Genomic DNA, 72,089 nt, shown 5'->3' with positions numbered 1-72,089 from the left:
AGTGGGTAGCCATTGCCTTCTCCAGGGTGGGTCACAATGGCTGGAGCTTAAACATGCAGGCTGGGGTCTCCATGTGGGAGGACGTGAGGGTCCTCATGTAATGATGCTGCTCAGGGAGGAATGGGAAAGGAAGAAGTGTAGTCTGGGGACAAGGGCTTGGTCCTCCCCTCACTGCCACATCCTGAGTCAGCACTCTGGGAATTTGAGAATTCTATATTTGAAGCTGCTTTTCTGCAAAGTTGCAGGTGTTGCTGTTTTATATTATAAGACTTCTCAGGGCACATCTTTATCTCTAGGTCATCAGGAGTCTTAAGTGTTTCTCTCAGAAGATCATATTTCACACACTCCTCCTGATCCAGAGGAAGAGTTGTTGTTGTTCAGTCACTAGGTTGTGTCTGACTCTTTGTGACCCCATGGACTGTAGCCTGCCAGGCTTCCCTGTCCTTCACTATCTCTTGGAGTTTGCTCAAACTCATGTCCATTGAGTTGATGATGCCATCCAACCATCTCATTCTCTTTTTCCCCCTTCTCCTCCTGCCTGCAATCTTTCCCAGCATCAGGGTCTTTTCCAATGAGTCAATTCTCTGTATCAGGTAGCCAAAGTATTGGAGCTTCAGCTTCAGCATCAGTCCTCCCAATGAATACTCAGGATTGATTTCCTTTAGGATGGACTGTTTTGAACTCCTTGCTGTCAAAGGGACTCTCAGCAGTCTTCTCTAGCACCACAGTTCAAAAGCATCAATTCTTCGGCCCTAAGCCTTCTTTATGGTCCAACTCTCACAACCATCCATGACTACTGGAAAACCCATAGTTTTAAAATACGGACATTTGTTGGCAAATTGATGTCTGCTTTCTAATATACTGTCTAGGTTTGTCATAGCTTTATAGTTACATGACCATAATTTCATGGCAGTACCAAGGAATGATAGTGTGATGCCTAGGAAATTTAAGAATTTGGCTTTGAGAGTATTTAACAGTATAAGCCATCAGAGCAGTAAACAGTTCCACTCATAGACCCACATGGGTGTGCCATAATTGTGGGTGTATTCCTAAACACAGAGAAATAGTGATTGCGAGGCCATTGCCATCCACATACTTTGAGGGTTTTAAATTTTTTTTTAATTATTTTAAGTGGACTGTCTAAAATATAGTGTTTCTCAGTGTGCTTTGTCACAGACAAGCTGAGAAACAGAATTCTAGTCGAACCTGCTTCTGCTTGCTGATTTTTGTTGAAGCCTCGTGTCAGGAGTCAGTTTAGAGAAGAGGGAGACCCTTTCTGTCAGGGATAATAAAGGAAAGATTTGTAGACAGGGTAGTATTTGAGCTAGATTTTGAAGCTAATTGTGCAAGTACAAGATGGAAGAAATGACTCTAGCAACCCAAAGGAAAAGGGGCTAGAGTTTTAGTCCATAGTAAGCCTATGAATTAACGTCTTCCTTAAAACTTTCCCAAACCTATATTGGGGGAACTGTGCTCGGTGATGGAGATGGGGAGCCAAATCAGGCTTGGCCATGCCCTGGAGAGGCTCACAGTTTGTTCGAGGGAGATATGCTAATAGATAATTATTATATATGTGAAACTACCTGCCCATTTGTCACCTGAAAGCAATTGGAAGACTTGGCGCATACGACTCAAGATGGTATGTGGTAAGAATTGAGACTGAGGCCGTGGGCGGAGGCCCAATCATTGAGACTCTTGTCCAACATTTTAAAGAGGTCATGCTTCATCATCTATGAGTCATGAGTGCAAGATGTGGTTGCCATATTTCCACCATTTAAAGATTCTGTCCATAGCTTACAACTTGACCCTAAATGATCTCTGTTGCACCTGATAAAATGCTTCACACTGAATGCATTCTGTTCTCTCTCACTTTCAGATATATTAAAATGGAGAAATCATGAAATTCAGAATTGAGGAAATGTAGTGAGTTGATGTTAGCCTATATTAATTGAAGTTTAGGGTCTGTAATGATGGAGACATTCCTTGCCATGCTGATTATAATACACCTCTGTGCTTTTTCTGATTCACTTTAAAAGGAACATCCAGACAAACCAAGTGCATTGGGAGAAAAGTGACTAGGCTAGGGAAGGACTCCACCATTCTCTATGGGAAAAAGATACAGAAGTCACCTGAGCTTCTGTAGGACTCCACACTTTATTCCTGGAACTCACTTGCCACTCACAAGGCTAAAGTTTATCTGTTTTCTTTACTAGACTCAAGTTTCATGAGGTAGAGAGTGCTCTTCTCCGCTGTGTCCCTAGTGTTTCTGCTTAAATTGGACATTTAATACATCTTGAATGAATGAGTTAGTGACTGAGACACTAAGGCTTGGACGCAGAGATGAGGAGAGAGAGCTATTAAACCTTGGGAAAGCTGGCATGTGGAAGTGGTAACATGCTTGTTTCCTATGGTTGTCTTCATACAATGAGGTCCAGTAGATGTATAAAAGAAACCATAGGGACACAGAATGGTCTCCAATAAAGGAACTATTTTCTTCTCTAGTCACTTTAAGATAAAATGAGTATACTGTATATAATATACACTGTAGCAGTTTTTCACCTTATTTGGGGCAATCTGATGAAAACCAAGGTCAGTCTTCCCACACAAAAATGCATATACAAACATACAAACCATCCACAGCCTTTCTGTGACTCCCATGTTAAGGATCTCATTTCCACTGCTTTTGCAGTTAACAAAAGCACCTTTACATACATTATCTTAGGAATAGTGACACAGGGGGAATGCAAGGCTGAACTATGAAACCCTTAGTGAAGGTGAAGAAAATAAAGCTCAGAGAGGTTAAGTCATTTGCCCATGGTCACACAGCTAATAAATTTTGGAGCAGGGATGTGAGCCCTGTGTGTCAGGCCCAGATTCAGGGGGCTCTGCCATGCGTCATGGTTGCTTCTGTGTCCCTAGAAATGTTCAGACAGGCTTTGCTACCTCTGGGCAGGCCAAGAGAGGTGTTTTGAGCATTGACAGGGTGGATGTGCAATACTCGATAAATGTATAAAATACAAGTGAGAAAAGGCTGTGTGTGTGTGTGTGTGTGTTATCAGAGAGGCTATAGAGGGTAAGAGATAGACTCTGGAGACAGACCACCCAACTTTGAACCCAGTTTTGGCCACTTGGCAGATACATGATCCTGGGCAAGTTATTTAACTTTAAGTCTCAGTTTCTTCATCTGTAAAATAGGGATAATAATAGTATCTTCCTTACGTGTTATTGAGAGGCTCAAATGAGATAATATGTATACAGTGCTTCACACAGAACCTGGCACTTGGTAAGCACCTAGTGAACATCAACCATTCTCAATAAATGATATAGTGTTGATGTAATTACTGTTGTCATTTGAAGTAATTTTCATTTCAATAACACCATTAATCTCTAAGGAGGGAGTTGTTTCTCCCTGTCCAGTGCTGTAAAGGAGTTTTTCTGTACCTTCATTCAAGCGGTGTGCTTACAGGGATATGCAGGTTTAGTCCCTGCCTCAGGTTTTTTTCTTTTAAGAGTAGGTATAGGGATTTAGAAAAATAGTGGAAATAATGACCATAATTTTTATGGTTTTAGTTGATAAAGAAACTTATAATGAATATTTATATTTTGACAAAAAAGATATACTGATGTTTTTCCCAGTGTAAACCAGTCAAGAGAGAGACAATGTCATTACCCCTTAAAAATTAAGCATTTCATCAAATTGGCTAAATGTTTAAAATGTCTGCAGAAGGCACAAAGGTATTCATACACTATGTCAACAATTGTCACTTTTGAAATGCTGGCCATCAGGGGAGATAAAGAGTAGGGTAACAGCTAGTGATCTAGGAACTGGGCAAAATCCACAGCTGACATCCTACACTAAAATAAAAGAAGCATTAAGTTTCCCTTGGTGATTTTGTCAGTGTCAGTAATATCTGTAAATGTAAATTTTGTTTTTTTGGCAGATAGGTGTTAGTTAGATTAGGAAAGACACTTAAAAATATGACCCTTCAGATTTAAATGGCAGATAACATTTAAATTGAAAGTGGTAAGAAGAATGGTTTGATAAAGTGACTTTTGGAGGGCTTAATCCTGTCACTTTTTCCAGCAATAGATTTTTCTAAGCTCTTTTCTTTCCTCCTAATAAAAGCGGCTGCATGGAGTCTGATTATGTGTGATATTTTAAATTATAACCCTGTGCTGTGCTGCTGTACTTAGTCAATCAGTTATGTCCGACTTTTTGCGACCACATGGACTATATAGCCTTCCAGGCTCCTGTGTCCAAGGGATTCTCCAGGCAAGAATACTGGAGTGGGTTCTATATGGGATCTTCCCAGCTCAGGGATCAAACCCAGATCTCCTGCATTGCAGGCTGATTCTTTACCTTCTGAGCCACCAGGGAAGCCCAAATTATAACCCAGTCTATGTTTTTGTACACTATTGAATTTTATTAGGCAAGCTTAATGGCCAAATCCATTTAACTTGGATTTTAATTATCTTTAATTTTATAGAATTTGAGAACAAACTACCAACCAAGATGTCAGATTTACTATGTGATGGTTTATTTTTTTCTTCCCAGGTTTCCAGTTTTCTCAGATTTCCAAACTTTCTATAGCTCTGGCAAGGAAGATAATTGAAGAGAGAAAATGAATCCATATTTTATATAGGCAAAGAAATGGAGTGGTGATTTAGAATTTCACATGCTGGTTATTAAAATGATCACATAATTTTTATCTTTCTAAGTAAAGTGAGGTGGAGAGTTGAAGCAACTACCTAAGGGGGGAAAGTCCCATATTTATGTCAATTATTTTGTTTAAAGGTTTGCTTACTTCCCTCCTTGAGTGTCATGATCTGGGCTCCCTTGATCAAGTCAAGTTTATTTCTTCACTATAAAGTGAAGTATCAGCTATGTTCTCTGAATTCAGTGTCTTTCCTAGCTGTATTTCAGTATTTCATCTGTATAGTGGGAATACCATCAAAGCTCATAATAACTGCCTGCATTCCTAGGAAAAATGCAATTAGTAGATACTTAGGATTTTAAAGCAACCTATACAATGATGCCTTGAAGTGCAAGGTGCTTGTGTTTCTACACTACACACAAAGGAAGATATTTAGAATTCAATGTACCTGACTTTGGCCTAGGTTTGACAAATTCTTGAGGCATTATTATAATTAAGGGAACTGACTTTTGTGTTCCTCCATTCCTCCCAGTTACCAAATAGGATTTTTTTTTCCATCACAAAAGAAAGTAAAAGGGTTGGAAATTAGTAAGGATTAACATATACACTTCTTCCTGCCATTTCTTGCACCTGACTGCCAAGTTCTGCACTGAATAAAATGAAAGTATTGCCAAAAAGGTAACAACCATTGAATTTAATATTAATACATTATACAGTCTATGTTGCATGCAGGTAGGCAGTAGCTTTTGGATCTGAGCTGTGAGCCCACATTGACTGTGGAGATATTTCCTAACATTATTTTAATATGAAACAGTATGAGGAACAATCTAATATATACTTTATTTTGAGTGACAATCTAGAATAGAGAAGGGATTGCCACTCAGGAGATCTCAGTAATAGAAGCAGAGATGCCTTCTGCTATAGCCGCTTATAGTGATTTCTTTTTCAAGAAGAGAGTTGTATTTTTTTAATATGGAGATGATGATGGTCCAGAAAGACATTGATTGAGAGTATTAAAAATAAGGTCTTCTATTTTCATATGAAGTAACAGGTGAAATGATGAGCACTAAAAGATGAATGGACAGAGGAGCCTGGCGGGCTACGGTCCATTGGATTGCAAAGAGTCAGACATGACTGAAACGACTTAGCATGCGTGCAAGAGATGAATGGCTGTGCATGCCCAGTCTCACAGTGTTTTGTTACCTGGACTTATTTTTCTGTCTCTGTTGCAATAATTAAGTCATGCAACCCTTGTCATATTTTTTTCCTTTCTCCCCCACCCAAATTCAATCCAAAACACTGTTGAGTGACATGGGTGAGATGGCTTGTCCAGAAATTTCATATCCCATTAGGAGATTCTTGATGGAGACTTTAGTCACAATTTCCTTTTTTTTCAGTTTGCAGAGGAGATGTGGAGTAGGTTACTCTGATGGTCGAGCAGAGGATGTTGTGGTCTGTCTTGCCATCCACAGTGGGGAATTGGTTAAATTGACTTCAGCTTCCAGAGTGCTGGCCTATGCCCTAGACAGCTCTAGCACCTGAGAGGAGAGGGAGTCAGAGCTAGTTACCTGCCCACCTACTCCTGAAACAGTCCTGTGATCTGTGATGTATCTTCCCATTCCAGGTGCAAGACACTTGCCACTTGCTGAGAGAGGGCATTTGCCACTTTTCAGGAAGAGGGCCAGGGGGTAGAGGTGGGAGGTCATTCTTTTGGTCTAGACCACCCAAGTATTTTCTGCAGTTTCAGGACTCAGCCAAGGATTCTGAAAAGGAGGGAGGAAGGTGTGAGGAAAATGTGAGGAATTTCAGAATGTCAGTCTGCTATCACCTGGGCTGTGTTCCTGGGCAGTTGTTGTAAAATGTGGCATAGCTCTCAGGTACTTTAAGGGTGGGGAAAACAGCATGGGGGTGCGGAGACAGCTTGGCATTTGGAGTCGCTGGCCCAGTACCTGAGTGCCCAGGGTGCAAATTGAAGCAAGTCATGGAGAAGGAAATGGCAACCCACTCCACTGTTCTTGCCTGGAGAATCCCAGGGACGGGGGAGCCTTGTGGGCTGCCGTCTATGGGGTCGCACAGAATCGGACGCGATTGAAGCGACTTTGCAGCAGCAGCAGCAACATGGTACCTCTCTGAGCCCTGCCAGCTTCACAGAGCTATGGTGAACATCCAGCCCAACAATGACTGCAACCTGCTACGCTCCTCTGTCCATTGATATGCAAGCATAGGCATAAAAGTCTGCAGGAATTATGAGATTCTTGGAGGGCAGTTTAACTCCTAAAATTAACAGATTTTGTAAATCCAAATTTTCTCATATCAGTTGTGCTTCTCCTGTTGTTGACCTTCTTTAACATTTTCTTCCCTTGAGGGTGAATTTGGACCCTTTCTTTGTGAAGCCAAAATCCTGGCAGGTAAGCTGTACATTGATCTGTTCAAAAAGTGTCTGCTGTTCATTCCCACCACTCCACCCTCTTATTGTGGAGCATCTCTTCCTGACTTTCCAAAGGGAAGTTGAGGAACCAGCCAGAGCTGCTGACCCCTCTGCCCTGACACCTGAAAGGACTTGCCCAGCGCCATGGACACCAGGGAAAGATCTGCCCCAGAGAAGGGATGGAGATCTAAGAAACTCCAGTCATACTTGGATAACAATGGCAGAGACCTCACCTCCACTGAAAGCCTCTCAGGAACGAGGGCTGTAGCTGAGAAGGGGATAGCTGAGGGGGAGGGACAGACCACTTGGGATACACTTGGAAGAAAGAAGATGAGACAGACAATTAAAATTCACTTCCACAGATTTAAACTTTCCATGTTGGCTCTTCCTTGTTTGGGATGTCTATCTTATTTTCAGTATGTCAAATAAATGATTGGGGATGGTGGTAGGTGAAAAAAAATATGAACTACAACTGGAATAAATTGTCTACAACATATAACTTTGAAACAGTCATTTCACTTCAAAATCCGGCTTTTGTCACATACCACACAGTGATTCATTATGTGATTTTTAACTTCAGCTTTTGAAAGCATCATAAATCCATAATATTGACTATTTAAAATTGCCAGGACTTCCCTGGCAGTCCGGTGGTTAAGGCACCACACTTCCACTGTAGGGGGCACAGGTTCAATCCCTGGTTGGGGAACTAGGATCCACATACTGCGTGGTATGGTCAAAAAAAGACAAAATTGCCAAGGAGGGTCTTCTGTGAGAAAAACAAAACAAAACCTGGGATATACTAGGGGACAGCAAAAAAAGACTATAGCTGTAAGTATAGCTACTTAGACTTAAGTTAGAGGACTAGCTATTACATTTCCTGTCATTTTACATACTATGAAGATTCAGAGTGGTATTATTTGGCAGGCAGTATTATTTGGAGGCAGGTGTGAAACATGCAATTATCATAAAGACTCTGTGAAGAGGATGTCCACATGATACAAATTTATCTTTATTCTAATATAGTTTACAGAGTTTTTTTTTCTGACAAATTACACTACACTTTATGGAAATGTAACATTTTGTATGAATGGAAAGGGTAAGCCTAGTTGCATGCTAATGAGGGAGACAAAGTAGCCTCACTCTTATTTGCAACTGGCCCAGACCTTTCCATTAGCAAATTAAAATCTGTTCAAATTTATTTACTAATATATTAGGAGAAGCTTCAGGCTAACCCCTTGACCTATATTATATAGCAAACAACTGTAGCAGTGAAAATAATTAATAGCATGTAATACACCTCCTGTTTATTTCTTCTTCATGCCCAGGGGTCAGCTGTATAGTGGGTTTGCCATCTGCATTAGGTTACAAGGGTATATTTACTTAAAAATTATCAATTATAGTTTTAAATGGCTTTCCTTAATTGCAGTCTTCTTATTCAAGTGTGATACATATATATCCTTTGTGTTTATTTGTATATTATATCACCTGCTCCTAACTAAGTCTGAGAGGAGTCTATTCATTTGAAAATAATGACTCCCGAAGCCAGCTATGTTGTTTGTGTTTACTGCATATTCGCGAGAGCTGTGGCTTTGTTCGTCCTCATTACACCAATACTGAATCGATTAGCGTTCACTGTATATCTAGGAGAAACCTCTCAATTATCTTGTGGATCCTTGTAAGAGAGGTCTGGTTGCTAATGGACTTGAAATTTGCAAAGTGAATGTCAGAGTCTGCGAGGCTTGCCAGGAGTAAATGAGTGTACTGGGCTTTGCTGACCTCTGCTGTCTGTTTTAAAAGGCAGTGGTGCTTTTTCTCTCTGCAGAGAGGTTGTTTCCAGGCATGGTTGAGAGTCTCATTCTACTGTAGAGCTGATCACAGTTTTGAGCGACGGAAATGAAAGTGCTCTTGGGATAGCAAGTGCACACAGTAGCAGAAGGGCATGCTCTGTACCTGTCTTATCTGAGAGCCAAAGCCCACGCACCTTTCACAAATGTCATTCAAAATTGGGGGCCAGGAATTCGCACATAAGCAATGCTATCCTTTTGTTACAACGGTTTCAAAATCTTTGGCAGGAAAATTTCCAATATCTCATTGGTTCAGAATAATATCTTTGCTGGGATGGTTTTATGATGAGAGTGTCCTCCAGGTAAAAATAAGGTTCAGAGAAAAGAGGTGGAAATGGGATTACAGAGTGTGGGAATGGTTTGGGATACAGGGCTGCAGAGTAGCTGCGAGGGTAGGAGGGAGACTTCTAGTTTCTCTGACAAAAGTAAAAGGTCCTTGTGTTTATGACCCTAGGGAATTGCATCCTCCTTTCTCTCTAAAATTCACCAGGTGAAATTTTTTCCTGGCTATAGTCTACCTGCTTGTGAACCTCATAAGCAGTCATAAATTGGAGTGAAGAAAGGTGAGAGCAGGTTCTGAAGAACTCTGTAGCACCCGTAATGTCAGTATCCTCACATTTCTACACACTAAAAAGTAGAACCAAAGTGAGTTGTTATTTTTCTTGTCTTCAAGAGCATGATCCTGTGGTAGGGTGAGACGAGGTATTACTCTATTTCCTGTTTCTGCATAATCCAGGCTGGCAGGATGACTTGAAGCACAGCAGTGTCTTCTATTTGTGTAATACCAAGGTATGCTGACATCTCCCAAATAGCCTGGGAAGTGGTGGCAGCCGTGGGTATTTGCTTATTTCACAGATGAGCAAACAGGTACAGAAATTTAGTGACATGCATAAAAGTCACTGGATTGAAACATGAAAGACACAGAATAGAACCAGAACCTGTGATTTCAAAGGCTTCATAAAAGCATTTAGCTCTGGAAGGATTCTGAAATAAGAAATCCCCCTGAAGTGCACATCCTGCTCTAGCACCATCTTTTCCCCTGGAATCCCCATCCCTTTCTTACTTTCTCTTCTTACCACCCTCCGACTCTGTTCGCAAATTCTTGGCCAATGCCTTTCATCCTTTCCCCTGCTTCTCCTGTGGCAGCCGCTACCAGCTTTTCCCTCAGCTCAGAACCCAAAGAGTTATAACATGTCCTGTCCAGGTTTGGACCCATACTCCTCCTCTTTGTGTAGCAAAATGAAAAGACTTGCTTATCCTATGAGAAATGCAGCATTTGATAACTAGAGTAGATTGCTGTGCTGATGCCATAAGTGGAATTAAATTTACTTGTTAGCCTTGATCCCTTTTTCCCAAATGGCTAACAGCTTTCTCTCTACCCGTAGGATTAAGGTCCCTATTGAGAGGCATCACAGGACTGTAGGCTCTTCTGTTGTTCCTCTGGGTTGCAACCGGTCTTTTGGTTGTTCTGATTCAGTGCTTTCCCTTCAGTGATAAACTACAGCATTGTCCATAGTTCAGTGGTTCCTACCCTATGGGCTATACCAGGCATTTACTGTGGATTGAATAAATAGTATCTCAGAAAATTATTAAAAACTGTAATTTTGAAAAAGCATGTGAATACTGTTATACCTAGCTAAATACAAATCGATTTAAAAATAATACTGACTTTATAGTCACAGTTTATCAGTTAAAGGTTTCTAAATGTACAGGTATACTTCTACCATGTGGAAATCAGTGAAGCATTTCAGCGTTAGAATGATATCTTAATATGTAAAAAAGAGAATCTATAGCAAAAAGAAATGAACTGGAACTCGACCCAGCTTCTAATCATGGCTCAGTTATAAATTCTGGATCCATTATACAGTGAGTGATTTGGAGCAAGGGATCTTTTCTCCAGCCCTGTATTTTTCCACTTTAATAAAATATTTATTTATTACTAAATACTTACTGTGATTCTGTTATACTGCTAACACATATTCAATACTTATCAATATGCCATTTGTCAGCCTTTTAAACATTCACAGTGGCCTTGTCTGGTGGGTATTATTACCTCTTTTTTCAGAAAAGGTTAATGAAGCACATAAAAGGAAGATATTTGTTCTTTTCTGTTATTACATAATTTTTTTAAAAAGGCCATTACTTCATTTGAATTCACCATGGCATCCAGTGAGAACTTCAGTTAATCTTATTTTCTAAATAAAGTTACTGTTTACCCAGTATTCTTATCACTTATTTTATTTTGGGGCCATACCACATGACTCATGGGATCTCAGTTTCCCCACCAGAGATTGAACATGGGCCATTGCAATGAAAGCCTGGAATCCTAACCACTAGGCCACCAGGGAACTCCCTCTTTTTACTTATTTTATTTTTATTTAAAAAAATGATTTATTTATTTGGCTGTGCTGAGTCTTAGTTGTGGCATGCAGGATATTTAGCTGCAGCATGTGAACTCTTTAGTTGTGGCATGTAGGATCTAGTTCACGGACCAGGAATTGAACCCAGGCCCCCTGCATTGGGAGCTCAGAGTCTTAGCCACTGGACCACCAGGGAAGTCCCCTCTTATTGCTTATTTTAAATACAACCTTTATCATATACTGAATTCTTATATATCTAAGAACTGCTTTGGACTCTATTTTCTGATGCATTACCCTGTCTTCCTAGTCCTGTGCTATTTCAATGTGTCAATGACTGTAGTTTAAAATCTTTTGATATTTTGCAAAGCATACATAACTTCTTTAGTTTTCCTTAATATTTTCTAGATGTTAAAAAATCCAGACCATTCTTGCCAGTTTTCTCCTCTGGATGAATAATTTGACTAAGAGTTTCAAATGCAATTGGAAAAAATGTATAGAATTAAAATTAATTTGTGGAAAATTGACTTTTCTGGACCATGGTAAATATCTTTATTTATCCTCATCATCTTTCATATGCTTTAGTAAAGTATGATGGTTGCATTAATGTTGGACTTACCCATTTTGTGTTGGGTTTATTTCTAGAGATTATTATCATTCCTCTTGTGGATGTGTAGAGCTAGTTTTTGAAGGATAGGTGAAATTTGGATTTGGGGAACAGAAATAGCACATTTGAGGGCTTAGTGAAGAAAAGAAGCATGTAATGTCTGGGAGAAGGTATAAGGGTTAATTATTGGGTGGTAAAAGCTTTATGGGTGGCTCTCTATTATGTGTAGGATAAGTTTTACTAACAATACTTGCCTTATCTCCTTCAATGGCAGGCAACCGACTCCAGTATTCTTGACTGGAAAATTTCATGGACAGAGGAGCCTGGCGGGCTACAGTCCATGGGGTCGCAGAGTCACGATTAAGCCACTTAAACTTTCACTTTACCTCTTTGAAAGGATTGTTATGAAGGTTCTTAAAATGTGTGAGATATATAAAAATTAGTCTAGTCCAACGCAAACAGAATTGTTGAGGACTATTTAAATGTTAGATGAACACATTCTGACACCTTGTGGTCATTTAAGGGTATGTATGATGTTGGAATTCCATTGGTTGAACTGAAAGTATATGGATTGTCCACAAAATCATATTTAGAGTTAAAAGGAGGGATCTTAGAGATAATCTAATCTAATTTAATTCTAATTTACACACAAGGAAAGTGAGTCCCAGAGAGTGGGTCGTCTCTATTCCATCTCACACGGCTTCTTAGGAACAGAGCTGGGATCATTTTTTTTCTGATCTCTTGCCTATTGCTCTTTTTACTATAATTTGTCCCATTTGCTGACTTTTTACAGTTAGAAAAGAACTCAAAATTATCATAGTTTTAAATTCCTGGAAAATTTCACTATATAATTGTGATATCATCTCTGAAGAATTTAAATCACTTATGTGTGTATGTGTCAGGGTGATGGTGGTGTTTTCTAACGGGTGGAAGGGAGGAGTAGGGCTGATTTCTGGGTGTTTCTCAAGCTGGCCAAACTTTGAGCCCTAAAAAACTTATCATTCTGGCTCAGTCGGTGGATGTACACAACAGTTCAAACTTCAGGGACCTAGAATATTTTCTAAGCTATTCATGGGATTTTCTTAATAGCCCAAAGAGATCTGTATCTTCCAGGAATGAGTCTGTCTTTCTATGCCTGCTGCCCTACGTCATTGGAAGTGGAGCCTCAGCCTGAACATAGTGATGGATTCAGAGCATAGTAGCTTGGGCCATTGGTCCCTTTTACTGTCTGGGGATGAGAATCTGAATGGTGTATTTTCATGATCACCAGAGGGCTTCCATTGCTTTGCACAGATGTACTTCTCTACACAATTCAAGGAGCAACTGCTCCCATGGTTCCTATGGACCTCTTTTCTGAGAAGAACTCAGAAGGGGGAGATTAGTGGGATGACCTATAGCCCTACCCATTGTCGTTGATCTTGGGACCACAACTGGCATTCATCCTCTCACTCCTCCACTCTGCATTCTAAATTCACCTCATGCTCAGCTGTTGATCCTCAGCAGGTCTGGTGGCTTGCCTGGTGTTGTGACCCAAACCTTTATTCTTGAATGCTTTGAACCCTTGGAGATCACTCTCTTCTCAGTCTGGCCTTGCTGCATTTGTCCATTCACAGTTAGAACGGGCAGAGTTCCCAAGTGGATCTCCACGCCTAATTCCTCCTGGACCCCTGGTGTAAAAGCAGTCCTCCCTCCTTCTGCTGATAAGGGTCAATTATTCTTACCATCATCATGACTCGTCTTCTTGCCTGCTAGTCCTTTGGCACACGGAATTCAGTTCTGAATTCCTGGCTCAGTATGACACTTGCCATCTATTTGGTTGAAAGAAGAGTAGCCATACTTTGCTGACTTATAGTTCCATCAGCTCTGACTTAAAGCTTAATGGGACCCTTATTGTATCCCTGGAAAGATTGTGCCCCCTTTGGGAAACAAGACCTACAATGCTGTGGACCTCAGAGATGAGGGAACAGAAAGCGTAAAATCCCTGGATGGTCAATAGGGGTACTGTTACGTGGGACCATGACTGCTTCCACTCCTTAGTTCTCAGACCTATGTGCTCTTCCTGGTGAGGACACAGCACCATATTGAGGCCTTTAATACATACACTACATCTCTCAGGAGAGTACCACATCCTTTCAGAGTGTTGTCCCCAAACTAGTGCTTCATCTGTGCCTTTAGAAAGCCAACCCAGGACTCTATGAAGTTGGCTTCTTTTGACTGGGGTCCTATGTTACATACTGACTTTCTTAGTTCTGTTTATGTACCAAAACTAATTTTTGACTTATTTTATTTGTTCCAAGGGCCAGGAGAGGGAGGAGAGAGGCCATGCTGGTTCATGGGAAGAATTTGGACTGTATTAAACACTGTTAAAGATCCTTAAGAAATTGGGTAAATCACATATAGAAACTGTGAGAGAACACTTCAGCTCTCTGAATGGTCAAGGGAATGTTCTTTCCATTTCAATTGTAAAGAATTGCTTTTTAAAAAACTTGGACTCTATGGGAGAAGGCAAGGGTGGGATGATCTGAGAGAACAGCATCGAAACATGTATATTATCAAGTGTGAAACAGATCGCCAGTCCAGGTTGGATGCATGAGACAAGTGCTCGGGGCTGGTGCACTGGGATGACCCAGAGGGATGGGATGGGGAGGGAGGTGGGAGGGGAGTTCAGGATGGGGAACACATGTAAATCCATGGCTGATTCATGTCAATGCATGGCAAAAACCACTACAATATTGTAAAGTAATTGGCCTTCAACTAATAAAAATAAATGAAAAATAAAATAAAATGCTCATGGTTAAAAAATAAATAAATTTTAAAAATTAAAAACTTATTGTTGTTTTGTTATTTGTGTACACTTTTGAATAAATTGAATCAGCTCAGATTGAGATAACTCAGATATCTAAGTGACTGGACTCAATTACCCAGAAAGAAGCATTTCAGTTACTTATCAACAGCAAATTAAAAAAAAAATTTTGTTTTCTGCTTCATTTTGCCTATATTTGATTATTTCAAATTGGTCCTAAAATGGCTATATGAAAAAATAGCTATACTTACATAGAAATATAGTCCTTTTATTTCTATTTAATTTTAACAGAACAAATAAGTTTGTTCTTCTTCAAATTCTATATGATGTGATGTATTTGAATAGTGGAGTAGGAATCAGAACATGTAAGTTCTGTTCTGAGTTCTACCTCTTCCTGCCAGTAATATGATGCATCACAATTCAGTTTGTCTAATACCAATTTCAGTTTGATAATACCACTTGAAAGAGCTTGAGGCTGACCATAAGCTTGATATGTGCAAAGAGTGTGATCTATATTAAAAAAAAAAAAAAAAAACCTCTAATATTATCACAGGCTAGGCTGATGAGAATAAGTGTCTAGAAGAAAAAAGAGGGTAATCATCCTTTTCTGATCTGCACAGTTAAAACTTCAACTGGAATAGTATATTCGTTTCATGGCACCACATTTTGGATAGGTTATTGAGATGACCAGCATCTGGAACAGTGGCTTTCAAAACTTTTTTGATGACTTTTGATATGAAATACATTTTACATGACAACCCACTATGTGTGTCTATGTGTTGTGTGTCTGTGTAGCATAAAAGTGTCATAAAACATTTATTACATGTGACACACTCTGATATTTCTGTTCTACTAAGTTGCATTATGTTCTGAATCATTTTTAAATAATTGGTACCATGAAGCAACTCAGGAGCATGTCCCCATATTTTGGAAAACATTGATCTGAAACATTTATTTCATTATAATAGTTAATGATCCTTATCACCATCATCATTATTTAACACTCTATAACACCTTAGTTTAATATGCAATAGCTTTTCTAATGGTAGTGCATGCTGTTTCATATAAACATATATTTATGCAAATATTTATACAAAAAAATAGTCATTCTACCTATCAGAGAAATGCAGGAGACTGGCTACATATACAATTAAAATTACTTTAGCAAGAGCTGGTCCATGTGGAATCACTGCTTAAAATGAAAAGGAAAGAAAGAAATTGTTATGATAACTGTGTTTTAACTTTATGTATCAATGACATATTTGTCAATCATATTGTTTTCCTATAGAGGAATAGAAAAGAAAATCAGATATGTCTAAAGAAATCAGAAATGTCATTTTAAGCAAATTAAAAAAAAACTGAGAATAGATTGCACAGTCTGTGAAAACAAGTACAAAGTAAATACCTACTGAGTGCCTGGCTCCCTTATTTCATCTGCCTCCTGTACTTAGTCCAAGAACCTCTCTCCTGCATTGTGAAGAATCTGAATTCCTGGCTCAGTATGACACTAGTCATCTATTTGGTTGAAAGAAGAGTAGCCATACTTTGCTGATTAAATGATGCATTTATTGTTTTGATTTGTGTGGTACTATTTGAAAGGGATTTGATTAGCGGACTCTGTGAATTTTATAAGGCTATATTCCCTATATCCCATTTGATGTACCGTTTAGGTATAGCATATGCTATATCAGCATCTTTCCGGGTTTTTCTCTCTGGAACAACAGTCTCATTTATCATCATGGCTGGAATTAAAAAGAAAAAGAAATTATTGTTGGTATAAATTGAGTAAAAGAACAAGTGATATCACCATATTACTCATTCATTTCTTCAATCTGGCAACCTGAATCTACTGTCCCGTTATCCCTTCTCACTATCTGTCCCTTCACTGGTGCAGGATTGGGTGGCTTAGCCAACTAGAGTTGAAAAATGCCACAAGGTTCATGTCACCAATAGAAAGGGAAAGTGGCCTGGTAAAAATGGCACAGACTGTGAAAAGCAAGTATAGTAAAACGTTTAATTTTCATATCTAGATGATGGATGTGTTCAATATGCAATTCTTCCAATGTTTCTGTACATGTGAAAATTTTCATGATAAATTGTTAGTAACAAAAGAAATGTGGCTTAGGCAAGATTAGGCCTGAGGATTGACCACAAAATGACAATGGAGAGGTAATCAGAGACGTCAGCAAGAGAAGTTTTGGTGGAGTGGTGAGGATGCAAACCTGGTTGGAATGGATTTGAGAGAAAGGGGAGGAAAAGAACTAGAGACAGCGAGTTTGAGCCACTATTTTGAGGAGCTTTACTGTAAAAGGACAGCAAATTTGCTGTAAATGAAGTAGCAGCGGGAGGGGACTGAGGGTAAGAGATGATGAGAGAAATAACATGTGCTTGTATGCAAATGGAATGTCCTCCTCAAGGACAGGAGGGTGTCCTTGAGTTGGTGATGGGTAGAATTTTGTGCATAGGTGGAGGGGTTGGCCTTAACACGGTAGCAATGGGCAGGAGTGCAGAGAGGACTACAGATGCAGGTAGAAGGGGGACGTAGCGCTGGGAGCTGGTGGGATTTCTCTTTTGACCTTTTGTATTTTCTTAGTGAAAGAAGAAATGAGATCATCACCTGGGTGTGAGGCTGTGGAAAAATGTTAGAGATTTGAAGGGACAGGAAAATATATTAGACTGTATTCTAGGATAATGGGAGAGTAAATGGACTAGGGAAATGGAATAGTGTATTTTTTAGGAAACAAGTCCTGGAAATTGAGTTTCTGGGTCAAAAATTACATGTGCATTCTTTTCTCTTGATAGATATTTACAACTTACTGCTATAAAAGTTAAACGCATTTGTACACCTACAACTGATATATGAGCTAATCTGTTCAACCTGTTTCTTTGGCAACACAGTATGTTATCAAACATTTTGGTTTCTTTCAGTATGATAGTTGAAAATCCATATTTTGGTGTACTTTTATTTATATATCTCTTCTTATGCCTGAAGTAAGCATCTTTTCATATGATTAAAAGGTGAGAGGATTTTTCCAGGAAACTGCCTCTCAATCTTAAGAGGTAAACAATTCTCTTTCATCTCTATGACTAAACCTATACTGAGCCCCAGAGCCCCAGACCACAGAAGCTTAGGGGCAGGAAAGATCTTAAAATGGGTTTGGAGTTTTGTCCAAGCTCACAAGAAACAAGTGAGGGTTAGAATAAGGACCATAAGCCAGAATTTCCAGTGTCCTGGCCAGGACTCAAGTTCTGTGGTCTTGGAGAAGGCAAGTGATGAAGCATTCACACATGAGCTTTTGGAGGATGAATCAGTCCATGTGTTTGTGATGGATGAGGATGGCCGAGGAGCAGTGGTCTGCTCATGGCTGGCATTTAGCAAACATGCAGAAGGGAGAGCTTTGCAGAACACAGCAGTGGCCTTCTGGCTCATAGAAGCCTGAATTGAGTGGTCTAATAGGTTCCAGGAGAGAAAGCCAAGACCGAAGGAACAAATCGCAGAAGTGCACAGTGTCTGACTATGTAATCTATATGCTGCAAAGAGGACCCTGGTGGGTGAGAGCAGGCAGGAAGGCCAGAAGATCAGCCTCGGATTCCATTTGCTGTGTCATGAGTCCACAGGCTATGCAAACCCAGAGAGGATTTGCATTTCTCCTATTTCCAGCCAGAGAGAGCTTTATCCATTTGTTACCCCAGAGGGACTTCATTTCCACATCGTCTGTCCTGAGGGGGTGCCTTTCTCTAATTTGAATAAAAAGGCTAGGCAGCAAAATGTCCCTGAAATGGCTGTGGGCACTCACACACCTTCCCAGGCCCTCAAGTTCCAAGAATTGTGTGGAAAGACGAGTCAGGGCTAGCAGTTACACAGCTGCGGAAGGAGTTAAGAGGGAGGGGACTGAGTAGAGATAGGTTTAGGGAGATAAGGACATAACTTGAAATTCTACAAGGAGCTGAAAATGTGTTTTTTTCCATAGCCAAAATGCTGAATGTTAATAAAATTAATGTAATGTACTCCATATCCAGCAGAATAATTTACTGTATTTACAAAATTATGAGGAACTATTCACATTGAATGTGTGCTGTCATTAACATGGAACATTAATAATAGACTCCATTTTGATACAGAGATTACCATGGATCCTGCCTAAGGAGGATACGCAAATTGCGAACTATTCCATATTTTTAATCTCATAATAGCCTATAATGGAAAATAATCTGCAAAAAAACTGAATCACTATACTGTATACTTGAAACTAACACGATATTTTAAATCAGCTATACTTTAAAGAAAAAAAAAGCAGATTCCCTTTGGTTTCTCATCTGCCTTGCTGTAGTACAGGTTAGGAAGCCTCTTCATCAGAAGATAAGAAAGTCAGTGCCAGGGAGGAACTAAGACTAACACAAATGATATTATATATTTATATATAATATATTATAAATTATTCTGCTATATAGCTATTATTCACTTTGTAAGAAATTGAATCATTTTTGCATACATGTTGCATTGTATGCAACATATGTCTCCAACAAATATTCATTTTCTGACTATAGCTTTTCAGGTGTTAGCTCCTCATTTGAGATAAACAGAATTCCCACTAACATTTGAACAATAAAAACCAAAGTAAAACAAGAGACTAGCTTTAAAGAAAGCTGTACCCTTGTAAGTTATGTGTCTGGACTAATACACTTTATCACCAAAACAAGTGCCTCAAATTACAATTAAAGTCATACAGCCATGTTCATATGATCTACTTAAGGAGGAAGATTTTGTGTGTGCCAAGCAAAAATAGTCAAAGAAAATAAAGCAACAATCCTTAAAGAGAATATTCATCTTAAAGACATGGAAGATTATAGTACTTAATTTATGAGCAAATGGTTATCTAATTTATTGTATTTTATAGACAGTGCTGATAGCCAATGCACAGGCAAAGACAGAATCATATAGTATGTGGAAGAAGCCCTAGTCCATATTTTCTTTTGAAATAACTGTAAGCTCACAGAATGTGAATATTGCATTGATTTACCTGAGTACTTTGATGGAAATCTGCTATGTTGATGACCGCTATTGTTTTCATTTGGTTTGGCTGGTGAGTAACTCAATTTTATGGGTGCTGCAAAATATTTGAGACAGTTAACTGTCTTGAAAACCTCTAAGAGTGAAAAATAATTACCCTTATATGTAATTTTACTTCCCCTGTGGCTAATGTAACTTTTTAAGCCTATCCGTTGTTCAGTTAACTTTTACTCACCTGAATAAACCGTGTTCAAATGAAGTGGACATCCCACTGAAAATATAAAAATGAAAAGAATAAAGAACATTGAAACTTTGTTCATTATCTAAATATTTTAACTCTTTCGTTATATGAAGAAAAGGAAGAGTTGTCTTTTCTCTAGCCTTTGAACTGAGATCCTCTGCTGGCTTGACAACTCTGAAGAGGGGCCAGCAGTGTGAAGTCACACACATCATCATAATGGTATTACTGCACAGAATCAAGCCAGCCAATGGGGTGACTAAGAGAATGAAGGGGCGGGCCTAGAGGGCTGCTTAGAATGGAGTGTAGTCCTGAGAGTGCAGGCATAGGGGTGAATTAAGACTAGATCTCTCCCCTCAGGGGGATTGTAGTCTAGTAACAGAAGGCAGACAAGATATTTATGACAATTCAGAATGACACTAACCACACAAATAAAATAGAGGAGACAGTAGAATATAAATAGGAGGGATTTGGTTATCAAAATGCCTCGACCCCAATCCTGTTCTTTCACGAGTTGTTGATGTAGAGCAAACTACTTGACCTCTGAAGCTGTTTCCTTATCTGAAAAATGGGGGTGAAAATAACACCTCTTTCACAGAGTTATTGTGATGGTTAAATAAGATCATCAGTGTAAAGTTCACAGGAGTGTCTGACACCACAGATTTACATCCATAGTAAACCAACAGCACAGTATACCTCTAACCTTTGGGATACTATTCAGAGACCCAAACCCAGAGTTTCCTTTATGGAGACAAATTGGATAATTGCAAAGCCCATCTAGTTAGTTACCTAATATCCCTAAGCAGTTGATTATGGCAGGTTTTTGCTTTATTCCTGTAAGACCCCATTCTCGTCTTTCTCCCATCATTCTGTGATTGCAAATGATCTTGTGGGGCCTTGGCCCCACTCTGTCTCTCCTCTGAGTTCTCTGAATTTCATCTCTGACTCAGTCCCTCCATATTGGTTTGTCTTTGGACCCTGATGTTTGCTCTCTTTTGCTTTAGTTCTGGACAATCTGTCCATGGCACTGAAGCTTTAATCAGTGTGTAAGTCAGGATTCTACTAGAGAAGCAGAACCAGTAGGAGATATATATAGCACATATATCATATGCACACAAGTATCTTATATATGTATATATGTATGAGATATCACATATATATGTATCTCCTATGATATCTCTATCTATCTCTTATCTATCTGTCTATCCATCCTTCTATTTATCAAGGAATTAGCTTATACAGTTTTGGAGACTGGTTAGCCAAGTTTGGGCATGCTGACAGGCTAGAAAATCTCGGGCAGGAGCTGATACTGCAATCCATAGGCAGATTTTCTTCTTCAGAAAAATCTCAGTTGTGCTCTTAAGGTCTCTCAGCTGATTGGATGAGGCCCACCTACATGATTGAAGATAATCTCCTTAATTTAAGATGAACTGATGGTAAAGGTTAACATCATCTACAAAATATCTGCACAGTAGCACCTCAAGAAGTGTTTGATCAGATAACTACTATAGACTAGCCATGTGGCCACACATGAAGCAAACTAAACATCACACTCAGTTTCTCTGAATTCCTTTAAGCTTTAGTGAACATCTAGTGCCCCTGAGACTTGGTCCTTCCATTGTTAACCCACTCCAGTATTCTTGCCTGGAGAATCCCATGGACAGGGGAACCTGGCAGGCTAAAGTCCATGAGGTCACAAAGGGTCAGACACAAATGAGCATCAGTTATTCTCTATTCTTGGCTTTAATATGCCATGTACCCAGTTCAGCTGGCTACTGCTACCCACCCACAAGGATGTGGCTCTTCCTGAATGATGTTTACAGAGGTATAGAGAGAAGTATAGGTTAAAGGGCCATTTAATTCTATCCCTTCATCTTCTAATCCCTCTGGAAATCCTTAGTAAATAATTAGGCTTGAGATAAAGTAATTCATGCTATTTTGGTGATTTATTGAACAGCTCATTTCAGGTGATAGTATGTTGAGAATCTTCCAGTCCAGTGATTTCTAAACATCTTAATCCCTTAAGGAACTTTAAAAATCCCAGTTCTTAGGTATCAAGCCCCAAGATCTGCTAATTCTGTACCAGGGAGATACTGCATATATCCATTTGAAAATATTTTTCCTGGTGATTTTGATGCACAGGCAGTTTGGAAACTGTTGAAATGGTCTAGTCCTCTTGTGTGACTGATGAGGAAATTCTTTTCATAATCTTTCAGCAGATCTATAAACTTACCCATCTTGTCTTTCAAAGTGCTTCTTTTATTTCTAAGAAAGGGTGCCCTTTGGGGTTGATTCTCTTTCATAACATTATGCATTTTTCCTTGCCATCACTCTTTCCAATTGGGCTACCACCTCCCATAATCAGGCTTAGCCTCACTCCAGAATCTCTTCCTCCTTCTATCTCTCCATCAATTGCCTGGCACCATCATACATCCATCCAGTTACTTAGGTCAATAACTAATCTAATAACTAATAACTCATCCTAAATGACTTTTTCCCTTACCTGGATTTTCTTTCTCTGTTTTGGCAGCAATAATATACCCTCTTGACTTCACCTCCAAAATACATCCTGAATTTTATCCCTTTTCACCATCTTCTCTGCTTCTACCTGAATCAAGCCATCATCATATTTTGCCTGGACTCCTCTTCTACAAGACACTCTTCACAAATCTCTCTGCTTTTACAACTTGCCAACATACAGTCTGTTCTCAAAATAGTAGCCAAAATTAAAATTTAAAAATATAAGTTAAATCATGTAATTTCCCTGCTTAAGTCCCTGCAATAGCTTTCCATTGCAGTTAGCTATCCACATTTATTACCATTTCCAATAGGAGCCTGTGTGATCTGACGTTTGTCAATCTTTATGGCCTTACCTCCTACCCATTTCCATGTTTTTGTCTCTGTACATGTCAGGCTTATTCAGTCTTAGGACCTTTACATTAGTTGTTCTGTCAGCTCAGGAAGCACTTCTACCTTTAGTTTCTTGGTTTCCTCCTGATCAGTCAGATCATGCTTCAAATGTCAGTCTCTCAGAGTGGTCTTTCCTGAGGACCTAAGATGCTCTATCATGTAACTCTCTTTTAATTTCTTGTAGCACTCATCATTATCTTACAGTCTTATGTTTTTGATTCCTCATATAGGTCTGTTTTCTGTCTGAAACTTGTAAGTTCTTTTAAAGCATAGACCTCGTCTGTCTTATTCACTGTCATACCACAGCATCTAGTACGATGCTTGGCTTTTTCCTCTTTCCACTTTGATTGGCTATATAGTGTCCAGAAGTATTTCTGATCATCAGAAGTAACACTGGACTGTGATATCAGCTCCTGCCCAAGAATTTCCAGCCAGTCAGCATGCTCTACAGATTGTAGACTTGCCTAGCTAGTCACAACACTATTACATCAAAGCCAAGATTAGAGTTTTTTATTTGATATTTTTATTAAACAGCAAACCCTACTATCACAAATGTTTTTAAAAATAATTTTAACTCAGAGCCTTAAAGTTAACAAAACACTGTGGCTTCCATTAGTTCTTTTACTTGTTCTTTACAAATATTCTGTGTAGTAGATGGTATTATCTCCAATTTATAGATGAAGAAATAATTGTTAATGTAATTTCTGTGTTCATTCAGACATTTATAATGTGTTAGCTGGCACAAAGGATAGAAATGCAGTAATCTAAAAAGTTCTAGATTGAACACTGGTCTTTAGCCTCCAAATCCTCTTCTCTGATCTCTACAGTAGAACCCTCTGTTGAATATATGAATCATTAAAATAGGACAGGTCATGTGTTTCAAAAAACTAAAATAAAAAATATTATATATATTTTCAGTAAGTCTATGAAGTCATTGTTGATCTCTTCTAGGTAGACTTTATAATGTTGATTTTTTTAAAAAAAATCTCATTTCTTGATGTTGGAGTACAGATAAATTTTAATTTTGGTGTAATATAGAAAACAATTCCTCTTTCTATCAGAATGTGAGATTCTTTTGGTATTTAGACAGTTGGAAACTATAAAATTAATGATTTTATAATGTATATTAAACAATTAAATGTTATTTTCACAAAAAAATGTATTCTGAGTATGCTGATATAAAAAACTTTTCTGAGGGGGAAATAAAAGAAGTAACACTAGTCTTCTCTGTGTTCTTCAGCTAAAATCAGGACTATTTTAACGAGTTTGTAGCACTACTCTTGGAAAGGCAATCTGCAAAGGAGGATACTTAGAAAGGTGAAGAGTTTTGAAATTTCAATTGTATGAGGAGTAGGTCATGAAACTTCCATGTTTCATCTGGAGAAGGGCACAGTGAAGAGAGCCATCTCAGGTTCATCACCAAGGCTCATCCTCGTTTGCTCATTTGTACTCTCTGGCTTTCTACCTAGTTTTGAGTCATTAATGCTTCCTGTTGGGTTAAAGATAAGCTCAAATTCTGGCCTTTTTTTTCTCCTTATAACCCAAGCTTCTGAATTCAGATGGAGATCACACTTCAGTTCACATTCTTGGCAGAAAAGTCAAGTTTCTTAGGTGACCTTCTGTGATTGTATTTATGCTGTACTGACACCAATACAATCTCTGCTAAAGGCTGTATGCTGATAGATGCAAAAAAGCCTGGAAAAATCCATGGGCTTTCTTTTTATGCAAAGAAAATTTAGTTAAATGCATTATACTCTCAGGTTCCTTGGGCCTTACATTGCAAACACTATCATCTTCTCTTTTATCTCCTGATTTAAAAGAAATTGGTGACTTTTCATAGCAGTTTCAGGCATGGAAACATCAACAGCTCAGGATACCAGTCTTAGTGCAATGTGGTTCCAATTCTGCCAGCCCTTCTGCCAGAGACTGTTTCTTATTTTCCCACTGAAATGGGTCCTGAGGATCTTACCTTACTGTTGGAGTGGCGAGCATGGGTCTGTTGTTGCATCTGTCTAGTGTCTGCTGTGGTTCAGCAGTGCTGTTCTCCTTTTCCCAAATGGGGACCCAAAGTCTCACATACACAGTGCTTGTTGATGACCTGCCTTAAGAATCTAGAGTCCCACCTACTGTACAGCACAGGGAATTCTACTCAATACTCTCCAATGGCCTTTATGGGAAAAGAATCTAACAAAGACTGGATATATGTATATGGAAAACTGATTCACTTTATTGTACACCTGAAACTAGCACAACATTGTAAATCAATTATACTCCATCTGTGTCCATCTCTAATATTGGCCTGTAATTTTCTTTTTGGTGTGATATCTTTGTCTGGTTTTGGTATCAGGGTGATGGTGGTCTCTGAAAGAATCCAGAGTCCTAGTTTAGTGTCTTTGAGGAGTCTCCCTAAACAGTTTATTTCATTTCCAATATTTTATCTCAATTGGATTGCATTTTTATCAGGAAATCATTTGTGTGTGTCTGTGTTAGTTGCTCAACCTTGTCCGACTCTTTGTAACCCCATGGACTGTAGCCCTCCAGGCTCCGGAATTTCCCAGGTAAAAATGCTGGAGTGGGTTGCCATTTTTTCTCTTGAGGATCTTTCCAAACCAGGGATTGAACCCAGGTCTCCTGTGTTTCCTGCATTGCAGTCAGACTCTTGACTGTCTGAGCCACCAGGGAAGCCCTAATAATTTAGATCAGGCCTAAACTAAAGTCACTCCTTTGTATAAATATTCTTCTCTGAACTCTCCAATGAAAATATTTATACATTATTTGGAAATGGTAACACTCACTTTAGAACTTAAGATAAAAATTGCAATTCTCCCTTTTCCTGGTATCCTTTACCACAGTTGCTATCACAAATTATACTAACATTTTAAAATATATTGGGGTAGCTGGGCCTGGGAAGTTATTTTTGTTGTTTGAAAAGAAATTCCTCATCAATCATTCATTAAATGGTTTTCACAATGATGGAAGATTGTTGCCTAGACACATTGTTTCGTTGAGAGTTACAAAATGGTGGTTTTTTTTCCTATTTCTTTCATTTCTTCTGCATGTAGTAGTTGGAAATTTAAAGTGCTTCCACTTAGCTACTTGACTATGTTGAAATATAGCCTGCACGGGAAAGTTGAGGTAAACGCTGGAGTATTTCCCTTTACTTATCAATTTTCAAAAAATGGGGTTGTTACCCCAGTAACTACCAATGGTGATCAATACTTTGATGGGGGAGTTAAGTATGATTTTTATATATTTAATGCATTGCAGTAATTGCAGGTGCTTTTTGATGCTCCTTAGGAATCCCTTAGTGTTGGCTCCTGAGTTGGACTGGAAGTTCCCATTAGGCGACCAAACTGTCAGGTCAAATCAAGAGCCATTGCACTGAGATGCCTAGAAGAAAAGAGGGCTGGTTGCTGAGGGCCAACTCTACTTATTTGGCCTAAAGTAATGTGTTGGACTCACAATGAAGCCATATAGTTTTCTCTCTGTGTTTTAAAATTTTTACACATATGACTAAGTGCTTACTTGGGTGCCTATGTTAATCTTTTCATAATTACCTTTTGTTCCTTTTACCCCTTTATGTAATTTTACCACACTGGGAACCACCCTTCACCACATCCCCACTCTGGCAGAGTTTTGAATATAAGTTGTGAAAGCAGGTATCACTAATCTTTCCAATTTCAAAAAGAAAGCTTCCAGTGTTTCACAGAACATATAAAATATGTGCACTCTCTCTCTATGCACACACACACACAATTTTGTTGATACATTGAGGTGGTCTTTAGCAAAAGAACTGCTAAATTTGGCTTGCTAGCCTGCCATATATACAGTAGGTAAGAAGTCAATGAGCCAAGGGACTTCCCTGGTGGCTAAGACTCTGTGCTCCCAATGCGGGGGGCCCAGGTTCGATCCCTTGTCAGCGAACTAGATCCCACATGTCCCAACTAAAGATCTATCATGCTGCAACTAAGATCTGGTACAGCCAAATAAATAAATAAATATTTAAAGAGAAGTCAATGAGCCAAATGGATGCACGGAGTCTCACATACAAGGACAGCAAAAGCAAAATCAGAAGATCAGCACGGTGTCAGCTCCTCATGTCCCTTGTCCCACAAAATGACAATGAACCACAGCGACAAGATGACAGATGACGTGAGCAGCAAGTCGCTCTATCATGGAGGAGCTATTTTCATATTACATCTAATTCGTTTTATAGCTTGAAGTGGTACCCTAAGGGAGGAAGCAAGACGGAAAATCCCATGCCTTACTAGAATGAGGGAGGCTGCCTCCTGGCAGCCCTCCAAAAGAGAGCGAGGAGGTGAGAAACAGTCCTCACAAGGCTGCTTGTCTCGACATGTTCCGGGGAGGATCACAGAGCATTTCAACAAGACTTAGGTCAACTTGCTGTTGGTTGAGACTTGCCTGTGTGGAGAGGTGGCAGGTTGGTAGCACACCTGAGCAGAGGCATTCCCCTACAACCATGAACAAATCCTGAAAATGAAGGGAGCCTTTTAGCTATATTAATACACTATAATAAAAATATGTTTTATTATTACAATAAAGTTGTACTAATATGACAAGCTGAAATCAAGATTGCCAGGGGAAATATCAATAACCTCAGATATGCAGATGACACCACCCTTATGGGAGAAAGCAAACAGGAACTAAAGAACCTCTTGGTGAAAGAAGAGAGTGAAAAAGCTGGCTTAAAACTCAGCATTCAGAAAACTAAGATCATGGCATCTGGCCCCATCACTTCATGGTAAATAGATAGGGAAACAGTGGAAACAGTGACAGACTTTATTTTCTTGGGCTCCAAAATCACTGCAGATGGTGATTGCAGCCATGAAATTAAAAGACGCTTGCTCCTTGGAAGAAATGCTATGACCAACCTAGACAGCATATTAAAAAGCAGAGACATTATGTTGGCAACAAAGGTCCATCGAATTAAAGCTATGGTTTTTCCAGTAGTAATGTATGGATGTGAGAGCTGGACCATAAAGAAGGCTGAGCGCCAAAGAATTGATGCTTTTGAATTGTGGTGTTGGAGAAGAGAGTCCCTTGGACTGCAAGGAGATCAAACCAGTCCATCCTAAAGAAAATCAATCTTGAATATTCATTGGAAGGACTAATGCTGAAGCTGAAGCTCCAATACTTTGGCCACCTGATGTGAAGAGCTGACTCATTAGAAAAGACCCTGATGCTGGGAAAGATTGAAGACTGGAGAAGGGGACGACAGAGGACGAGATGGTTGGATGGCATCACCGACTCAATGGACATGAGTTTGAGCAAGCTCTCGAGGTGGTGAAGGACAGGGAAGCCTGGAGTGTTGCAGTCTATGGGGTCTCAAAGTGTGGGACACGACTGAGCGACTAAACAACAATACTTAATGAGTCAATTATATCGTGTTCTTTAGAAATCCTTCCGTCTTGGTAAATCAGGATTTTACCACTAGATGGCGCATGGCAAATATTCATCATTCAATTGGTTAGTATGGAGCGACTACAAACTTAATTCTTTTTTTTTTCTCTCTTTTTTTTCCATTTATTTTTATTAGTTGGAGGCTAATTACTTTACAATATTGCAGTGGTTTTTGTCATACATTGACATGAACCAGCCAAGGATTTACATGTATTCCCCATCCCAATTCCCTCTCCCACCTCCCTCTCTCTCCGATTCCTCTGGGTCTTCCCAGTGCACCAGGCCCGAGCACCAGTCTCATGTATCCAGCCTGGGCTGGTGATCTGTTTCACCCTAGATAATATACAATTCTCATTAGTTCTAAAATGTATATACATTTCAGCTTCCCTGGTGGCTCAGACGGTTAAGGATCTGCCTGTAATAACTTTAAATATTGTGCAATAACTATTTTTGTTAAAGCATTTTATTCTTTATTTTCTGAAATTTAGAGCAAAGAACAATGCAGTAAACACCTGCATGTACTTAATCTAGATTTACCAACTACTTGTTGTTTAGTCGCTAGGTCGTGTCTGACTCTGTGACCCCATGAACTGCAGCCCTCCAGACTCCTCTGTCCATGGGATTTCCCAGGCAAGAATACTGGAGTGGGTTGGCATTTCCTTCTCCAGGGGATCTTCCTGACCCAGGCATTGAACCCACATCTCCTGCCTTGGGAAGTGTATTCTTTACCACTGAGCCACCAGCGTATTGCTAATTTGCTGTGTCTATCCTTTCTTTGATTTTTTTCTAAAGCATTTTAGAGTAATTTGTAGACATCATGGCACTTCATCTCTGAATACTTGAACATGTGTCTCATGAGAACAAATCCATCATCCCACATTATCATACCCTATTATATTGATCTAATATTACCCAATATCTAGCCTATATTCAAATGTCCTAATTTTCCCCCAAATGTCTCTTATAGCATTTTCTACTGAGGATCCAATCCAAGATCACGCATTGCATTTGGTTGTCAGAGCTCTTTTTTTTTAGGTCATATTTCTTAATCTTCTTTAATCCAAAACAGTTTCCCTGCCCCTCCTTTTTAAAATGTAGCAATTCTATACAAATATGAAAATGCACATATATTTTAAAATATTTCTTAAGTATTTCTTCCTCCACCACTGTGTCCAATATTTTTAGGCAGATAATGTAACAACCCTAATTATAAATGTTATCCCAAATGGATGACATTAAAAAAAATAACAAAATACTTCTAAGTGCGGCAATTGTATATGTCATGTATAATAAAAACCCATATAGAAATTTGAGGGGTAGCTCTTTGTTAAATTACGAGCTTTTTAGAAAGGTAATGGACTGTGTTTATTCATTTTTATAATTCTCTACCCCCAGTATTTTGATGCTCTCATAAGAGGAATTGCTTCTTAAATTTCTCTTTCTGATCTTTCATTGTTCGTGTATAGAAATGCAACAGATTTCAGTGTATTAATTTTGTAACCTGCAACTTTATCAAGTTCATTGATGAGTTCTAGCAGTTTCCTGGTAGCATCTTTAGAATCTTCTATGTATAGTGTCATGTCATTTGCAAACAGTGATAGCTTAATTTCTTCTTTTCCAGTTTGGATTCCCTTTACTTCTTTTTCTTATCCGATTGTTGTAGCTAGGACTTCCAGAACTATGTTGAATGAAGATCGTGTGAGTGAACATCTTTGTCTTGTTTCTGATCTTAGAGGGAGGGCTTTCAGCTTTTCGCCACTGAGTATGATACTAGCTTTGTCTTATAGTGTAATCTGAAGTCGGGGATCCTGAGTCCTCCAGCTCTGTTTTTCTTTTTCAAGGTTGCTATGGCTATTCAGGGTCTTTTGTGTCTCCATACAAATTTTGAGACTTTTTGTTCTCGTTCTGTGAAAAATGTAGGTCTGTCTATATGGCCTTTATTATATTGAGGTATATACCCTTTATGCCCATTTTCTGGAGAGTATTTTTAATCATAAATGGCTAATGAATTTTGTTAAAAGCTTCTTCTGCATCTATTGAGATGATCATGTGGTTTTTATTCTTCAGTTTGTTGATGTGGTTGATTTGATTTGATTGATTGATTTGCAAATGTTGAAAAATCCTTGCATCCCTATGATAAATCCTACTTGATCAGGGTATATGATCCTTTTAATGTGTTGCTGGATATGGATTGCTAGTATTTTGTTTAGGACTTTTGCATCTATGTCCATCATTGATATTGGCCTGTGATTTCCTTTTTTTTTTTTTTTTTTAATGGTATCTTTGTCTGGTTTTGGTATCATAGTGATGGTGGCCTCATAAAATGAGTTTGGAAATTTTCCTTCATCTGCAACTTTTTGGAACAGTTTCAGGAGGACAGGTGTTAACTCTTTTCTAAATGTTTGATAAAATTTGCCTGTGAGGCTGTCAGGTCCTGGACTTTTGTTTTTTAGGAGGTCTTTAATCACAGTTTCAATTTCAGTGCTGTTCATATTTTCCATTTCTTCCTGGTTCAGTCTAGGGAGACTGTATCTTTCTACCCCCAGTATTTTGAATGTGGTGAGACTCAATACATGTTCGAGGGATGAATGAATGGTTTTCTCTCTCTTCTTTTACTATAGTAAAATATGCACAATATAAAATGCATCATTTTAACTATCTTAAGTGAACGGTTCAGTGGCATTAAGTATGTTCACATTGTTGTGCATGGTTCTCTTTTAATAACCCAAGGAATATATGTTAATTATAGAAAAGTTATTAAATAGATAATCAAAAAGAAAAATGATCTAAACACCCCTCAAATTTACCATCCATAGAAAACCCAGACATAGCTATTCCTAACATTTTGGGAAATATCCTTTCAGTTTTATTTATGTATACTTATTCTTAGCCATATAAAATATAAAAATGATATTATATATACTGTATAGTAACCTGCCTTCTTTTTCTTAACATGTAGTTAATATTTTCCATGTTAATAATAGATAAGTGGGTTGTTTTGATCTGTTTATATTTCATCCACTATTTTTGTAACATGTACCTCCAGTAACCAAGAAGGTGGGTGGGGAGCATGGTTACAGGGCTAAGGATAGGAACGAATTCTGTGCATTAATTTTTTCTCTGAGCACAGTGGATAACAACACTGATTTAGAGCCTGGATTTATAGCTGTGCTGCTATTTGTAATTTGGTCATGGCAGAAAGCTTTAGGTATCTTTTGCCAACTCCCATCTTTAGGTCAGGGGTCTAGTGACAACACTGCACCAAGGGACAGGGACCAGACAAGAATAATCTCTGTCATTTGACTCGAATGTCTTCGGAATCTGAAATCTTCCCAGGGAGAACTTGTTATTGAATGCCTGCCTTACCCGTATTGGGGTAAACGCATGCATCTTGAACAATAAAATGGTAATGCTCACCACCAGAGACTAGACCTTGTGAATGTTCTCTGATGCCTAGTAGGGCCACTGCAGAGAAAAATATTAATGAGACTGTTGCTAGGAGATGGGAGAGCCAAAAACCATGGCTTTGTAGGGGTTTCACTGGAAAGCAAGACAATTTAGGTATGTTTTAGATCAGCGGTTTCACTATTAAATTCCGCCCTTTGTTGAGCATGCGCTTTTTAGCATGTAATGTTTAATATGATTTTATGTTTGGGGAGGAATTTTGAGGATAATGCCAAGGCATTTTTTTTCTTTCCCTCCAGCTAATCCATTCTTCACAGCACAGCTCATTTTCCAGCGGCTGCTGCGGCTCTTCCCCCCACCCTTCAGTGCGACAACCTCCGAGCTGGTGGAGGGGCAGAGCGAAGGCAGCTGGTAAGTAGCGGAGAAATCTTTTGTAACAGAGATATCCGAAACGTTTTTTTTTTTTTTAATAGCAAGCGACATGTTTTGATGGATCAAGATAATACAGAACTGTGGAGGAATTTCTGATTTTAATCCATGGCATTGAGAAAATGGCTTAATTCAATTCTAAACATTCCACAGTCACTTTTCTAGTTTAAAGCTCGTTTCTGAAAAGTGAATGAATTTTTAGAAGGAAATACAGAAACTTCCCTCTTGTGATTCTGGTTAAGATAGTGCCTCAAAGAGGACTCAATGAAGATGTTATTGAAATGAGAAATTGCGTTCGGAATGCTATGGCAACTGTAGGATGTTTGCAGTAGATGTGATGAAATGGATGATGATTCACAATGTTCTAAGATCTGATTTCCTTTCAGGGTATGGAGAGAGCATGAGAAAAATGTTATTTTGCAATGGGGAAAAGAATACCATGCCTCATTTTTTTTTTAATTAAGAAAATCATGTGACTGGATGTCTGTACAGGAGAGAAAATGAGAAGGAGGGCACCCTGTAATGTTCAGATTAATTGCTTCACATGAGAGATGAACGTGTGTTGAATGAGAAAGATTTAAATTTGGTTTTAGGATGAAACATCATGAAAGAGAAATAATGACTATTGTGACTGTGCCTTTATTTGGAAAATAATTCATTTGTATTTGTGGACATCGATTTTTACAGTAAAGACAATATAATCAGTGCCTCTTTCTTGGGAAAGGGATGTGAAAAAAATAGCAGATTCCTATCAACAAAGCTTTTATATTTGTTTCTGAATCGTGCCTGAAAATATTTACGCTCTCGTGTCTCCTTTTACCTGGAAATTGCTTTCATGCATATGTTTCTGCAAGGAAAAAAAGAAAAAAAATAAGCAAAAAAGCTGAAGTGTTGGGTTTTTTATTTCTCTGAAATTCAGATTGCTTTGTCAATAGGAAGCAAAGGAGGAAAAAGAGAGATAAGTAGATTTTTTGAGTTAGATGCCAAAATTGCAGTCAGGGAGGAAGAGATAAGAATGAAATAGCTTTAAAGAAAGTTGGTAAGAGGGGCCATTTTTTCCAAGCTGAAAATGTCTGCTGGTGGCATGTTTTGCATGAGGTGGTGGGGAGAGTGTGATGAAGCCATAGGAAGGAGGGGGGCTTCGAACAGAGCACTGCGGCAAAGAGGATGACTGACACATCCAGGGACATGTGACCATTCTCTGCTGTAGTGAAGAAAATTTTCCAGGAGTCCATCTTGTATAAGAAATTCTGTACCTACTAACATACAAATACTACTATAATCTTTACATAACACATCTTGAGTTTATCTGGTTTGCTCCACTGTTGATAAACATGGGCAGATTTACTCTTTGCTTTTTATTGTCTCTAATCCCAGACTTTCTTTTCCATACTCTCATCCCTTTTATAGCCCTTATTAAAATCAATATCTTATTAAAATATCTTGCCATCTTTCCCCTTTATTATAAAGATTCACATATTTGTTGTAGAAAATTGGGGAAAACCTAAAGATGCCTATACAAATTACCCAGAATCCTATAACCAAGAGCTAATTGCTGTTAATATAGTCAATCCCTCTTCTCTGAATCCATGCAAATCTGTGCATAAAATATGTATTTATATATAAAATTAAGATCCTACACACATATCCTTTTCAGTCTGCTTTAACTAAGCAATATATTGAGAGAAATTCTCCATATTTTAAAATATCCCACAAGAATGTGATGTTTTGTGGATGCTTAATTTTCTATCATATAAGTATTCCACTAAATGTCCAATTATTGAAAGTTTCTACGTGCAATTTTTGCTGTTATAATTTAAGGAATATCTTTCCATATAAACCTCTGTGAGCTTTTTTGTTTTTTTTTTTTCTCCTAGGATAAATTCATAGCTGTGGAATTCCTGGATCAAATGGTATGAACCAGTTTAAGGTTTCTCCCCTACCCCGCCAACCCCATACATTATCGCCTCATTTATTTATCATATGTGGTAAAAGCATTATTTTCCAGTTTATTTGCCTATTTATGTTTTATCATTTATGGTGAGTTTTCTTAAACGTGTTGCAGCTTTACATTTTTAGACATCCATAACTGTCAAGTTTTGATTTTGTGATTTTTTTTTCTTTTATGAGTATATTCACCTGCATTTTTCCTAGTCATTTACTTGTTTCATTCTTTGCAATTAACTCTAATTCATCTAGAATTCATTTTGGCATATGATATGAAGTAGATCTAATTTTGTGTTTTTTCCAAATAGGTCACCAATTGTTTCAGCATCCTTTATTGAATAATCCAACCTTCTTCCACTGATTTGAAATGGCAAGAACTGTCCTCCCACTAGATAGGGTGTAGCTTCCCACAGGTCGGCCATTTTCTCTCTACCCAAGAAGGTTACATCCAACAATAGCACTGGTACCTTCTTGCAGCTTCTGACAGCTTTCTATACTATAGCATCACGTTCTTGCTGATGCCTTTCACAAATTCAGGGCACACACAGTTTAGGGCAGTGATTTTCAAACAGGATTTAAACATTTTAAATAGTCAAAAAATCATCTTTCTGAGATGCGTTTTACAAGTGAAAATCGAGGAATCCTGATATATTAAACCACTGTTCCAGATGTGCTAGTCCTCCTAGACACAGCTGACAGCCTAATTGTGTAGTCAAATAATACTCCTGGGGTTAGTGTTATTCCTAAAGTTCCTCCTTCAACCTCTTTTTCTACTCCTCAGGTACTCGGAGAATTAAAGCTGACTGGACTCAATTCCTGGAATTTTCTAGAATGGTAGAAGTGGAAAATGTAAGAAATGTATAAGGAGCAAAAATAAATAATGTTTGCCAGCCTGTTGCTGGCAGTAGTCTGATCTAGGGACTTAAAGGGGGACAGGATGAGTCCCAATCCATGCCACCACTGCCAACGTCTCTTGTAGAGAGGGACATACCCCTGTGATTCGCCTCTTTTTACTGCAGGTGGAAGGCTCAAGCATAAACCACGGAGTCTTTTAGTGGGAGATGGGTTAAATGTTACTCAAAGAAATATTTGACTATTAAAATCACCTGCCACCCACTGTTGACCCTTGCCACCCCGACTCCCAACACAGTCTTCTTTTCTCTATTGACTTCTGACTCGCTCCCAGCCTTTACTGATTCAGGAAGAAAAAAGGGGGGGCGTGGGTGGGAGGATGCCCTGCCTGCCCTTACTGCAAGGGGCTCCTTTGGCTCACAGCCACAGCCCCAATCATTTCTAGATTTGCTGTATTAGGCTATGATTTGTTTGTGACTGGAGGTTGGTTTCCATGGCAATGGCAGCTCACCAGGGCATGCGCATTCGCTCTTCCGCAGTGGCAGAATGCGGCTGTGGAGGCGAGGGAGGGGTCATGGGGGCTCCAGACGCTGAAGGTGTTATTTTGCTGTCCTGATGTCAGTTCTTCTGGGCTGAAATGCCACCATTATGGTATACAGAGCATTGAATTTTTTTTAATCCTCGGAAGGCTTTGAGCCACTCCCTTTTTCTTCCTCCTATATTACCTGCTCTCAGTATGTCCACCAGAGATCAGGAAGTCTTCCCAATCTTTGAGGTCACTCGCCCACAAGGGGATATTGACGCCTCAGGGCCCCCAGGGGATTCATAATGGTGTGGGCACAGGTAACAGACTGCCTTGTTTCAAACCTCCACCGGTGGCTAGTTGCATGATCACAGGTACAATTTTACTTAGTCTCTCTGTGCCTCAATTTCCTCAGATGGAAAATGGGGGTAATAATAGCACCTTTAGAACAGTGTCCGGTAATGATACTCAGTGTATAAGTGTTGGCTATTATTCTTTGTAGATATTAAAGGAGACCTGCCCTGAAACGGACTTGTGCTGCAATGTACAAACTCACCCTCTAATGTCCCATGGCCAAACAGCACAAGCAGAGAAGTTACCCCTACAGCACAAAGACTCTTCGCTTTGCACGTGGATAAACACCAGGGCCACAAACGTGCCCCACAGCACACATTTCACCACATCACCCAGCCTCACCCAGAGGCACACATATCCTCCCCGCAGCCAAAATCTCACTAAAGGATGCAGATCTGCACCCCCCATGACACAGAGACACTCTACCCCAGACACACAGACCATCACAGCCCCTCCGACTGTCCCCACGTCACACAGAGCCTTTCCCTGGCACACGTGGAGCCCACAGACACAGCCCACAGAACACAGATTCTTCCAAAAGCAAGCATCTTCTCAAGGCCCAAAGACTCACTCCTGAGGTCACAGACATGCCCTCCCACCCACCAATACGCCCCACGACACAACACTCTTACCACACAGCAGGGACTCAGTCCGTGGCACATGGGTGCCCCATGGAACAAAGGCTGTCCCCACAGCACCCAGATTTCTCCAATGCCCCACCCAGTAAACCCATAGCTGAGGTCCTCCGCAGGGCGCAGACTCTGTTTGCATCTCCCTGACCCAGCACACGGACTCCCACCAAGGGTGAGGATTTTTCCCAGGGCACAGAGACGACCCCCAGAGCACACAGGCCCTCCTCCGGGCACAGGACCTCACCCCCCACCCCACACCAGGCACACAGCCTCCCCCATCCCAGAACACAGTTCACTACACAGCTTGAAAATCTGCACAGAGAGACACACACACTCTCCGCTGACAGACAGGCAAACTCCACAGCACTCAGACAAGCAGCACAGCACCCAAGCCCGCTCCTGTGGACATGGACGTGGCCCGCAGGACACAGGCACGACTCAAATCACATAGACTTACCCTGCGAAACAGTCCCCCCCCCGCCCCCGCTGACAGCACACGGAGTGTCCCGGACACACACACATTCTCCTTTTGGCTGAAAGATGCTCCCCACAGCACACAGTATACTGTCTCCAGTATCTAGGCTCATCCCACAAACCAGCTGTCTCCCCAGGACCCAGGCCCTCCCCCCGGGCACACAGACCCTCTCCGACTCAGCGGACTGGCCCCAGGACACACAGCCTCTCGGTGAGACACAGTCATGTCCATAGCACAGGGACGTGCCCGCACCACCTAGACCCTCCCCACAGCTCCAAGACTCAGCCCACAGCACCAAGATTAAATCCAGAGCACAGGCTCGCCCCACTGCACTCGGACAAGCTCACCCCATCACAGAGAGATGCAAAGACCATCTTTACATGTATCCCCTCGACTGTGGCACAACGCACCATCTTTCCCTCCAAGGCATCAGTTGACTCTGCAACAAACACAGTCACCACACAATGCAAACACACCCTATGGCACCCTCATGTGCCCTACAGCGTCCAGAGCTCCTCCAAATATCCGCTTCTCCATAACGCACACTGTGGCCTTGGATCAAGAAAGCCCCTGTCAAATTCTTCAGACACACTCTATGATACATATACACACCTCACAACTCACAGCACTACTTCCCAGTGTGCAAACTGGCCCTACAGCGCACAGGCTTCTTCCACAACAGACACGCTCATGCCATGGCAGCACCTAACTTTTCCCGGAAATGTTCAGATTCGCCCCTCAGCGCACAGTCACCTCACAACCTCGATACAACCTATGATAAAGCACAACCCTGCACTCAGTGATGCAGAGTCATGTCACAGGACACACTTGTCACGCAAATTCACTTCACCCAAACCACACTCCTTAGGGTGATTACGCAGTGCACACACACACCCCCAAACACTCACCACCCTTTGTTCTACAACCTCCGGATTCACCCGTAACACACAGCTGGCTTTCACACCAAAGTCGGCCCAAGGAGGCCCAGAACTTCATCTAGATGCACAGATTCTCCCATCAACACACAGACTTGCTCCACGACACACACAAACACCACAGAACCCTGAGCCTCACTCCCAAATACTCAGTCAAGCCTTTCAAGTCATAGATTTGCCCCACGACATAATCACACCCACAAAACTTAGAATTCACAGAAATGCCTGTGAACACATAGATTTCTCCCTCAATGCATAGAGTTGCAACACAACATACATTTACCCTAAGATAGAAAACCTATAAAGCACAGGAGCCTTCCCCAATATGTAGACACACAACACACACTATTACCTGTGCGACGCCAAGATTTCCATCATAGTTTACAGATGTGCTTTACCATCTCACTGAGCTGCAGCCCTGGCCCTCAACACATACCACTTGTGTAATGGCTAAGAGCAAGGCCTCTGGACCCAGACTACTTGGGTTCGAATCCAGGTTCCACCCCTTTCTAATTGTGCACATTTGGTAAGTATATTTCTCTGTTCTTTGGTTTGCTCATTTGTAAAACAAAGATAACAGCTGTACCTATTGAAAAGGGTTGTTGTGAGTATTGAATGGATTAGGATATGCTAAGCGCTTAATACAGTGCCTGGCACGCAAGAACTGTTTCAGTTGTTAATGTAATTAACAATGTAATTGATAGTACCATTGCTAATGTGAAAAGGGTCAACCCCAGAACATCTGGGAACAGTACAGCACACAGACGCTTCACCACAACAGACACACACCCTACAGAGCATGGACAGGATCCTAAACCAGATCCTGCTTGCCACACACAGAGCTTCATCACAGTTCAGAAGTGTGCTCTGTGATGCATGGGCTTGCTGCTTAATACACACACTCACCCCCACAGTATCCAGACCCACAACACAACACATGCACACACACATGTACCTTCCAACTCAGCAATGTGCCCCCTGTCACATGAACACACCCTACCATGCATAGATTTTGTCACATCATGTGTGGATAGAGCACAGAACTATGCTCCTAAGGTCATGTTCCTCAGTGAATAAGTCTTGTGCCTTGATTATGACTCATCCCACAGCATACAGCATCACCCAGCTTGCCTCACAAGCACAGAGAACACTCCATAATACGTGTCACACCTCCCAGACCCCTCGGGTGCTTACTGTGTAAGCGCTCAGCATTGTGTAACACACACCCTCACTCTGCAACACAGTGTCGTCAGCCCAAATGCACATCTGCCTGCAAAGCACCAGCATGCCCCAACAACACAAAGACACTTTCCGTAACATGAGCACAGCTAGGCCCCAGATGTGCAGAGATATTGTACACCAGAACACACACACCCTATGCAGAGGCATCCTAAAATGCACAGACCCCCCTCCTCAATTAGCTTCCCAGGTGATGCAGTGGTAAAGAATCTGCATACCAATGCAGGAGACACAAGAGACTGGGGTTCGATTCCTGGGTTGGGAAGATCCCCTGGAGTAGGAAATGGCAACCGACTTCAGTATTCTGGCCTGGAAAATTCCATGGACAGAGGAGCCTGGCGGGCTACAGTCCATGGGGTCACAAAGAGTCGGACACGACTGAAGACATACACACATTCCCTCCTCAATGACCTCAAAAAACCTGCAGACCCCTGCAACATAAACACATTTCCCACAGCACACACGGTCCCCTCATCACTCACAGAACTGCGTCATGATTACAGACTTCCCCTACATGACTCAGTCTAGGGCAGCAATACCCATCGTCCAGGGACTAGATGTACAACATGTAAACACACCTTTCCAAATCGACACTCCCACAAACACACAGGGTTCTCTGACAGCTCACAAAATTATATCACCACATACCTGTCCTTTAAAGCAAGAGCTCAGCGCAGTGGCCACAGTCGGTGCACAGTGGAAAGCCTTGCCACACAGGGCACAATATTAGCATCTTTGCTTCCAAACTTGATATAAACAATGCCCCCTCTGCACAAGACCCACCCCGAAACTCAGGGAGAAGCCTCACACACTTGGATGAATTTCTGCTCTCTGTAGGGGCTCTGCAACCTATACTATACCACCACACCGACACGAACCCCACAGGGTCCAGAGATATGCACATCCCCAAACAAAGGGGCAGTGTAGACTGGTTAAAAGCTTACTCTTAGGATTCAGGCTGCCTGGCTTCCAAGCCCACGTGTATTGTTAACTAATCATGTGCCTTTTGAAAGGAGTCTTAATGTCTCTGTGCCTTGTTTTTCTCAGGTATAAATTGGGAGTAATAATGGTACCTACTTATTAGGGCTGTCAAGAAGAATAAATGCGTGATTGCTTATAACGTGTTTAGAAGAGTGCCTGGCACAGAATTAGTGTTATGGATGTTAGCAGATCTGGTTGTTGTTGTTATTGTTGTTTCTTCATGTGCAACTGGACCATAATGGTACAACTCAATCTAAAATAATTCAAATTAACACACAACATGCAGCTCAGAATCACATCACAGCTCACTCCCACCACCCTTTCCTTACAATTTCCCTATCAACTGCAGTTAGCCCACAACACTGGGAAGCACCTACTGTGCAGAGTCTCTAACACGTGGACGCATCACACAACACACGTGGCAGTGCACAAACACACCCATGATACACAAACTCATCCATGCAAACACTCATCCCATTGAACTAAATGCACCTTGTCATACACACACACACACACACACACACACACAGAGTCTACAGTACACATACCAGAGAACACATTGGCCCCACAACACAGAGAACTCACTTTAAAATCCCTAGAAACAATCCATAACACATAGATTTCTCTGAGAGCTGATCCATATCGACATGCCTTGTAGCATACAGACTTGATTTCACCGCAGACTCCTCCCACAAAGTAGAGAATGGCATCATGACACACCATCTTGTCCCACTGCGCACAGTCTAGTCCCCGAAATCCTGGGTGTCTTCCGCAGGGTATGGATGTCCACACAACTCACAGCATCCCCCCCCAAGGGAACAGAATTATATCACAGTGCGAGGGTCCCAAACACCTTTAGTTGTGTCCACCTAGTCCTCCAATGGATATGCAAGGCCCAGAGCCCTCAAATATGATCTGTGACTGGTAATACAAATGTCTGCCTGCCTAACCCACACTCACATCAGAATATCTGGAGGGAACTTGCTGCTGACAGATCACCCCACGGTGCACAGCCATGCCTCACAACATACAGATATTCATCCCGAAGTACAGACACAACCCCAACCCACACAACCCGCTCCATAACGCACAGAGTGATAACAGTGCAAGACATACTCCACAAACACCTGTCTGCCACGTCGTGCACACATCCATCACATAGCACCATCATGCCAAGTATAAAGCCCAACAAAGGGACATCCCTGGTGGTCCAGTGGTTAAGACTCTGCACTTCTACTGCAAGGGCACGAGTTCAATTCCTGGTCAGGGAAGTAACATGTCCACAGTGGGGCCTAAAAACGACCCCAATAAAGCACAGGCAAACCCCTCAGTGCATAGACCTGCCTCATAACAAAAGGCATACCGTGCATGGGCTGGGATCACCATGCGCACCCTCACTCTACAAACCTGGTTTGCTCCACAATAGATGCAGTCACTCCACAATGAAAACACTAGACCCATAACACCCAGGCTCACTGCAAAGAGTTTCCCCAGCACAGAGGAGGTCCTAAAACGTGCAGGTATGCTCCCTTGCCTCCCTGGCTTGCCCAACCAAACCGTGCAAGGCATACATCACACACCAGTCTGGACAGATGGTAGAACACCTTGTATACAACGCAAACATGCCTGATAACACACTTAGTTCCCTGCAGTGCACAGACTTACCCCACGGAGCACACGCTCATCCCCGTACGCAAAGGCACATCCTAGAGCACATAGACATGGGCTGCAACATCCAGGATAACCCCACAATGCCCAGATTCACTTCACAGTTCCGTTAAACCCCATATCCTTAATGCAGACAGAAATGCACAGCACACAGACTCACCTTCAAAGCACATAGCTGTACAGCAGAGCACAGATGTGGTCTAGAACCGAGACGTGGTGCCCAACACATACACACACACCCCGCGCCTTGCTGGGCAGACACCTGGCTTACAGTGAAAACAGGAGCAGCAATGAAGTACCAAGACCTGTCATGCACAGCACAAAGGCACACCCTGCAATGCTTATCCACAACCCATTACAAGGACTCACCCCACCACTCTGAGCTCAGCACACAGTGTACAGAATTGCAAAAACCCAATAGGAAGACACAAATATGAAACCCAGACTCTTCTTGGAAAGCACAGAATCGTGTCACAAAGCCCTGATATGCCACACGGTGCAGTGTCAAGTCACAATGAGGAGACATAACTCATGCCACAAGACTCTTCTTACAATGCAGAAATGTGCCCCAGCATGCATCTCTCCTAGATGTTCTCCAAAGACAGTGCCGAAACTCTGCTCACCACTCAGAGACCCACACAAAGGAGCATACAACCAGCCCAAATTGGGCAGATTCCCCAGGTAATGCAGAGGGCCAACTCAAGACACACAGATGTGTCACACAACACTCACAGTTGACACAAAACACACATACATGCATTTGTACACACATATCCCTCAGCAAAATGAGTGCTCCCCAACACTTGCAGTCAATGACAACACAACCTCCTCTCCCAACAAGGCATGGAATAGCATCTTAGGATACCACCCATTCTATTGAATGCAATCTGTAGAACCCTCTCACAGTTAACACACTTAGCTCATAATGCGAAGATTTGGTCAAGCAGTGTACACACATGCACTATAACATGCAGAAACACCCTACAATATACTCACTCATGCAAGATAAAGATTCCTCTCAGAACTCACGGACTTACATTACAGCACATCAGCTCACTATTCAGGGTACAGATGAGCTCGACACATACTTTTGTCCCACACTACACTAACTCCACAAATTTCAGACTTGTCCCAAAACATGCAAATTTGCCCCTTGGAGTCTCAAACTCACAGTGCAACACGCAGACTCTAAAAATAATTGCCAAACCACATTAAAACATAAAAGCATGCCCCCATAGAAACACCCTCATTAAGCCCATAGTTGTGTTTCAATGGATAGAAAAGAACAGCAGCACTTCAACTCGGCTCACAATTCTTTGAGTCACCCCACAATGCACAGAATTGCATCACACTGCATAATCACAACCAACAACTCACAGATCTACCCCAGAAAACAAATTCGTGCCACCACACACTTAACCACACGACTCCCAAACTTGTACCAAACACTCACACTTAGCCCCAAATACACAGACCCACCTTGCATCAAGCCCAGCATGACACACACACTCACATCTGTCCCACAGTGCCCGTACACACATTAGAATGTACAGGCAACAGTCACAACTTAAGACACTGCCAAAACAATGGGCAGAATCCAATCACACCACCGAGCTCTTGCTACATTGGCCAGACTCACATCACAGCAGCCCAAATTACACAAGTGGGCAGCTTCCCCCATAGCTGTTCTATACATCCTGTGTACATCCCACAATCCACACATATGTCCCCAAAGATGTAGACCTCCAGAAACACACAGAATTGCGTAACAACTTACAAACACTTCTCAAAACATGCACTTCATAACAACTGGACTCCTCCACCATATCTGGTCACATCCTCAAATGCAGAGACTCGCTCCCTCCCCCACCAGCAAAGTCTTGTCCAGGAGCTCTAAAACGTGTGACAGAAAACCTACCTGCCCGATAGTACATACACAGTTTTACACAATTTCCAAATTCATCCTACAATGCACAGGCTTTCCCCCTACACACGGCATAAGTCCACAGTGCAGAGACTCATCTACAAAGCAAACAATGAGACCATTATGCACCACAACCACCAGATGCCCCCAAACACACAGAACGTGAACCACAACTCCAAAAACCACTCTGCCATGTGTATATGAGCCCTACAGTGCCTAAACTCTCCCAGAACTCCAAACTCAGCTCTCAACGACCTAGACCAACTGATGATATCACACATGCTCCACGACATGACTCCCATTGCAGCCCATAGAATAGTATCACCATACACAGGTTTCTCTCACAATGCAAAAATTTTCCAAAAAAGCCGAGACTTGCTCCCTGAGGCATCCAACATCACTATAACACTTAGATTTGCCTCAGAATCAGTCTTGCACCACAGTACTCACCAAATGTCTCACAATATCTACAATGACCTTATAATGGACAGACTTGCCCCACCATGTCCAGGCTTAGCCCACCACACCAAGACATGCCCTATAACCCACAGGTAACTTCCACAAAGCCAAACTCTCCCGATACTGCACAGCCTCACTTTACAACATCAACTCACCCAATTTTACCCAATGGTAAAAATAGATTTAAAAAATACCTAGCCACAAATTCAGTCTTACCACACAACACCCAGACGTGTCTTCCAGCACACAAACTAGCTCCATAGTCCCTAGCTGTAGCTAACCTACGATGAGCAAGTATACCTTGTGACACAGAGGTTTCTCCCACAAACACAAAACTGCATTCTGATGCACAGATTCACCCCAGTACATACACACACAATCGCTCCATAACATAAATACTTACCCCACAAAGAAAACATGTGTCCCAAACCCCCAGAATTGCCTTAGGACACACAGACTTTCCCCACAGGAGGAAGACATGATCCCTATTACAGAGTTGTTCTCCTCACCAGATGTACTTTCCAACACAGCCTTGCCCCACGAGGTACCCTTGACCTACAACCTAGACACAATCTTTAGTGCACTTTGTCACCCCTACACCTTAGCAAAACCTCCAGTGAAAAGGTGCATCCTACAATGTAGAAAACACCTTGCAAATGCAGGGACATGCCCAACAGTTCCAGAATGGCCACATCAGGCTCAGACTTCCTCCCCAAAGCAAATTCACTTGCAAATACCTAGAACAAAATCACAACTTACAAGCGCACTCCAGATCAAGTTCTCCCCACAATGCACTGACATGCCCCACAATATTCAGACTTACCTGCCTGCACAAAATGTCACAATTCAATACATGAGCCACAATACTACAGACAAGCCTCACAGTACGCAGTCTTGTCCTATACCACTGAGAGACATGCCCTGTAATGCATAGACTGACCTACCACACAAACGTACCTCACAGAACAAATCTTTACCCAGCATAAAGATCCCAAACTGAAGACATGTTCAGTCATACACTGGCATATGCTACAACATAGAATTACTTCATAAAGTAGATATGCCTACAGCACACAGGGTAATCTTAATGCAAATATGCAAGCTCCTGCACACCCAGACTCACCCCTAATAATACACACTCTCTTCAAAACACCAAATATACCCAACACCCCGTCCAGAATCAGTCTAATCATACAATGTGTAGCATGGACCACGTCTTCCAAAAATGGCATACTATGTAAAAACACAACTCCACTTAGGGGACTGTCCCTCTTTATGAAGCCATGTAGATTGCCCGTGAGACACAGACAAATCCTACAGTGCAAAGGTTATCCCTGTGAGATAACAACTTACTATAGAATCTCCAGAATCAACCCATGACATGTTGTCTCACGCTGTGACTCAAGCATATACCACAACAGCTAGACATGCCCTACATTGTGAGGACATGTTCCTCAGTCCATAGATTTACCTGATGGTACATCCAAAAAAGGTTTCCCCAGTGATTTAGTGGTAAAGAATCCGCCTGCCAATGCAGGAAATGCAAGAGAAACGGGTTCAATCTCTTGGTTGGGAAGATGCCCTGCAGGAAGGCACAGCAAACCACTCTAGTATTCTTGCCTGGGAAATCCCATAGACAGAGGAGCCTGGTGAGCTACAGTCCATAGGGTCGCACAGAGTCAGACATGACTGAGTGACTAAACACACACACATCCAAAAAATCATAGTGGTAAAAATCACAGTGCTCTGAATCACTCCCACAGAACACACTCACTCTAAACCTCAGACCTCACAGGACCCATAATTCATAGTGATAACCCATGATCCACAGCTTCACCTCACACCCTATAGCTATTCCTCCCTTAATGTAGAGAACAACATCACAGCGCACATGTGAATCATACCAGTCATGGACCGACACCACGAGAAACTCATAGGCCCTACCATTTACTAAGACTACACATAGTTCACACACACTTACCCCACAACAGTTAAACCCACCTTCCTTCAGACAGACTCAACACAAAACATTTAGCCTCACTCCAACTACAAAGAGACATGCCACCTAAACTCAGAAACTAGCCCTGGGACGCTCAGACTTGTCCCATGGTCCTCACAGAAGAGCCATACCAAGGGACACATGATCCACAGCATACATATTCATCCCACAACACCCAACCTGGCCCCAGACTTCACAGATACCCTCATAACACCCAGACTTGCTACATAATACTCAGAAGGTCTTACAAGAAAAGCAGGGTAGTGAGTGTGTGTCCTCTGGAACATTCAGATTGACTTCATGAGGCATCCACGCTATCACGTTTAAGCCTCAACAACAAGTTGTTACTCTGTAGGACACGAACTGAGGACCTACATGCTCACACAGGATTTTGACACGTGACTTCATTTCCTTGGTTCTGTCTAAGCATTTGTAAACATGGATGAAATATTTCCTTTTCAGCCGTTCCAAGGATGAAATGAGACAGTTTCAGGAAAGAATCAAGGTTCAGGACACAGGCTTGGGCATGCAGTTGTGCCTGTTCCCAGTCCTGGCTCCAGCACTGGGAACTGGACACACTCGATAGTAGAAGTGGTTCAGGGTAGAGCAGAAGGTGGAAAGTTTTCATGTCAGTCGGGCCTGGTTTTGAATTCTGCCTCTGCCACTTATTAGCCATATGATGCTCATGATGTGCTTTAATTTTCTGATCCTCAGTCTTCATTTGTCAACTGTGGATGATGCTGGTTCCTGCCTCCAAGACTGTTGGACTATATGACACCAGGTATCTTAATCTGCATTTCTAGTCCAAGAGAAGCAGTAGAATGGGGAAGAAGGTTGCAGCAGGTGGGCCCTGCCTATGCCCAGGGGAGGAGGAAGATAGGTGCATGCCAGGGTCTCCAACAGAAAGGTCCCTGATGGCATCAGGACTGGAAGATCTGAGCAGCCACCATATTTGGCCTTCAGATTATAAAAGCCTGTGTTATTACACCATAGTTACCATCTTTAATAATCCAAATTTTCTGAAGAAGGCCATCTTTTAATGCTTATTTTTTGTGGCTATTTCAAGAGCAGGAAGAAAATCTTGAGCCCCCTCTCCTGGCCGAACAGTAGAAAGGCAGCTGAAGAAATGAGTAGAGAAGTCTCTCCAATAAAGTAGTCACATCAACATACATAACATTCATCACAGATAAGTACCTACACACCAGAACACACACACACATGCATAGTGCCACAGATATTCACACTGACATAGACCCACAGGTGTGTCATCATCTCACAGATCATACATTCTTTCAGCCACCGCCAAAGACATGTGTTTGCACAAATATGAGCGTATAACCCAGAGTCCCAACAGGGATCATCTCATGTCTACACAGATACACATATGCATCCACACAGATCCATACAAATGCACACAGTTCTGTATGTAGATACAGAGCAGCATGTAGTCAGAAATATACACTCCACACTCACACAGGCCCAGAGAAGCATGCAGAGACATATATATGCCAACCTAGGCATCCAGAGGATGTGTTTACTAATTCATAACCTCAAAGTTGCAAAAACACAGATGCATACACATACAGGCATATGACAACATATACATGCTTCTGGAGGCTGATGAGGTACATGTCTATTCTCAGACACTTCAGATGTTTATGCAAAAACATAGACAAACCCATGGAAGCTCACACAGACACATGGGTGTTCGCCTGTCTACACACACACCCATAGACTGCACAGAGTTGTCCATATGCAGACACAGGTGTACGTCTTTTTATTGATACACAGAGACATGGAGACATTTACACAAACACTGAAGTATGGAGATTTATTCATAGGTAGATACATGTGTTTTAAATATGTACTTACTATCATTTTCATGCTCACAGGATCACATGAATCTACACACAGAGGCATAGTTGTTATTAAAACATACCTGTGCATACATGTTCCTGCCTGTACATGAAATCTACATGCTCATGCTCCCCATGAAAACATATAAATGCACGCATGCATATGTATAGAAATGACCATGGGGATGCACATGGGAATGTTCGTGCATATTGGTGTGCATGTAGAAACACACAAGCATGCAGGAGTGCACACATACATGCACTTGTACATGGAGACATATCCATGCACACACAGACACAACAGAGATGATCCATAAAGAAATCTCTACATGCATATATACGCAGAGACAGTGCTGTATACATATAGAGACATATACTTTTATATATAGAGAGATAAGCATTATATATAGATAGAGGGGAGAGAACGAGGCAGGGAAGAAAGAGGGAGATTGATTCATATGCAGAAGTGTATACCTGCAGATATGGACATATAGGCACACAGGCCTAGAGAGCCACACAGAGATATACATGGGCAAATACGTCTGCACTCACACACACTCACTTAGATGCACAAGAGGAACATACAAAGTCACACTCATGCACAGAATCTCAGTTAGATTCACAGAGACACAGGCATGTAGACAGAGACAGAGAAATACATGGACTCACACCCATGTAGATGCACAAAGGTATTGACACCGAAGCTTGTACAGATACGTCTATACAGATTTACACACATGAACACATTCCACGTGAATGGACACGGAGACCCACAAATATACCTGAACAAACACAGAGGCACACGGGAACACAAGCATGCATATCTGTGCACACAGACATAGAAAGGTATGCACCCACACTGGCAGAGCCCAGCACACCTTCACAGACACACAGTTGCACAGACACGTGTGTGTATTGCCATATGTACGCATGCAAACAGAAGTGGGCATAGGTTCCACAGAGGCATACATAAACCAAGAGGAACAGAGACATAGCAGAACACATTGGGAAGATTCCCGTACACAGAATCCTCAAATGCACACGGTGGCATAAACACCTACACGTGGACACACAGATGCATTCACTCAGAGAGTCATCCAAAGACATTAGTTCTCATGCAGACAGACTTATGCAGACTCACACACACACACGTGCCCGTAGATATGAGGATGGTCACACAGATATACACATCCAACCAGAGGTGGAGGAACCGATGTATGAACACCAAGGCATGCATGTGTGAATAGAGAAGCCGTGAGACAGATAGAGGCTTATAGGCAAGAATGTACACATGTAGGCACATGGACTCCCACCCCTACACACACCTATGTCATGTACACAGATACACAGACATGCAGAGGCCCACACAGATGAATATTTGCAAACAGTAAACATGAGGACTAAACATGTCCACGCAGGCATGGGTGCTATCTTATACACACGGTCCCTTGCAGAGATAGACACACTGAAGACAAGACTTCAACCACATAGATGCTGACACGCTCCAAAGCCCCTTACAGGCACATACACAGAGCTCTATAAATGCACTTGCCTATATGGACACACAAATTCACATGCAAATGTACACTGAGATGGCAGGCATCCCCACCCAGAAATACACAGGCACAGAAAATCTTCAGCCTATAAAAGTGAGAGACATACACGTATGCATGTTTTCCTTCCTGGAGGTTCTAGGAGAGAATTCATTTCAGAATCCTCCACAATCCAATTCTGCGGATGGTTTTTAGTTGACCAAGAAGCTCTTATAGTCTCAGTCAGAGAAAGTAAAGATAATGAACAGGAGGAATTTTTCTGATGAATTCTATCTTCCTGCTGCTAAGTCACTACAGTCATGTCCAACTCTTTGCAACCCCATGGACTGTAGCCCTCCAGGCTCCTCTGTCCGTGGGATTCTCCAGGCAAGAATACTGGAGTGGGTTGCCATGTCCTCCTCCAGGGGATCTTCCCAACCCAGGGATCGAACCCGCATCTCTTAAGTCTCCTGCACTGGCAGGTAGGTTCTTTACCATATACATGTAGAAATAGAGACAGACCCACAGGCACACAAATGCACAGATGCACAGAGATGCACCCTCACATGTCAATATATACACACATTGACTCGTGCTCATGTGTGCATATGCACAAATGATCTACAAATGTACCTCTATGCCCACACAATACTAAGTCTAAATGTACATCAAATATAAGAATGTAAAAAAAAAAAAAAAAAAAAAAAAAAAAAAAACAGACACTAGTACATCTGTCAGTGTAAAGCATATTGGTGTATCCATGGGCATAACCATGTTACAGACAGAAACACAGACTTCCACATGCATAGATGTAGAGACACATTCAGACTTACACATATGAAAACAGACTCAACCACATATAAAAGAATGTGACTTTTAGTGTATCTTTTTCTTAGCCTCTTCAAGAGAAAATGAAAATTAGTGAGCTCCCTCTGATGGCTAAACTATATAAAGTGATGTGGAAATTACCAGAAATATCTCTGAAAGCTCTGGATTGCACATGTGTTCGTGTGTGTGCACACAGACACACACTTCCACATTGTACAGAATTGTGGACATAAAATCACACAGAAGCACAGAAATATAAATATGGATAGGCAAATATAGAAAGACCCATAGACAGTTACACACACACAACCCCAAAGTATCTCAGAGTGTGATATTTAAGGGTGTGGCTATTGAATTTGAAAATGAACAAAACCAAACCTGCATTTGCATCCCATATCTGGCACTTACTGACTCAACGATTTGGGGTCATTTTCCTACTTTCTCACCTGTGTCCTGGGGGTGATATTAACACCTAGCTCTTAGAGCTGTTTGCAGATTCAGTGCAATGAAGGGCTTAACCTTGTACTTCGAATGTCCCAGAGGCCACTGCTGCTGCTGCTTTTTGATTTTTCTAGAGCTGAAGTACTTAGCTGAATAAGGTTTGAGTTTTGTAGTTAAAGTGCCTGGTTATATCAGAGAGATGTATTAGTTAACAATATTTGTAAATGATATTAATGAAGAATAAATGACCTTCCCAGACAAGGCTATTTCTGAAATTTTCAGAGATGAGAGGGACTTCTTACTGTCCTTGGGAAATGGAAACACCTAAAACAAATATTTCTTGCTATTGTTCTGTGTCGTTGTCACTGTTCTATGTTAATCCTATCCTTTTTCTTTTTGCAGGAGATAGGAAGATTGAGAGAGCTGGTGGAAGCGGGGAAGAGGGCGTCTTTCGCCACCTAGTGACCATTGTGAGTAAGTACAGTATTTGTGGATTGCTTAGAAACACTCCCTAAAATTTCACCGTTGCAAGGTTGTATAACTGCCCTGGTGAATAAGCTGGTGTACATGAAGTTATAGTGGTTTCTGCTATACCATAGTCCCCACCCTTATCCACTGTTTCGATTTCCAATGTTTCAGTTACCCGCACTCAACTGTGGTCTGAAAATATTAAATACAAATTTCTAGAAATAAACAATTCTTAAGTTTTAAATTGCACGCCATTTTGAGTAGCATGATGAAATATTGCGCCGGCCTGCTCGGTCCCACCCAGGATGTGAAGCATCCATTAGTCCCGCACATCCCACTCATTAGTCACTTAGTATCAGATCCACCGTTGAGATATCACAGCCTTGTGTCCAAGTCACCTTATTTTGCTTAATAATGACCTCGAAGTACAAGAGTAGTGATGCTGGCAATTCGGATACACCAAAGAGAAGCCATGAGGTGCTCCTGTAAGTTAAAAGCTCTTGAGTTAATAAAGAAAGAAAACCACATTGTATGCTGAGGTTGCTAAGATCTACGGTAAGAACGCATCTTCTACCCATGAAATTGTGAAGAAGGAAAAAGAAATTGGTCCCAGATTTGCTATTGCATCTCAAACTGTGAGAATTACAGCCACAATGAGGGATAAGTGCCTAGTTATGATGGAAAAGACATTATATGGTACAATAAGATATTTTCATTATTATCATTAATCTCTTACTGTGTCTAATTTATAAATTAATCTTTATCATAGGTGTGTATGTATAGGAAAAAAACATAGTCTATATAAGGTTGAGTACTATCCACAGTTTCAGGCATCCACTGAGGGTCTTGGAACATATCCCTGGGAATAAAGGGGGAACTGTTCAGAAATTTAAAAGTCAGAAAATAAAAACAAGTCTCTGTTTCTAAAATTCTTTCCCTCACTCAGTTTTCCTCTGGGATTCAATGAGACTATGTTTTACAGTGGTGGTCTTCAAACTTTCTAACTATAGGCTACCTAAAATAATTTTGAGAAACTGTCTACCCTGTCAAACATCTTGAAATTAGCATCTGAAATTTCTTATCATAAGCTTAATTATTTGTACAGTTATCATTTGCAGCATATTATAAATATTTATACTTTTAATAAATGGTTTAATGATTTAGTCACATTTTTAATCTGTCCAATTAGCTAAAAATACCATGCTAATTGGAGAAGGGAACGGCCACCCACTCCAGTATTCTGGCCTAGAGAATTCTATGGACTGTATAGACCATGGGGTTGCAAAGAGTGGAAGCAGTGACTTTCACTTTCACCTTAATCCGTCCAATGAGCTAAAAATATCTTGTTAACTAAACACTCATCATTGTTAATTAAGAGCAAACAAATAAGAAAAAACCATGAACGGTTAGAAATTTTACATGATTTTATTATTTCCTTGGAATTGCCATTCCATTCAACTTGGAATTTCCTTGGAATTGCCATTCCATTCAACTTCCCTCACATAATTTATCCTAATGCAATTTATTTTTATGTTTAAAGACCTTTTATTAGTCACCCATACATCTCTGCAAAAATATAGGTTGAAATAAATTTTCCTATAATGCTAAGCTTCTACGTACTAAATCTTTTATTATTAAATTATTAGTAGCACACAGTTTATCAGAAGAGTATAAAATATTACACATTTTGAAAAGTAAAAAATGAAAACTAGAATTTGGTTGGCAATGCTTTTCTTAAGTGAATTTGATTGTTTATTTTCCCCCAAATTAGTTCATGGAGGATGACTCTTCCTTCTAATGAGACAGAGTACAGTATAAATTTTATTCCCATGAGTAAAGAGAAGGGAACGGAATGAGTGTCCAAGTCACAGGTCAAAAATCACATGGTGACCAGTCATAAAAAAAAAGTTTATTGACTTAAACTTTTTTTTTTTACTTTTATTTGCATTTATTTTCTGCGGCATTTATTCCCGGGCCATAAGTTTTTGTTTCTTCAGTTTCTTCTGGGATATCTCTTTCTTCTGTGCAACCTCTTCTTCTGGTTTAGGAACAATCTGTTCTTTTTCAATAAGGATCATCTCAGTGTGGCAGGGAGAGCTCATGTAGGGGTCGATCCGACCGTGAGCTCTGTAAGTCCTGCCCTGAGCTGCATCTTGGGGGCTTTGTTCACTTGGATGTGCTCAATGACCAGAAAATCTACATCTAAGCCCTTAAGTTCAGCACTACTCTCTGCATTTTTGAGCATGTGTAGTAAAAATTCAGCACTCTTTTTGGGCCACCGAGCCTGCGTCCAGCCCCACTGTTTGGCCTGTGCACACCTACCAACTCCACCGTTGTAATGACGGAAGGGCACACACTGCTTCTTTAAAGTGCCATCCTTCAGATTCTTGGTGGCTTTTCGGATATGCATACCCTTTATGGCCTGGGCAGTTTCACCAGTGTTCTTAAAGTGAACAGGAAGATTTGAACCTCTTGATTTGCATGATTTTGTGGGGCTTTCTGGGCCGAGTGATAGCGCACCATTTTTAGGGGTCAGCTCAGGCTGCTTACCGGAAAAGGAAAAGCTGACTTAAACTTTTTAAATTAATTTTTTTTAAATTTTTAACAGACAATTTGGCTGAGCCTATCTTTAATTGTTTGAAAGAAAAGAAGCCCAATTTATAGAAGGGTTTGTTGCTGAATCATTAATTTTAGCATTTCTGGGAGATTTACCAGAATAACCTTATTACCAAGGTTTAGCAAATGACTGTTATATATCATTCTTTCATTCTGAAACATTGTTTTTAATTCAGTGGACTTACAAAGATTGGGAAAATCAAAATACTTAGATAAGTGTCACTTAGTTAATACAATAATTTTAATAAAATCCCTTTAGTTTATTATTTCCCCTAAATATGAAACTTTGAGGCTACTGATTTGGATTATTGATTTCATAGAAAACATTTATAATATAACTCAGTTGGCAAAGGCAATGTTCATATCAAAATAATCAGCCAAATCAGCTTTATCTTCAGATAAAGTGTCCAATTTAATTTTTAAATGGATAATATAAATTAATATGCATTTTGAGGAGCATTATTTAAACCATGGAGAAGTCAACTTGGGGACACCTCTGGTTAAATATTTTACTAGCAAAGTAAATAGAAGATTAAAATGAGATTCTTATTTATTTCAAAATAAATTAAATAATAATTTTGTTTCTTATATGTAATTTAAAATTAAACAGTGTAATATGTAGCTAACATGTTATAAAACAAGGAATTGAATGGCATGCATAGTTTCTTTTGATAAACAAATATCCCAATTTTGGGTTTCTGGAAGTAATTAAGAATAATGTATAAAAAGTTTTAAAGACATTAATTTTTTTAGGCCACAGGATTAAACTTTTCAACCATATTTTATAAAAGAGAAAAATATATAGAGCTAAAAAATAACTGGTCTGGCAACAACTGTATTTTATTTTTTGATAATAAGTGCTAGAAAATCTGTAATTATAAAATGAAATGAGGATTGACTTTCATTGGGAAAGATATTTCAAGATACAATCTGAGAAAACACGTTTTAGCTAGTTTAATTGAATAATGTACCTTATTTGAAAGAAATCACATACAACTTCTATACATGTTTTACCAATGGAAACATTTTGTAATACAAAAAAACATTTCAATTATGTGTAAAAGAATCAGCGTGGACAGTATATGCTGCTATTAGGAGGTGCTTTTCTTTTCAGTTAATGACAGATGTAAGTGATTAGTGTTGAGAATAGCTGCAACATAATGCTTAATTTTAAGCAAGTGGGAAAAAGTTGTTCTTGGATGGATCAGTTTTAGGCAGGAAGAGGCATGGATGTTGAGAAGCTGAGCGTGGATTCCCTGCAAACTACCCCTGCTCACATACTTTCTGAAAAGAATTCATGGATGAGTAGCCAAGTTTGAAGACCATTGTTCTAAACTGTCATCAGCAGGATTGCTCCAGAGCAATGTATTGTCAGTTAGAATAATCAATTTTTTGTAGTTCACAGTCATAGGAGTGCAGTGGAGGTAGCTGCCACTCTTGATTTTCTGCCAACTGCTTCTATGACTGATCATGTTTGAGCCAAAGGTTCTGAAAGGGATTATTTTTGTTTTGCTGATAAATGTGTATATTGACTAGACCTCCATTATCTGATATTGGAGCCGCTAGCAACATGTGGGTATTGAGCATTTGAAATGTGATTAGTGCAAACTAGGCTTCCCTGATGACTCAGTGGTAAAGAATCCACCTGAAAATGCAGGAGATGCAAGAGACCCAGGTTCGATCTCTGGGTCAGGAAGATCCCCTGGAGAAGGAAATGGCAACCCACTCCAGTGTTCTTGCCTGGGAAGTCCCATGGACAGAGGAGCCTGGCGGGCTACAACTCATGGCATTGCAAAGAGTCAGAAACAACTTAGTGACTAAACACACACTAGTGCCAACTGCAATATATTCTAAATGTAGAATACAACACAGCAGATTTCAAAGACAGGGCACACATAAATGAAATTTTTCATTAATATTTTTGTATTGAGTACATGTAGAAATGATATTTTGGATATATTGAGTGAAACAACACACATTATTAAAATTAATTTCACCTATTTTTAAAACTTTTTAAAATATTGTAACATGAAAAGTAAAATGATATAGGTGGCTTGCATTATGTTTTATATGATAGTGCTACTCTAGACCTCAGATTAAAATTCTCTAACTTCCCCTAAAAAGCATGATCACAGAAAAGATTGATTTGTCCACTAATGTTGATATTCTGATGAAACTAGTTCCTTTACTAGTATTTGAGTTTCTGAATTGGGGAATTTCTAGTTGTTAGGCTTGAAATTTGTAGTTGTTTTCTTAGGAAAAAGTAAAAAACCCCAAACAAACCAATATTCCACTAAAGATATTGAACAAGTAGTCTTTTATTAGTACCCGGAAATTTTCCCAGAATGAACTATGGATGGCTTCTCAGTGGATATACATGAAGTTCTTCAGGCTCTTCAAAATTGTCAGTGGCAGATACTGCATTCTACAGAAGATAAGACGTGTTTCATCATATTTGAGATTTTTTTATGTAATATGTTTTTATGTAACACTAAGAAAGAAAAAAATACTTCCAAATAAACTGTGATGTAATGGTTTCATATCCATAAAATTTTAATTTTATACTTACCAAAAGGGCTTTTTTTGGCATATATGGACATATATTTTTATCATATATCATGATACCAAAATAGCCACAACCAAGTTTGAATATGTATGGCAGTGACATTTCCCTTTCAACTGCCTCCTGGCTGACAGGGATTGTAAAATGCCACTGTTTATAAGACACATTCTGATTTCAGACACATGAAAATGTGAAGAAAATAAGCATCTTAGAATCGGTTAAATATGGTCAGTCATTTGTCAAGAAAGGATCACAGAGGACAGAAAGCCAGACTCCAAGACATCAGCCTAGTGAAAACACCTTTTCTGTGTGTGATCGGGTATACAAAACCAAAAATGTGGCTCTTATTCAAACTTTTATCATAGAGCACTTAAAAAACATTGCAATATGCATTTCATGTTAGTTGTTTGATGGTTTTCCTAGCTTTCTTTTGTTTGTTTCCTGGCTTGGAAGTGGGAGAAGTGGAGGAGAAGGGGACGACAGAGGATGAGATGGTTGGATGGCATCACTGACTCAATGGACATGAGTTTGAGTAAACTCCAGGAGCTGGTGATGGACAGGGAAGCCTGGCGTGCTGCAGTCCATGAGGTTGCAAAGAGTCAGACATGACTGAGCAACTGAACTGAACTGAACTTGAAAGTGGGAGAGTTAGGGAAGAATCGTGATGGGTGGGGCTTCGGCTGGGCACAGACTGGCTCTCCCCAGACTGAAAATATCTAGCATCTCTGGAGTGAGAATCACTTCGCACAGCTTTGTGTGGGGTTGTGCCTTCAATGGCACTGTTTGTTCTTCGAAAGCAGGGTAACCGACACAGCCTTTCTGCCTGCCCCTGCTTAGCTTAGTTCTAACATATTCACCGTATCCTTTCTTAATTGAAGGGTCTAAGAGAGGGAGGGATGGAGATAGAACTGCTTTCCTAGTCTTTGTTTTAGATAGTATTTGAGAGGCTGAGCAAGATGAATAAAAACTCCACAGGAAATTCATTATGTCAAGAATCAGTGAAGGAAAAACACAGTCTAGATTTATCATCCAGAAATTGTGTGAATCTCTGATTCTAATGGTACTCGTGATGATATATTTATAAAAGGAAACAAATTTCAGAGTTCTCAGGAAATGAGAAAAATACAAGAATCCCAACCATGTTTCCTCTTTTGTCCCTACACTTGTACTAAGACTTAAGTGTCTCTTGAAGGCTCAGAAGCAGGGCCCAGCTTGTGACAAGTGTAGCCTCGTTGGGCCCTGAGCTTAGAAGGGCTCCATGCTTGCCTTAAAGCTCTGCTGTCATAGTCTAGAAATTTTTAATACCTTTTTTAAAAGGAAGTCCCACATTTTCATTTTGCCCTGAACCCCACAAATTTTATAGCTAATCTTGTTCAAAAGGAGACACTTGCCAGAGAATAATGAACTGAAGTTGCCAAATTAAATTAGAAGCATTGCTTTTCTAATGTGTCCTGAATCCTTTCTGTCAGTACTTGTAAATACAGTATTCCTAAGCTACTACTGTTGTTAAGAGTAATAGTTGTAGAAGTACATCACAGGAATGGTCAACAGTACTTTGTATGGACTTCTCCACTGATTCATAGGACCTGCGGCATCTTCTTTGTCTCTCTTTTCTGAACTGTAAATGGCAGTGACATTTCACCTTAACCCCAGATAAGATTAATTGTTAGAATTAGATTGAAATGCCCATGGAAGTACTTGCGATCTCTAAAGGTTGAAGCAGATACAGAAGATGATTTATGCCCCTTCCCCGGCATGGAGTCTGGGCGCCACTGATCTGCTGGGGTCCTGGTGCTTGAGTTGCACTCAGCGGTGAGGCCGCTCTGCCCCATGACTGTACAGCAGATATCCAAGGGGGTTCTAGAGCCGGATAGTCAGCACCCCTGCCGTGTTAAGAGCCTGCCGAGGCACATCACACTGCTGCCAAGATGGCTGGGTCAAGGCTCCTGGCTGGAAATCACTGCTATTCAGACAGGGCAAGAGGGCTGAGAAGACATGAGAGGAAGTGTAGCCAGGAAAGATCCTCTGCATCCCTGGGACTTGGTCCTGAGGACTTTTTCTAGGGCGTATGTGCATGCTAAGTTGCTTCAGTTGTATCTGACTCTGTGCGATCCTATGGACTGTAGCCTGCCAGGCCCCTCTGTCCATGGGGATTCTCCAGGCAAGAATACTGGAGTGGATGCCATGCCCTCCTCCAGGGGATCTTCCCAACCCAAGGATCGAACCTGTGTCTCTTATGTCTCCTGGCATAAGGAGTTCTTATGCCAGAACCTGGCAGGCGGGTTCTTTACCACTTGCACCACTTGGGAAGCCCGTGGGCTATATCCGGGGTTAAGGAGGACCCAGCCATAGGTGAGAGCCACTGCAGATGGCCACAGGAGCTTTCTTATTGCTCAGAATGGAGCTGTATTCATAGTTGCCATTATCTGAGTAAGAAAAGTAGACTTTTGACTCCATTATGTGAAGGAACTCATTTTCCTGGATATGGGGCAGGGTGGGGGGGGTGGGGTGCGAAAATGGCATAATGGAAGTTCAAAGAAGCGAGGAAATACCATATGGGTTTTAAGTGTGCAAGAATGCCTGTAGTGACTTTGTGGTACATCCTGCCAGCCTTATTTAAACAACTGAGGGTTTTGTTATGATGCAGTGGAGAGAGGGGAAAGCAGCACTTCAAATGAGGTCATAGAAAATGCCATTGGAAATATCTTGGTAATGTCTTCTGTCACTAATGGGGTGCGGTGATTGACAGTTCCCTTTAGTTCCCATATCAGGTATAAGACTTTTTGTTTCTTGTGTGTGGCAAAAGCGAGGATGGGGTTTAGTTTTGTAGGAATGAATGCCCAAGAGGAAACTATTTATTTCCTGCCTAAGACGGTGCAGTGTGTTTGGCTGCAAGCATCTACTAGAAAATGGGAGGGGACTGTGTTGTGTTCCCATGCAGGGGGTGAAATGGCCAGGAGATATGTGCATTATTTTGATGTTTTTGCATTAGAGTTTGCACTCCAGGTTCAGTCTGCCACAAAGGTTGCAGATCTGGCAAACCAATAACCAGCAGCCAACATCTGGTCTGTGATTGATCCAGATCTGAGACTGCCAGCTGCCTGGAAACTTGGCTTGGGGAGGATGCCTGACAGCCTAGATCAGGATTGGAGATGGGAGATAAGGATGGTGGTTAGGCAGCTGTCTTTGTGCTAATGAGCTTGCCACCGGGCACGTGTATTTTGAGAGACTTTCATCACAAGAGAGCCTGTAAAGGGAAGTTGGCTGTTGCACTCAGAGGTCGGTACAGGCATAACGATGCCTATAGTTAAGAGGATGAGGTGTGGGCAGGGTGCTCTGGGGAACTTCATGAACTAGATGGAAAGGGGCCATCTGTGCAGGTGCCTGTACTTGACTTAGGTAAGGCCCCACTCAGGTTGGAATCAGAGCTTTCTTGAGCTGCCTGCAGCACTGCCTGAAATCCCTACTGTGTGTTCCCACACCAACCAAGAGAGGCCATACCTGTTGATGAAGGCAGGTTGGGAGCTCAGCGATGACCTCATTTATAGGAAGACGATAATATCATCACGGAGTTGCAAAGAACCCTTCAAGGCTATTTAGTGCAATCATTATATCTTAATTTTGAAACCTCCAATAAATGTTTTTTTCCTCCAGAAATGGGAAGCTCAGTGTTTCCTGAGGCAGTTCATTCAGCCTCTGGCTGTGTTCAGTAGTTCTGCTTTGTACTGGACTGAAGTCTGCCTCCCTGGGAGGCACATTGTGAATTCTGGGACAAGTCGCATCCTGCTGACATGTGCCGCTTTTGGTCACTGAAGACATTTAACTCTTCTCTTTGCCTAGCTTAGTCTCTGTCTGCTGTTCTCCATTTGACAGTTTAGCCCGTGTCACCCTTACCCTTGTTTCCCTCGTCCTGAGAGTCCAGGTCCCCAGGATCCCAAAGTTTGGACAGTATTCCTGGTGCAGTTGGACCATTTGTTCCTTAAGCTGAATATCATTCGTCTATTGACTGCATGACATTTATGATCAGATTGCAGTGTTGAGTCACCTAGAGCTTCCAGACACTCTAAATGCATCTGAAAGGTGCCTTAAACCTGCTTCACTAAGAACCCCAGGGATAACCAAAGCTTCTAACCAAAAGTATTTTACTCACTGAAAGTTAAGTCATGGTGCTATGTGCGTGCGTGCTCAGTCGCTTCAGCTGTGTCTCACTCTTTGCGACCCTGTGGGCTGTAATCCACCAGGCTCCTCTGTCCATGGGACTCTCCAGGCAAGAAGACTGGAGTGGGTTGCCATGCCCTTCCCCAGGCGATCTTCCCAACCCAGGGATCAAATCCACGTCTCCTGCATCTCCTGCATTGCAGGCAGACCCTATACCCACTGAGCCACCTGGGAAGCCTCATGGTGGTACAGGGGGGAACAAAAATGGAGAGTAGAAATTTATCTTCTGTTGAGAGCTGTAGTATCTATAGTTTATCTACATATCATCTCGTATGGACTCTGGGAGCCTGAGAAACTACGGAAAAGCGAACCTTAGATGGGATCGAGGAATTGTATTCACTATGTGCATTACTCACAGTGAAGTGGGAGTAAGCTGAAAATTTTTTTCTTCATGTCCCCTCCCCCACCACAGCCTCAGGAACATAGAACATCATCTGCAAGGAGAGGAAAAGAGGACTTGGTCACTTAAAAATATAGCAATCTAATCTGTTTCTTTCTCTAGATTTTAGCTAAAAGGTTTATTTACTACATGGGCTGAAAAGCGTGATATATTCCATATATAATTAACTAAATAATAATCCCCAGTAGAATGTAAAGAAGATGTGATGTGGTGGATTCATAATGCAGTGTGATATTACATCTATGAGAATGTTCACATTCCTGATGGGTTTATATAACCAGCACATATCACAATGATGACTTACTTAAAATTTTGTAATGGACACTCCATGCAAGAGCTAAACTCAAAATTAGGGCAAGAAGGGTGATTGCTGTACATGTAGCTATCGAGATAGAACAGACTGAGGTGCTGGGAATGTTCTGGAAAGAAAAGTCATGTGGGTGAAGACTTTGCTTGCATTGCACTGTGTTCATGAATAAATATTCTGATGCCTCTTGTTGTTGGCATTTACTACGTTTGTTGCTCTTCCCACCTCTCTTCTTGGGGCTGGAGTTCCCACGGTTTCAAATCTGGCTCCTTGCCTTTGCCCTGCCTTTAGTTTCTGCAGAAAACAGCATGTAAGTTTCAAATGCAAAGCTGAATTCATTTGAAAAACAAAAGATTAATCCATTTTCAAAAATGTCCACCATAAATGCAGAGGAGTTTTCTTAGCAGGAAAAATGAGAAATGCAATATTTAAATTAAAAAGTTTATTTAGGTAGAGGGTGGGATGCACTGGGTTTTGTGTTTTTTTTTCAAAGTTTGAAACTCTGGACTGCAGTCATTGTGAGCTTGCAAAGCCAGGTGTCCTGACTTGGATCTCTGGTCCCCCTTCAGCTGGCAGTTGGAAGGGATCCTGTGCCCAACTGCCTTCACGAAGAGCAGAACTGGACCAAGGGCAGCAAAACTCTGTTCTCCCTCTCCCAGGCCAGCAGTCTGTTAATAAGGAGCAGAGTGTGTGATGGATGCTAACACCTTATGCAGTTAAAGGCACCCTGTGCTCCTTTACGGATGAAGAACTGATATAATGTAAAGTATTAACCTCCAGTCTAGAAAAAACCATCTCGCTGTTCATTTTCATAAAACTTTATTAAAGTTATGAGCTTCCAATTTAATTGAAATATTCAGGAAACTGCTTCTTGGGTAGAGGAAATGAAACCATGAGGCAGCAAAGGTATTTCATTGAGTTTCAATTTAATGGCAGCCGTTGGACACTTGATCCGGGAGGGGTACAGTTCTCTTTCTCTGCGTTAGTCAATCTGTTTTGTTTCCCTCAACCCAATCAGTTAAGGGTCAGTTCCCTGATGTAAATTTTATCTAGTTGATCCAGGCAATGAAATATCTTATTATGGTGTGCCAGATAATTAGAGTTTACTGCGTCCCTATTTATTGGCATGTTGAACAGTGTCGGGAGGGGGAAATTTCCTCTTAATCCTTCTTGAGTTCTTTGGGCCAGTCTAATAATTAAATTGACATAAGACAGATCACCAGGAGAAAAAAAGAATGACCAAAGGAGGATGAAAAGTCCTTTCTGTGCGCAACTACTTGGAAAGTGTTTTTAAGCTTTGCAACTTAAAAACATAACTATTGATAGAGGACTGTTTAATCTACAAAATACACTGTAAGTCCAAAGTGAGATGCATGTGGTATAAAATAAGACCTGGAAATCTCCACTGGTTTGCCCGTGGGCAGAATAAATTTTGAAGAGGCTCCAATTTCTTGCCATGGCTGGATGAACAATTTGCTGAGGTAGAGTTTCAGAGGAAACAAGAAGATTAGCTTTGTATTTGATGCAGAGTATTAAGGGCTTTCTAAAGAGATTAAATCAAAACCTTATTACAGTCCACTAATGCTGTATTAATGTAGCAGACATTTTTTGCTTTTCAAGTTTTTCATTTAAACCTGTGTTTGTGAATATTATTAAATTTCTTGGGATTAAGGACTTTGAAAGCCCCTTGTTTGTAAAGCTCTATTATTGAGTTCCCTGTAGGAGCTCAGAAAGCCCTCTGCACATTTAACCCCCAAGTCCTCATTATTACATGGGGGCTTAAGAAAGAGGAGCTGAAACAGCTTTGGGAGAGAGAGGAACTTGGCCTAGGAAAGAGAGATGTTTGCAATTGTTCGTCCACCTTTTCCATGTCATCCTCTCACCCGTATCCCGGATTGCTGGGTGATGATGATTCTAGGGACATGGCATTAGACTTAGCCCCAGCAGAGAACTTTGATTCAGCCTCTTTCATGGGCTTGTAGGAATTTGTGATCTGGAAGTGTAGGGTCACCTCGCTCTGGCTCATCTTGTTTCTTTAGGCTCTTCTCCCTCTCTCCCTTTGCATGCCACTGCTTTCACTTAGAATGTTTCTCTTCCTCAGTTTGCCTGTTCAAACTCACCCCATCCTTCAAGGCTCATCTTAAATGCATTGCTATCATCCCTTACGCCTCAAACAAGAAATCCAATCTTCAGTGACCTCTGGTAGTCCCACTCAGCACACTCTATGGCAAAACCTAAAAATCTTATCAGCTCCAAGGTCAAGAGAAGGAGGTGGAGAGAGCAAGGCCCTAGACTTTCTTGTGGGGAAAGGCTTCTCTGACGCTAACATCAGCCGTCTTGCGCTGTGTTTGTTGCTCCAACGGCCAGGCATGGTCGTTTGCTTGTATCTTCCCAATAAAGCTCATGAACACTGCCAGATTAACTGAGCTCTGCACAAGCCCCATAGTGAAGATTCTCTTGCTTCTTCTGGGCAAATAGGTTCATATCTTGTAAATATATCTTTGATTGGGAAGGCTGCCTTTCACATTTTTGGTAAAAATTCACACCCACCTCCTTGGTGGTCATGCAAAGCTGGACAGGCAAGAATGCATGATTTTTCTGGGTAAATGGTGATCTTCTCACCACTGTGCCATTAGAGCAGAATAAACTAAGACTGTAGCTTTGATCCTCAAGCTCGGATTTCAAGTGTTGCTGTTTGTCAAAACTGCCTCTCTCTTCTCCTCATCTCATCTCTGTGTCCTTTTCTTACCCTGATCTGGTCAAAATGATCTGGACACAAAATCATACAGGTCGGAAGCAGTAAAAAGATGCACCTCTCATAGTGTTGCATATGCATGTCTCTGTACACATAGGTTTGGGGGTTGTATGTCAGCTGGTTGTATGTTCCCTTATGCATCCTGAGGATCAGTTCAGTTCAGTTCAGTCACTCAGTCGTCCCCGACTCTGCCACCCCATGGACTGCAGTGTGCCAGGCTTCACTGTCCATCACCAACTCCAAGAGCTTACTCAAACTCATGTCCATTGAGTCACTGATGCCATCCAACCATCTCATCTTCTGTCAGCCCCTTCTCCTCCCGCCTTCAATCTTTCCCAGCATCAGGGTCTTTTCAGATGAGTCAGTTCTTCACATCAGGTGACCAAGTATTGGAGTTCCAGCCTAAGCATCAGTCCTTCCAGTGAATATTCAGGACCAATTTCCTTTAGGATGGACTGGTGGGATATCCTTGCTGTCCAAGGGATTCTCAAGAGTTTTCTTCAACACCACAGTTCAAAAGCAGCAATTCTTTGGTGCTTAACTTTCTTTATAGTCCAACTCTCACAGCCATACATGACTACTGGAAAAACCAAAGCTTTGACTAGATGGACCATTGTTCTCAAAGTAATGTCTCTGCTTTTTAACATGCTGTCTAGGTTAGTCATAGCTTTTCTTCCAAGGAGCAAGCATCTTTTAATTTCATGGCTGCAGTTACCATCTGCAGTGATTTTGGAGCCCAAGAAAATAAAGTCTGTCACTGTTTCCACTGTTTCCCTATCTATTTACCATGAAGTGATGGGGCCAGATGCCATGATCTTAGTTTTCTGAATGTTGAGTTTTAAGCCAACTTTTTCACTCTCCTCTTTCACTTTCACCAAGAGTCTCTGTAGTTCTTCACTTTCTGCCATAAGGGTGGTGTCATCTGCATATCTGAGGTTATTGATATTTCTCCCAGCAATCTTGATTCCAGCTTGTACTTCATCCAGTCCAACATTTCTCATGATGTACTCTGCATATATGTTAAATAAACAGGGTGACAACATACAGCCTTAAGGTACTCCTTTCCTGATATGGAACCAGTCTGTTGTTCTATGTCCAGTTTTAACTGTTGCTTCTTGACCTGCATACAGGTTTCTCAAGAGGCAGGTCAGGTGGTCTGGTATTCCCATCTCTTGAAGTTTGTTGTGATCCACATAGTCAAAGGCTTTGGCATAGTCAATAAAGCAGAAGTAGATGTTTTTCTGGAATTGTCTTGCTTTTTTGATGATCCAGCGGATGTTGGCAATTTGATCTCTGGTTCCTCTGCATTTTCTAAATCCAGCTTGAACATCTGGAAGTTCACGGTTCACGTACTGTTGAAGCCTGGCTTGGAGAATTTTGAGCATCATTTTGCTAGCGTGTGAGATGAGTGTAATTGTGTGATAGTTTAAGCATTCTTTGGTATTGCCTTTCTGTGGGATTGGAATGAAGACTGACCTTTTCTAGTCCTGTGGCCACTGCTGAGTTTTCCAAATTTGCTGGCATATTGAGTGTAGCACTTTCACAGCATCATCTTTTAGGATTTGAAATAGCTCAACTGGAATTCCATCACTTCCACTAGCTTTGTTTGTAGTGATGCTTCCTAAGGCCCACTTGACTTCACATTCCAGGATGTCTGGCTAGAGATGAGTTATCATACCATTGTGATTATCTGGGTCATGAAGATATTTTTTGTATAGTTCTGTGTATTCTTGCCATCTCTTCTTAATATCTTCTGCTTCTGTTAGGGCCATACCATTTCTGTCCTTTATTGAGCCCATCTTTGCATGAAATGTTCCCTTGGTATCTCTAATTTTCTTGAAGAGATCGCTAGTCTTCCCCATTCTATTGTTTTCCTCTATTTCTTTTTATTGATCACTGAGGAAGGCTTTCTTATCTCTCCTTACTATTCTTTGGAACTCTGCATTCAAATGGATAAATCTTTCCTTTTCTCCTTTGCTTTTTGCTTCTCTTCTTTTCACAGCTATTTGTAAGGCCTCCTCAGACAACCATTTTGCCTTTTTGCATTTCTTTTTCTTGGGGATGGCCTTTATCACTGCCTCCTGTACAATGTCACGAACCTCCATCCATAGTTCTTGAGGCACTCTGTCTATCAGATCTAATCCCTTGAATCTATTTCTTACTTCTACTGTATAATCGTAAGGGATTTGATTTAGGTCATACCTGAATGGTCTAGTGGTTTTCCCTACTTTCTTTAAGTCTGAATTTGGCAATAAGGAGTCCACGATCTGATCCACAGTCAGCTCCCTGTCTTGTGTTTGCTGACTGTATAGAACTTCTCCATCTTTGGCTGCAGAGAATATAATCAATCTGATTTTGGTATTGACCATCTGGTGATGTCCATGTATAGAGTCTTCTCTTGTGTTGTTGGAAGAGGGTGTTTGCTATGACCAGTGCATTCTCTTGGTAAAACTCTGTTAGCCTTTGCCCTGCTTCATTTTGTACTCTAAGGCCAAGTTTGCCTGTTACTCCAGGTATTTCTTGACCTCCTACTTATGCATTCCAGTCCCCTATAAGGAAAATCTCCTTGACTTCTGTGTACCTTGCAGCGTCTATCACAGTGCCTGCCAGGGGGTGGCCAGTCAATGACTGAATGCACAAAAGACAGAATCAGTGTTTAAGTGTCAGTGTGGATCTATGTTTGTATCTAATATTTTGGATATATTCGGTTGTATAAAATTTGTTATAAAATTAATTTACCTGTTGCTTTTCACTTTTATCCATGTGTTATCTGAAAATTTAAAAATTTTATCCATGAACTATGTTATATCATGATTGGGTAGTCCTGGTCTAGAGAGTAACTCCTTTGGCATGTGATATGAGTTCCAGTTACTTGGAAACCTCTCAAAGTTGAAACCATCTAAACTTGCAGTTCTCAGCCCTGGAAGCACTTTAGAATCACATGGGGATCACAAACACTTGATTCCTGCTAATGATTTTGACTCACCTAATGCAACTCATAGTGATCATTTCTTCTGTGCTCTGAATTCCTTCCATAAGGCCGTAGATGGTGTGATCGTAACGATATAGGGCTCTGTGACATGAATGCCAGAAACATGTATAACCCCAGGTTGGCCAGCTGCTGGATGAAGGGGGCGTGCAACACTCAAACAGGCTTAGTCCAGACCCTCAACTAATTTTCCAGGATGAACGGACCCTCTTCTTAGCTCTTCTGTTGTTAAAATGAAGCAAACATACAGGAAACACTAACTTGAATTAATTCTGTCTTAGCTGCTATTTCTGAAAATCAGCTTACTGCATTCCATTTGGCCTCCCAGGGAGATACTTAGTATTACTTGTTCTGTTTTCAGAGAGGAACATGGGGTCAAGGAGTGTGACCATCTCTTTGGTTAAGAGAATTCCTTCTGCCAAATTTGTGTTACTTTGTTTGGCTTTTGTTTTAGTGGGGGAAATTTTTGAAGGGGACTTTTAAGGGGTCTAAGGAAGGGAACATAGAAAAGGTGGCTTGACTGGAACTGAACCATCCTCGGTTTTGGAGTGAGCAGTCATTGAGTTCACATTGATTCCTAGTAGCACAGGCTGCATCTTCTAACCTGACCCTCAAATTCTGGGAGTCACCTTCTCCAAGGTCCTGTTAGTTCATAGAACTCCAGGTGCCTGCTCAGTCTCTATGGATGACTAAGGCTGGAGACCTGGTAATGAGTTCGGAATAGATTGGCAAACTAACAAAAAACCCTAGGCTTTTAAATCAGATCCTACTGAATTGTATCTTGGGATCCTGGGAAGTCAAATCACTTTCTGACTGTTGGGGTGCTTGAAAAAGAGGTGCTGAGTTATTGTGATCATGAATGGCCAAATTTGGTGCCACCTACAGTGGTGACAGGGGCTTCCCTGCTGTCTCATGTGGTAAAGCGTCTGCCTGCAATGCAGGAGACCCAGGTTCGATCCCTGGGTTGGGAAGATTCCCTGGATAAGGAAATGGCAACCCACTCCAGTACTCTTGCCTGGAAAATTCCATGGATGGAGGAGCCTGGTGGGCTACAGTCCATGGGGTCACGAAGAGTCGGACACAACTGAGCAACTTCACTTCACTTCACAGTGGTGATAATGTCTTGTCAAGGTGGTAGAGAGTTAGGGGAAAGTTCCAGTAAATAGGGGCTTCCCTGGTTGCTCAGACAGTAAAGAATTTGCCTGCAATGCAGGAGACCCGGCTTCAATCCCAGAGTCAGGAAGATCCCTTGGAGGAGGGCATGGCAACCCACTCCAGTATTCTTGCCTGGAAAGTCCCATGGACAGAGGAGCCTGACAGTCCATGGGGTCACAAAGAGTCAGACACGAATGAGTGACAAACATTTTTTTCCAGTAAATAGTCCTCTGTGTCCATAGTGTCCTGAGGCTTTTCCAATCCTCTGTCTATGATTTTTGATTAAATGTTACTTCCCTGAGTGAAAGATTCAGTAAAAGATGTCATGTTGTCTGAGTTATTATGGAGTGTCTCTGTTGCTTACTAGCTATGTGACATTGGGCAAGTAACTTCTTAAAGTTCCACTTGTGAAATAGGAATCACAGTAGGACCTACCTCATACCTTTATCAGGACGTGTGATGAATTACTCTACACATCTCCAGCACCTTAAATGGTGATGATGTGCCCAGAATAGCAGCTGAGGAAAGGTCTGTGGGATGAATAGATGAATGAATATTAATATTGCAGTGAAATTGTCCACTTTTTGAAATGAATCTGAAAGTGCCGGGGTTTTATTGGGAGCAAATTGCTAAAGGCTAATTAGTTAATCAAATTTTTAGACTCAGGGTATCTTCACTCCCCATGCATTTTCACTAAAGAGATACTAGACATAGATGGAAAGCTAAAGATAGCATCTTTTGCCAGTTGGCTTTGAGTCTCACAGTGTCCAGAGTATACGTTTAATGTTGCAGAGATATTTTAAGGGATCAAATTGGTCTCAAATATGAAAAATGTTAAATGCAGGTAATTTATAGTCGAATGTAAGTAAATGCTACTAAGTAAAGGGCTATTAAAATGGGCAACCAATAGTTAGAATGGTGATTAATAACTATATATATTTGAAACATGAACCTTTAAGTGCTTGAAGAAAAAATAATTCTCTGAACTGCTTATAAAATTTCTCCCCACAAAAAATAGAACAAACAAGTAACAAGTACCCAACTTTTTCTTTTTAAGGACAGCCCATAAGAGGATGGTGATTTAATTTAACAAAGAGATATTGCAGAGCCATGAATTTAGGTTTTTTAATGTAAGGTGAAGTTTGAAAAGATAACATCATGCTTTTTTCCCCCTGAAAGTCCATCGTTATAATATGATTATAACCCAAATCATATTTGAACAAAACATCAGAAAGGGTGAAATTGGAGACGTCTTATGTTAAGAGATAGTTGGGGTTGCAGAGAATAAAAGTGACGTGCGTTGCCGTCAGGTCAAGTGTAGAGAGAGTTAACCCTGGCTTTAATAATCCAATGGTGAAACTATTAGTCACTCAGTCGTATCTGACTCTGTGACCCCTTAGACTGTAGCCTGCCAGAATATTCTGTCCATGGGACTCTTCAGGCAAGAATTCTGGAGTGGGTAGCCATTTCCTTCTCCAGGGGGTCTTCCCAACAGAGGGATCAATCCCGGTCTCCCGCATTGCAGGCAGAGTCTTTACCATCTGAGCCACCAGGGAAACCCAATCCAATGGTATTCCAACTTTAAAGCCAGATCACCTCCATGATTTCATTTTACTTTTTCTTAATCCATGGATCAGTTTCTCTTGGAATCTCCTTCACAGAAGCTCTATGGAATAGAAAAAGGGAGCAGAGAATAATAGAACCTGTTACATATGCAGAGACAAAGTGAGAAAGCAAAAAAAGCGGTGCAACAAAAGTAAGGGGAGCTGAATATATAGCCAGCCCAGCAGCTACTACCGTGAGCTGGGTTGCAACGTCATTTGAGGTTTTACCCTAGCCCATGTGCCTGGACAAACATAAGGAAATGTGCATCTACAATGCCATTACTTTATTTTCAATTTCGTTAACAGCTTTTAAAATCAACACATTTTATAGCAATTAACTATAATTACAAATCTTACAAGTATTGTTATGGATAATTGCATGCCTAATTATTGTTCCTTCATTTAATTCTAAAAGAAATTAACTCTGCCGTTTTGACAAGTGCTTAGTGTTTTCAAAACTGTGACTACTCTATTACTTAAATTTGTTGTTATACATTTTTACAAACTCTTCCGAAGTCTGAAACTGTCTGTAATACCTTCAAGTAAGTCCTCTGCCTGTGTGCTGGTCCCATATTACTCTCATGCCTACCATTGCTTGGAAGGGACTGTCACCACTGCTAAAGAAAAATGACCCACTCAATTAGTTAGTGGCAGGCTAGAGAATTTGGCTCCATATCTTCTGATGATGGTTGGTTGGGTATTTGACAGCCAGATGCCAAGTGGATTATTGATTCATTGTAACATCTGGATTGCCACAATTGACTTTAGGCTACTAAAATAGTGTGTTTGGGGGAGATGAAAAAAAAATTAGAAACACTAGTCTGTGTAACTTAACAGGTTTAATTTAAGCTAACTACAGTAAGATATTTGATGTGCATTGACAATAGGGTAGGTTAATGGGAGAAATATTGAGTACTGGGACTTAGATGTGTTGAATGAATCTCTGAAATTCAATTAACTGGTCCAGATAGCATCTAAAATGCTGTTGGTGGTGGGGAGGGTTCAAGTTAAACAGTACTGATGAGGAATTCCAATGAGCTATGTTTGCAGTGAATTCTTAATAAGAGGGGAAGAATACAGGGGAGGACACATGAGACCTATGACCAAGTTCCAGTTCAGATGCGTATGATTTTTCATGTGACCTCTCATGATTTTTCAGAGGGGTGAATTAGACAATGTGGGTAAAATCATTGAGGATTGTATTCGACAGGTGGTAGGTTCTCAGCAAGTGTTTTTTTTCCTTTCTTCCCTTAAATTATGTATGTGTTGTTCTATAAATAATTCAGTTTTCAAGATTACTTCATTCTGAAAAATGTTTTATTTTTGCTGATTTATCAGTGATGTCATAAGTATGATCCAGTATTAACTTGTAGACCCACATGATTATTTTATGATTTTTAAAACCTTTCTACAATTGCATTATCATATACACTTTTTAATTACTTTTCTTATAGTACTAGCTGCTTAATAATGTGAAAGAAATTCTAGGTTTGGGATATAGTTGCACTGGCCAGTGAATGCATAGTTCTTTTTCTAGAACATGTACAGCTATTGTATGAACCTGAAACTAATTTTTTTCTTTATAGGCTTTTATCACTTGGTCTTATTGTTTTGGAAGATGGTGGTGTTTGTTCTAATTTCTCCAATTGCAAAGCAAAGGATAATGAATTGCCTCTAATGTCAGTTCTCACAATGATAAGTGATGGCCACTTGTTTGTATCCGTGTGAGTGACAGGTCCCGTAGTAATCACAGCCCTTCCATCACACAAGGCTCACCTCAGTCTGGATGGCTAATCCCCACCCTGCTCAGCCTTTTTTCACTTTTTCTTTGGGGACACCTATGAATCCATCATTAAGGGGCTATATTCATTGTGATGAATCACTCAAAAATATTTACTGAGCCCATTTATTGGACCAGTAATTCTGCCAGGTGATGGAACTATAGAGATACCTATTTCTAAGATCAAACCTTAGAGATACCTAAGGCATTGCCCAGCCTTAAGGTGCTTATAGTCTAACAAGGAGCTAAGACTTGTCTGTGGATAACTGTAATACAAGGTAAGAAACGGAAGTGCCACAAGGAAGAACAAGAAGCTATTCGAGTTCAGAGAAGGGAGTGATTACTTCTAGCAGGAGGAATTCAGGAAAGGCTTCACTCATTCATTCATTCACTCATTCAACAAACAAATGAACAAGAGGTTATGCTAGGCTGAGGATACAAAGCCAAATAAAATAACCTCTGTTCTTGAGTTTACCTACTA

The 72,089-nt window shown here is 40.8% G+C and overlaps 1 long non-coding RNA gene across 1 annotated transcript; it reads left to right on the top strand.

Moving 5' to 3' along the window:
• The first annotated feature begins 32,047 nt into the window (after nucleotides 1–32,047).
• On the top strand, nucleotides 32,048–51,360 carry LOC122435238. Its single transcript, XR_006267617.1, has 6 exons — nucleotides 32,048–32,090; nucleotides 33,986–34,021; nucleotides 34,837–34,904; nucleotides 35,933–38,352; nucleotides 46,811–46,877; nucleotides 51,156–51,360. It is a non-coding gene; the product is annotated as an uncharacterized LOC122435238 (long non-coding RNA).
• Nucleotides 51,361–72,089: the final 20,729 nt, after the last annotated feature.

Source organism: Cervus canadensis, chromosome X (assembly GCF_019320065.1).
Source record: "Cervus canadensis isolate Bull #8, Minnesota chromosome X, ASM1932006v1, whole genome shotgun sequence".
Lineage (NCBI taxonomy): Eukaryota > Metazoa > Chordata > Mammalia > Artiodactyla > Cervidae > Cervus > Cervus canadensis.
This window is presented reverse-complemented; position numbering and strand designations above follow the sequence as displayed.